General features: G+C 37.0%; 4 protein-coding genes and 1 long non-coding RNA gene across 8 annotated transcripts in view; 3 read left to right on the forward strand and 2 right to left on the reverse strand.

Moving 5' to 3' along the window:
• Nucleotides 1–1,766: 1,766 nt before the first annotated feature.
• On the reverse strand, nt 1,767–9,444 carry RAD51AP1 (RAD51 associated protein 1). Of its 4 annotated transcripts, none has more exons than XM_026048336.1 (8): nt 9,405–9,444; nt 8,950–8,999; nt 7,406–7,547; nt 6,504–6,613; nt 5,572–5,658; nt 4,379–4,534; nt 3,355–3,468; nt 1,767–2,200 (listed from the first exon to the last, which is right to left on the reverse strand). In XM_026048336.1, exons 1-8 carry the CDS (start codon nt 9,422–9,424, stop codon nt 2,073–2,075), a joined length of 807 nt encoding a protein of 268 aa, XP_025904121.1. In that variant the 5' UTR covers nt 9,425–9,444; the 3' UTR covers nt 1,767–2,072. The 4 variants fall into 4 exon arrangements, with proteins under 4 accessions (XP_025904121.1, XP_025904123.1, XP_025904120.1 ...); XM_026048338.1 differs by having other exon boundaries at nt 5,647–5,658; nt 7,406–7,550; XM_026048335.1 differs by having other exon boundaries at nt 7,406–7,550.
• Nucleotides 9,445–9,812: 368 nt separating this feature from the next.
• CUNH12orf4 (chromosome unknown C12orf4 homolog) lies at nt 9,813–33,049 on the forward strand. The gene is made up of 15 exons (XM_026048333.1): nt 9,813–9,837; nt 10,533–10,664; nt 11,279–11,473; nt 11,729–11,874; nt 13,243–13,424; nt 15,339–15,438; nt 15,530–15,651; nt 18,991–19,097; nt 20,393–20,590; nt 23,055–23,162; nt 24,184–24,252; nt 25,823–26,025; nt 29,729–29,786; nt 31,014–31,081; nt 32,814–33,049. Exons 3-15 carry the CDS (start codon nt 11,296–11,298, stop codon nt 32,904–32,906), a joined length of 1,632 nt encoding a protein of 543 aa, XP_025904118.1. The 5' UTR covers nt 9,813–9,837; nt 10,533–10,664; nt 11,279–11,295; the 3' UTR covers nt 32,907–33,049.
• A 427-nt stretch (nt 33,050–33,476) lies between these two features.
• On the forward strand, nt 33,477–37,111 carry LOC112955047. The gene is made up of 3 exons (XR_003250830.1): nt 33,477–33,596; nt 34,966–35,040; nt 37,090–37,111. It is a non-coding gene; the product is annotated as an uncharacterized LOC112955047 (long non-coding RNA).
• A 19,527-nt stretch (nt 37,112–56,638) lies between these two features.
• On the forward strand, nt 56,639–59,104 carry FGF23 (fibroblast growth factor 23). The gene is made up of 3 exons (XM_026048340.1): nt 56,639–56,883; nt 57,892–57,995; nt 58,534–59,104. Exons 1-3 carry the CDS (start codon nt 56,661–56,663, stop codon nt 58,963–58,965), a joined length of 759 nt encoding a protein of 252 aa, XP_025904125.1. The 5' UTR covers nt 56,639–56,660; the 3' UTR covers nt 58,966–59,104.
• A 10,244-nt stretch (nt 59,105–69,348) lies between these two features.
• Nucleotides 69,349–71,720, reverse strand: part of TIGAR (TP53 induced glycolysis regulatory phosphatase) — a 9,792-nt gene continuing 7,420 nt past the window's right edge. Inside the window, exon 6 of the mRNA XM_026048339.1 lies at nt 69,349–71,307. Coding sequence (XP_025904124.1) covers nt 70,849–71,307 — 459 coding nt within the window. The 3' untranslated portion in view covers nt 69,349–70,848. The remainder of the gene's footprint in view (nt 71,308–71,720) is intronic.

A 71,720-nucleotide genomic window follows, 5' to 3' on the forward strand; every position in this document is an offset into this window, starting at 1 on the left:
TCATTATCTCGATTAAGAAGAACTCTTAGCCTGAGACCTTGCAAGATCTTCCTTTCAAGAAAGAGCTGCAGCACAGGTCCAAAATCATGGAGATTTGAATGTCAAACTTGGAAACAGCTTTGTTATCTCTGTGATGAAGTGTGAGCTAGACAGGCTAGCCCAGGAGAAAGAGATCCCCTCAGTTCTTGTACAATTCATAGCCGCCCTTAGTAAATACCTTGCCAAATACTAATGGCCTTAGACACAGATCTATGCATCTAGGTTGCTAAATTGTGCAATCTGCAGAAGGAAATCAGAATTCATTTCACAACTTTATTACGTCAGGGGAGTTATAGTGGTATAAAATTGGTAACTTTTATTTTTTAACTTTTCATTAAGTTTTCAATTTAAATTGTCATCTTAACTCCCCTTCACCCATTTTTAAATAAGGATTGATCTAGTTAAAATACTAGATCGATGGGACACAGTACAATTAATCAATTTGCCTTCTTTTTAATAATCAGAGTTTTCTAATACTAATACTCCTTCTCCATTCCACACAATAAGAATGTCATAAACTAATTCTAACATATGTACACTAAAGAATAAAGACAAAACAAATGCCAAATCACTATTATGTTAGGCTGTTTTTTTTTATTTGTAAATAAAAGTTATTAAAGAAGAAGAAATCAAAACAGTTTTCACTGCTTCTTTCTCTTCCCATAATGACAAAACTCCACATTTAAAATCTATCTCCATAAAATTGTTCATTTTTGTAATTTAATCCAGACATTACAGTTCACCTAATCGAATCTTGTCTTACAGTTCATCTAATCGAATCGAAATAATAGTATGGAATATTTGATGATTTTTTTATCAGTGAGCCCTCTGGAATCAAATTACATGTTGTTTTCCACAGTATTGACACCAATCAAATAAAATCAAACTGCAAACTACAAGTATTAGCATATTTTCTGACATGCTAGGAAATCTTTGAGGACTTGGTTCAAGCACAATATATTTATCAGTTTAGCTCAGCGTAATTGCATAACTAATTCTTTGAGGCAAAACAACCTGTATCATTTGCTTTCCTTTTCTTTCTCTTTTTCTTCCAAAGAAATATCCATAGTGTTAGCTCTTCTGCTATAAACATTAACTCTAATGAAGCAAATTCAAACTCTCTAATGAAGGCTGCAGAGAGCCTTTCAGGTATTCCACCAGCAAAAGAAATGTTTGCAGAAGCAGCAGCTTTAATTTGGAATACTGAGGGAATGGACTTCAGGGGTCTTTTTACTCAGTACACTGTAACTTGGTATTTATAATCCTGACAGGCCCAGTGGGAGAATAGCTAACACTTATTTTATATAATAGCACATAATTTTCCTACTTTTCTCTGGAAGGCTAAAGCAATTCACATTTTGTAAGGGCCAGAAAATGCAGGGAAAAAAAAAAAAAACTATGTCAAAGTGAAAAAAAGATTTTAAAAAGCAGAACAACCAGAGACTGGATTGATCTTGACTTCCTATAAGTATTCACATGTAAAAATATCTGCAGGACTGTAGCTACAATTTAGAAATGACTCTCAAAATTATAAAACAAATAACATAATTAATACATTTATTTTACTTTTTTTTCAAAAATACATTCTGAATATAATTCATGTATATAAACACATAAAAATTAATAAAACCTGACTACAAGATGTGCAAATATTAACTACATTTGAGAAAAAGTAGAGATGGTATTTCCTGGAGAGTGGAAAGTGATGCCTTGACATCTAGGTACCAGAGAGTTAAAATGATCACAAACACATATCTTGAAGAATAATCCATCAAAACCTTGTGACTCAGAGGTCACCAGGATTAAATAACTATCCAGGAGCACTTAAGAATGCCTAACACTTTTTAGAATACAAATTCATTATGCTTTCAGACATGGACAAAAATGATTGTCCCACAAACAGATAATGCCATAAAGTTTTGCTTAGAAATGCATAGCAGAAAATGAAGAGGCAATAAAAACATTCCTAAAGTCATTTCCACTTCTTCAAAGTCTTTTTCTACTTCTTCAAGTAGCATCTTGGCACTGACCATTCAACTGCTGGCTGTACTCGGATGCAGTGGTTTGACTCTTGCTAGTCTAGAGAGTCCAAGTCTAAGACATTGTGTAGGTGATTTAATGGAAACATATTTCACTGAGTTATTACTGCTTCCTGATGCAGCTGAAATTAATTTAAAAACAAAAATAAGGTGAAAAAGAATCAGAGGGAAAGAAAATAACCATACAACTGCTGTCTTTTTGTAGCTTTTGTAAAATATTCTAAAGACATTGCAGAATGGTCTGAAAAACATAACACAGAAGCCTATGAAAATCAGCATACAAACAGGGAAACTAGTGAGCAAATGCAGCAAGTATTGAAATACTGAATATTGTTTTATGCAACCAACAACACACTGGAGTGATACCAAAATAGAGCGTTGGACAGCTACAGAACCACTGTTCCCAAAATGCAATCTGGCATGCATTTTTTTGTTATTCCCTATAGAATCAGAGAAGGGAACACAGCATCAACTGAAAAGGAAGGCAAACAGAAGGCGGCAAACAGATTTTTTTTTCAGAAAAGGAAGGTAAATAGCAAGGAAAATTTAAAAGCTAACTAAAAGCTAAACATGAGAGTTAGCACTATCATATTTAAACATCATAAAACTATATTTTATATATTTTTTTAGTAATGCACCAGCATCATGCACTAGAAATAAAGATACGTAGAGAAATCACAGAATCACAGACTGGTTAAGGTTGGAAAGGACCTCTAGAGATCATCTACTCCAACCTTCCTCCTCAAGCAGGGACACCCAGAGTACAGGGTGGCATCCAGGCAGGTACTGAAGACCTCCAGAGAAGGAGACTCCACAACCTCCCTGGGCAGCCTGTTCCAGAGCTCTGTCACTGTTATAGGAAGTTCCTCCTCGTATGGAGATGGAACTTCCTGTGTTTTAATTTATAGCCATTATCCCTCGTCCTGTCACTAGCCACCATCGAGAAGAGTTAGGCCCCATTCTCTTTACACCCTCCCCTCAGGTATTTGTACATATTGATAAGATCCCTTCTCAGTCTTCTCCGGGCTAAACAGGCCTAGCTAGCTTAGTCTTTCCTTTTATGATAGATGTTATTAACCTTCCAACATACGGAAATTAAGGATACTGAAAAAAAAAGGCAGCACAGCAAAGAATTCTAAGGTAAGAAGAATAACTTGAATTATAAAAGGGCAGAAGTTGTTCTGAAACACTTTTTGTTTCTGTTTTATTCAGAGGGAACTTTCTGAAAACTGAAGTCAACCAATATATCTGCGCATAGTTGAAGTTTTGCATATACCTGGTGGTATCCATTTAGGTTTCTTGTATCTTACAGGACTTGATGTGCACAAAGGTCTTCCAACTGGTTCTGTAGAAGTGGACATCATTTTCTGTGTTGTTTCAGATTTTAGTTCTGTTATCATGAAGCAGAAACTACAGGTAAGACATAGCTGGAAAATAACCTAGACCTTAGACCTTAGAAAAATTAACCTTTAGGAGAAAAATCATCGCACTGCACAACAGTACAGCACAACCTCTCTGAACTGATTGAAATGAAAGTGCATGCAACTAGAGTGTCACCAAACAGCCTGTTTGGTTACAGTTGTTACACCTGATATTTCAATCCTGGTTTGAAAATAAGCACTACAATATTTTTTTGGTAATGACACAATAGGTATTAAATTTCTAAGAGGGAAGAATCTTCCTTCAGATCCACAAAGGCACTTCTTACAACTAAACCTAAATTTAAACTAAGCTACAGACTGCAAACCCAGACCTAAATCAAAATACATTATCTAGTCACAGACACGATTAAGACTAGGTTAAGAATTTTTTTAAACTACCTGGCTGAAAGTAATTTGTCTTTGCAGTAGAGTGACAATTAGCTCTGAATACATCCTTAATCTTTTTCCTGATTGTTTAGTAGCTTAAGCATTGTTTAGCACTCCTGGATTTCAAAATCCACAGATGGAACAGCAAGAAGAGACCCTAAGATTATAACTTAAAAAAAAAAATCCTCTAATCACTGTTTTTTCTTAAAAAATATTAAAATGTTCATTCAGGTTCCTCTGTTTGCACCTCAGACTAAAAGGCCTTTTCTTTCAGAACTTTCTCCTTCCTTGCATTTATCTTTACTTTGCATATGAATTTTTTAAAAAAATATTATGAACAATTTATTAGCCATTTTTATTTATTGAGTCTTTTTGCCAAGATAATTTTCCAATAATTAAAGTATGATATATATCCAAAAAGTGACTACTGCACGGAATGAAAGACACTTCTACTATAAAGAAGCCAATTTCAAATTCATAGTACAAACTTACTTCTAGTTTTAATATTGGATTTGGAATTTTCCTTTTCTCTTTCAGCCTGCTTCTTTTGCTTAGTTTCCTTTTTATTGTCTTTAGCTTTCTTCTTTTTCATAGCAAAGTCTTCATCATCATCTTCACTATAAACTGAATCTTCTTCCGATTCCTCACCTACAGCAAAGAAAAGGGGTCTCAACCTTCCCACCTCCTTACTGTAAAATACAGTAAAATACTGTAAAAATATAGTATTACTTAATATTACTATAGTGTTTTCTAATCATATTCTGAACATAAAGAATGAGCACATCTTAAAGATACAATAAATTTATGAATATTTATTCATTGGCGTGCAAAAAAAAATGATTGCCATAAAAATATATATACTTCGGAATTTCTGTCTATTTTAGTAACTCAGCACCCAGATACAAATTGCATACAATACTGCATTTAAGAGTTTACTTATATTCTACATATAATTCTACAATTCTAATGTTCTACAAATGCAATATGAAAAAATCTAAATCATTTGGCACTTTTGATTTTTACGTAGTCTTAGTCATGAATATATACAGTGGAAAAAATGTAAAAATTATAAATTTGATTATTAAAGAGAAACAGACATTTGCCACTCCTACTAAGTGTTTTTCTATCATTGGGATTATTAGGATTATCCGCAGATATTTTCTTTCACTGATTACTTAGAAATAATTTCTAATAACCCTTGCAGTAAGGTAAAAAATTACTGGACACGCATGGTAAAAAGAAGACCTTTATCATACTTTCTAGACATTCAATAATAGGCCACTGACAGAAACAGAATATGAGACTAAACTGACCTCTGATCTGATGCAGCAGCTTTTTCTGAGTGTTGAGAACTAAAGAAGGCGGGAAAGGAGACTACTTTCTTCTCTAAAAAGTTTTGACAATGCTGTCAGTAAAAATTTTAACACCGAACACTTTTCTTAAGTCATTGTTTTGACTCATTTTGTCAACATCACAGTCTGACTGCTTTTTGAGAAGTAGTGGTTTCCCAACTGGGGAACAATTTTTTAACTAAAAAAACCCATCCTTCCAAACAAAGCAGAGTTTAAAATAAGGATTCTATTCCCATGTAAATGAAAACAGAAATAAATGAAAACAAGAAATATGTATTTAAATGCAAATTTACACATACTTCCTTGAAAAGATGCGATATGAAAACAAATTACCTAAAAGTTCACTCTCTGTAACACAGTTGGAAAAAACGGGTCTCCCATGCACATTTTCTGATTTGATATTCTTACCTGTTATAGGCCCTGAATAAGAATAAAAAGGAAAAAAAAAGTTAGGATTATAATACTATCTATATTATAAAAAATCAAGATAATAAAAAATGAAAATAGTTTAAAAAACTACACATTTGGCTCATCTTATAGAAATGTTATTTTTCTCATTTGAAAACCACGAGCAGAAGAAACACCTAAAAATTCTTATTTCCTTATCATGACACACTGAAAAAATACATTACTTTCAATATTTTTTGAAATATTGTAAAATAAATTTTGTTATGGCCAAACTCACTACAAATAAATAAAGGTTGTATGGCTCTTTATGAAGACTAAGACAGTTAACTAAAAATGAATACAATTGAAATAAGAAATATTTTGTAATTTTAACTTATTTTTTCACCTTTCTTCATAATTTGGAAACAAAAGTTAAATTACAACAACAACAGCAAAAAAAAAAGTTTTTTTCCCCGAAAAGGTTAAATCATCCTTTAGTATTCAAAACATACAGTGTAACAATCCGAGTCTCATGTAAGTTATGTTGAATTCTCAACAGTTTAAATTTATATTTATTATATGAAATTGAATCCTACTCACCTCCACTTTATCTAGGAATTTCTGAATAATTCAATACTTTATTTGTTTTGAAAACACTCAAATACATCTTTTAGAGAATTAAAAGATTTATAATTTGTTGAAATAAAGAGCTCTAAATTTAAAGAAATAAATTAACTGAAATTGAACCCATATAAAGTCCTTATTTAAATTCACAAAACCCAGGAAGTGACTGCTAGTCAACATGAGTTAGTTGAATTATGTGAGCAAAGTGAAGCTTAGTAAGGGAAATGCTGACATATATTGAACTGTAAAACAACCTTTTTCTTCTGAGTTTTGCACCTCACAGACATTTGCAGATGTTTCTTTGACAGACAAGGCTAAAGCAACTTCCAAGTCTCTTTGATAAAGTTTGTCATCCAAGGATATCCTGAAAAAGTAAACATGCTACATAACAAAACTATGAAATGATGAACAGAGCTATTTTTGACTTGCTTAACTATGAATTCAAATGCCTGCACAAAAATTAGCATGCAATATGTACTTTGTAACATATCATACTATAAATTACTTCCTGGAAAGTCTCAGGCACCCTGATAGGCTAATAATTAAAACACATCATATTGAAAAGTACTATGATTATGAAGCACTCTCCATACATTAAATAATACGTGGTATTGAGAAATGTTTTTACATTTGCTTGAAAAACTGTCCTGAAATGGAATATTTATTCAAAAAAATACCATCCTAATATTATATTTTTTCCATTGGAGACATATTTTCTATCAAATTTTTTTTTTTAATTAGACAGCTTTTATCTTTCTCAGTTTGGGATCCTAAGGAGACTTGAAATAATCCAAATTATACAGTATTGCTTTGCATTGTAGAAATGTCAAGATATGATCAGATACCACCTTTCATAATTTAATTACAAACCTGCTTCTGTACATATGTAGGCAGTTTTATGGAGCTGTAAAAGCTCTTAAGTGTAAATGATAGCTCATACTATATTTGGGCACGTTTTATTGACTTTAGTGTAAACACAGTATCTTCGATTCAGAATTCTACCAATGAATCTGAAATTGTTATCACATCAACATGTTAGTTCTCTTGATGGTTTAAAATTCTAGGAAATAAGGGGAAAAAAAAAAAAAAAAAAGATTGCTGTTGGAAATCCAGTTTCTGCTTCATATATGGTTAGGCATAGCTCAGCATCTCGCACCTTTTACCGGGCATCTCCTTATGTGATGGAGTCAATTTTCTGTGTAGTTTTTTCTGCTTCTCTTTTTTCTCCCTCTTCAGTTCCTTGAGCTGTGTTCTGGACTTTTTGCTTAAAGGTACAGCTACATATGCAAAATCTTCATCTGCTGAAGAAAGAGTAACAAGCTTTAACAAATTTACTCCACTAAGACTCTACTGTGGCAAAAAGCCATCAGACTAATTTCACTATACACTGAAAATATACCAAACAATTGCACGCACCTAGGTCCATTTCAAATTACTTGTCTTTTTAAAGTATCCAATGTTTTAAAAATGTATTTTAAATGAAAAATGAACACCATTTCTTTTCCATATTCTTTTAAGAGCTGACAATTTTGTTTTTTGTTACCCATATGGAAACTAAGCTTCAATCTCCAATTTTACCAGATTTCCAATAACTGAAAGTTCAGCTTTTGAGACAATGAACAATGATCATTTCAACAGTAATCACTGTCAATGATTATAGTTTTGAGCATTTTGGTAAATGGTCCTTTAAATGACTCTTACTCTGAAAAAAAAAGTATTTTTTTCTCCTTTTATTACCATTTTCATACTATTTCTTACCAAATCTAACATATTTCCCTAATTTTTGTGGAAAATAGAAGAACTGAGAGCTGCCTTTCTTCTGACTGAAAACACTGCTGATCACAATGCAAAATAAAGAAAAATAAAATACATTTCACAGCTTTTTAGATGATGTAGAAATTTGTGCAAATGTTGTGAAATTTGTGCAAATTTGTGCAAATGCAGATGTGCAAATCGTTAAGATTTCTTAAATAAAAAGAAAAAAGTATCTGAGCAATATGAAGAAAAGGGACTACACTCTTCTGTAATATTAAAAATGCTCACTCACAAACTGAATTATACACATGACTCACAAGGGATCTTCAACAGTATTGATTTCCCCTCTTCTCAAACTCTTCTCTTTTTCTTGCAAACAATACATGAACAAAAAAATAATTACAGAAACTGTGTGACATGGAGAGGCAAAGGAGAGCATTATTGAAAACTGTTTGTCTACAGTCCATATTTTATTTCACTGAAACTTGAAATTTGACCTCTGTGTCTTCATAAGCTCCAGAACCATCATAATACAGATCTATGGGAAAAAGTGTAACCACATACAGGTGATTCAAAAATGCATTATATTCTGAGTTACAACTCTGTAAACTGATCATCAGGAAGACACTGGACAAACAATTATCCCTGAAAACTGAAAAAGGTGAAGAAATCTGTTTTTCTGTAATAACAAGACACAGTATATTGACCAGTGCTATAGCATATTTTTCTTATATTCTGGCTTACAATCATGTCCTTTTGGCCTACAATCATATCAATATCCTTCTTGAACTAGGGTTTATAACAATGTGCCAAAATTACTTTCAGCAACAACCATGGCAGTCCTGTCATTAAAAAACAAAATCATTAAAGAGTATCCATCAATACATTTGATGGTTGTGCTTTTGTGTTTCGCTTTTTTAGCATGGCTAATAACAAACCACTTACCATCATTATACAAATCCCCCAATTCTGAGTAGTCAACAGTCTTCTTGTTCCTGTAGTAAAAAAAGACACACTATTAATTCTCTCGTGTTCAGTCTTGATTTACTCAATTTGGGTAAATTACGAGAAAAGAGAGAGAACGGTATGTTACAATCTTTACATAATTATTGCTATTAAGATGTTCCCTCCACGAAGGTTTTAAGTTTACTGTTTACTGCTTCGCACTGCCGTTAGTCCCAGTGTTTAGATGAAAGGGGAACATCACAGACCATTCCCCAACTCCGCTGGCTCTGACTGCGCCAATGGACCCCCGTGAGGCAACGTTCGCTGCGCGCGCACTGAAGCCTTTCGAGGAAACATCTCTCGGCTCTGCTGGTCCCCCGCGCTTCTCGGGGCGAGCGATCCCCAGGAAAGAGGTGCGGGGGGCATTCCGCACTGCACGGGGCGGCCACACGCACCTCCGCACCGGCTGCGCCATGGTCCCCGCTCCGCGCCGCGCCGCGCTCCGCTCCGCCCCGCCGCGCTCCGCTCCGCCCCGCCCCGCTCCGCTCCGCTCCGCGCGGCGGGCCCGCGTCTCGGGCAGCGCGCGCGCTTCTTTCTCCAGCGCCGCGCCCGATGACGACACTGCTCCCCCTCCCTGTGCGGATTCGAAACGGCAGCAAGGAGCTAGTCGCGTCGCTAACTCGACACATTCGCCACAAAGTGAGCAGCAGTGAGGAAAGGATGAGGCGGTCCCTCCCTCGTGCCCGAATCTGCGTTTGCGGACGCGTAGCTTCGGCAGGAGGTGTGGGACAAGGTCGGCGTCGCCTGCGTGCTCTGGCGGCTGGGGGGCAGCGCCACGCGGCGCCGGCCGCTCCCGCTGCCCGGCCACCCTTCCTACACGGTGTCCCGGTGAGCTGGGAGCAGAGGGAACTCTGCCCCCACCCTTCGCCGCGGGGAGAGCGACTCCTGCCCTACGGCGGGCCGCCGAATACCGCTGCCAGTCCCTCGCGGCACGCGTGCAGGCGGCTTACCCGAGCCCCGGCGTCGCTGCGTGGAGGTCTGGCGGTACCTTGGTTTTCGGGCCTCCGCCTCGGCCTAAAGTCCCCTAACATAGGGTGGGGCTGTAGGGTTTTGGGGCTTTCTGTGAAGGGGCGAGGGAGATCGAGGAGATTCTTCCAGTGCTTCTTATCAGCGTTCTCTTTTTGATAACGGGAGCAGACGCAGGTTCTGTTTTGCAGGGCTGCCGAGCCTGGCACCCCAGAGCCTGAGGTGTACTTCAGGGTGCCAGTGATGCTGTCATAGAAGGGATTTGTCCCATTCTCAAGGACAGGCGAGGTACTCGTTGCACTGGAGTCAGAGAATGAAGTTATTGTCATGTACTCTTCTTCCCCATTAAACCTGTTTTGCGTGAAGATGTTCATGAGCTATTTGAATTGAATTCCTCTTTGTGTCAGGCCATGCAGTGGATTTGCTTTAACTTTACTTTCCATTAATATTTGTTGTTGTTAATCAGTCTTTTTCCAAAAATATAGGTGTGTTTAAAAGAACAACAACAAAAGATTCCAATGAGTTTGTCTGCAGAAAGTATATTTTCTTCTTTCCAGTTTTAATCTCTCTGGACAGTAGATTATAGTATGAGAGAGATTTCAGTTGGAGTAACCTGTCCAGTTCTGCACATAATGTTCAAAAAAAGATTAATGTGAATGAGCAGGAGGACAGAAGAATTACTGCTACAGGTAAGGGTTTCCATAGCATAAACTTAGGCTGTAGACAGATATCTTGCTTTTCTTTTTGGTTACTTTTATTCAGATATTTTAAAAGCTAATAAAAAATCACCCCCAAGCAAGTCACAAAGTTACAAAATCTTATACCAAAAAAAAATGTATAAATATACATAATAATAAAAAATACTATCTTCCACTCCCCCCAGATCTCTTTTTAAAAAAGTGTGTGCCTTTGCAAAGCAGGAAACAAAGTCGTAATGCACTCTACAAGAATATAAGATTTTGTGACATGCATAGCAGCAGGTGTAGGGTCTCATTTAAGAATGATTATTTATCCTAGTTCCTTCTGTTCTGGTCCTGCATTTAGGTCAGGAGGCTTATAACTGCAGTTTGTAAGACTAGCTACCTAAATACATGTATTGATACACTTGGTTACAGCTTGGAGGCACTCAGTGTTTTGGAAACTGGTTAATTCCTACCAATGGACCTAAATATCAACATTTAGATGAATATTTATGGAAAACTTGGTTCTTAAGGGTTTTTTTTCCTAGAACAAGGTAATAGAGCCTTTTTGAAAGAACAAAAACAAAACAAAAAAATTTCGTGTGTTCTCATTGCTAATCCAGGAAATAATCTCAAGAAGATGAAATCTAACAAAGAAAAGACCTGCACTAGGGAGAGAGACTTTGTATACAAATTTAATGCTGGAAATCAACAGTTATTACTTACAGTGCCTCTAAAATTCCCTGTGCAGGAGAATGTTAGTCACCTGCATGGACATCTAATGCTTCTGCACCATCTACCATGCGTTATAGAAAACGGTAAGAATTGATTTTGTAAAATAGTGTCTCATACATATATATATGAATAAATTATAACATGTTTTAAGAAGCAGAAAGTTATTTCAAGAACCATCCTTAGTTTTTTAACAACAGAATATTAGTGAAAAAGACTGTTACTACTAGCAAGAGAGTTGCCCCAGTACAAGGTTTTCAGAAAAACTTTGTATGTTTGCTAGATTGATATTTCTAATGAAATTGTTTTGTTGATGAAACGTTTTCTTTTTGTTAAGATAGATCTGAAGCAGTCACTTAATAAGTTCATAGAAGAGGAAACTATAAAGGATTATGATAAAGAAGCTGACATGTCTCTGGAAGTTATCAAATCAGGAGAAATAGATATAAACCAGCTGGTAGATATTTGGGCTAAAGCTTATAAAGAGGTAAGATTAAGACTGAAAAGTTAATATTCAGGCTGTGATTTATATGAGTGTGTGTGTATACGTGTGTGTGCATGCACAGATATAATTACATCTGTGGAGATGTAAACAGACTTTGAAAGACACTTTACTGATCAGTTCTTATATATTTTTTTTTATCCCAAAGTGGTCACTGAATCTTCATCTTACATGTTTTCAGTTGAGTTTTTACTGAAGGTACCTCCTTACCAATTTAAAAAAGTAATATATTCAAAAGATACAAAACAGAGAGGTAACTGGCTAATGACAGTGAAACAAAAATATACCACAAAGTTTAGATTTATTAGAATAAAAGAAAAGATTGTAAAGTGGTACTCTCACTTGAATTTCTTTAACATACATCATAGAGGTATTTCAACTGAACACAATATGCTAACTTTGATGCAGACTTGCGTATGCCTGAAGTGGCTTTGCTTTGGCTATCCACAAAATGCAAAAAAAATAACTGTCGAAGGAGAAAGTGAGTGTTTGGAACAAATCTTTTAGCTCACGTCCTGCCTTTATACAGCTATTTTATGCTGTGGAGTGTTGATGAAGCTTTAGTTGGGGTAATGTGTACAGTTTTCCATGTAGTGCTCTAAGAGCATGAATGAACTGAAGGAGTCCTAGTCAAGAGGAGTAAGTTTGACATAAATTTTTGCCTTGGAGGGAAAGATTAAAGGAATTTGCTTTGTTTTTCATGGAATAGAGAAGAATATCACCAAAAGTGTAAGTATTACAAAACATAAATGTGTGTTATAAAGAGAATGGGTAAAGATTTTTTTTTCTTTTTTTCACCTTATTAAACAATGTCATGCTAGCTCCTTTAAGGAGATAATAAGATAATTCAGAGGAGCAAGAACTACTGGATTTTGGTTACTTGGTTTTGTTCACCAGTGCAAGATCTTTTTGATAACAAAATCCACCATTAATTGGCACAATTGTTACAGGATTGGGCTTGCCAATTAGTAATTAGCAACTGGTAATTAGTGCCACTGAATGGAATACACTGCTTATCCTAGGGGAAAAAAAAGAAAAGAAAAAACGAAGTAAAAAATAAAATAAAATACTAGAGCATAACTTCACCCTGTGTGTACAGAGGCCTCTCAACCTTTCAAGGAACTGAAAATGCTAACATTTCTATACACTGAATGTATAGGGGACTCTCAAAATTGTAAGGAGTTACCTTAGCCTGGTATCCCGCTTTAAAGGGAGTGGAAGGATGCTCACCGTCCAGGCACAGGAGTTGTTCAGGTGTCATTCCTCATGTGAATACCCAGTTGATTTTGCCTTACCTTTATTAGAGATTCCTTTAGTCATACCGTATGCTTTAAAATCTCTTATAATTTTTAGACAACATTGGAATATGCAAAACCTGAAGAAATCAGTTGGGATGAAGATTTTGCAAATGTTTATCATGATCTGATACATTCTCCAGCTTCTGAGACACTATTAAACCTGGAACACAATTATTTTGTTAGTATCTCAGAATTAATAAGTGAAAGAGATGTGGAACTGAAAAAGCTGCGAGAAAGGTATTCTTTTTTAATTCATTTTAATGTCTTTTGAATGTCTTAAATGTCGGTGCACAACACTGGCTGTATATACGATGATTTGTATAGATATGACCTGTATAGATATGAGCTACAAACACTAGAATGCTTGTGAGATGGCAGAATATCTTAAGAAGGTATGTTTTAGTGCTCCAGGTGGCAGTATTCTTCTATGAGCTTAAAATCGGAAGTTACAGCAAATATCTTCTTCTGTAGTTTCTTTCCAGTGTTCCAATGTATGAATTTTACATATGGAGATGAAAAATAAGAATATGATATGAATTTTACGTTTGGAGATGAAAAATGCCAGTTATGTGTGATAGCATAAAGTGCTTGCTGCTTATGGTAATCTTGGCTTAGCTATGCATGTGGAAGAAAGACTGCATAGTACTAAGGGCAGTAAGACAGTTAGTAGAGTTCTAATGGAGCATAGTTGTGTATTTGTTCCAGTGAAACTGACTGTGAGTACTTGACAAAATCATGAATCTCTATCAAATCAGGAGCAGCTGAGGCTATGCTGGATGTAGGTGTCGTTCTCTTTACACAGAGCTGAATTGAAAGCCCTGACCCTCAACGTTTTTTTTTTTTTTTTTTTTTTTTTTTTTTTTTTTTTTTTTTTTTTTTTTTTTTTTTTTTTTTTTTTTTTTTTTTGTCATTCTTTGCTAAATCAGTGCTATGCTATTCTAAAAGTGATTACTTGCTGGAGAATGTGGTGAATGTCAAAGATTGAAGCCAGAAATTTAAGAAGTTTGAGGAAGGACAAATTATTGGAAGGACAAATCCTTTAGTTCTGTTATTGAATATAGTTTCAGTTGGAAGCTTATCTATTAAAAACAGTAGCATATTTTGTCCACTTACATGTCCCTATCATCTTTATTGAAGGAAAAAGGACTATAAGAGGAGTATATAGATCCAAAGTATCCAAAAGGAGTATATAGATCCAAGGACTATATAGATCCAAACAAAAGACCATTTCAAAACAGCTGTTTTATGTAGGTTATCGTATCTACTGAGGAACAGGGGATAAAACCTGGTATTGGTCTTTGTGTTCTTTAACAGGCTTTAGTGTCTAAGAATTTGATATTGTGATTTTCATGGGCTCTGCAACGTGCTTTTTGGAAATGTAATAGCTATTTTAAATTGAAAATATGTAAAACTGGATAGTTGAGAGACTAGTATAAAACTGGCTTTCAGTAAATGAAAAATATTCTTGATGTACTCAGACTGAAAATTTGATACGCGTGTGTCCAGTGGCTTTTAAAATATTTTTCTGGATCAAATCATTAACTCCTCAAAGGAGTAAAATAATGAAAAATCCATAACATTAGTAGCATTAAATGTCTGACTAGATAGCTTTTATAAAATACTGTTCACTTATTGCACTCTTTTACAGTCCCCACTGCTCCACTTGCAGGCCATGTTTCTCTTCTGGACCCCTTCCCCAGTCTACTCAATGTAAAGGGCTGCTTCTGCTAAGAGGAGCTGTTGATTATTTCTTTTCCATGTCCTGACAGGACAATAGACAGGACAAGAAAGAGTGTAATCGAACTTCAGCAAGGAAAATTTGGACCAGATGTTAGCAAAAACCCTTCTAATAGTAAGAATAGTAAGCACTAGAATAGAGTGCCTGGAAGACTGTATTAAATTCTTCTGAATATCTCTTGGAACAAACTAATGAGCATGTGGACTCTGATTTTGAAAGAGCAGATGGACAGAATACCACAAAGATATCTTCCAGCTGTATGTTCAGTTTTGTACCTCTGCTTCTGATGAATATAGAGAAATTAAACGATACAACTGGTCGTCATATGCGTGACTATATCAACAACAATTTGCATTCGTCTCCCAGTTTGTGAAAGGGAATTGTGTTGCAATCTGCATTAATTTCTCTTTCAGACAAGGAGCAGAAATGGATACAGTGATGCAGGAGCTAGGGAAATCACTCACAGACCAAGATGTAAATTCATTAGCAGCTCAGCATTTTGAATCTCAGCAGGTAAACTAAGTTCAGTAAACTAAAATAGATCATGCAAATAAATGTCTTAACGAGCTCCGAAGCACTCAATTTATCACTGCCTGTTTTTTAGGATTTGGAAAACAAATGGACCAATGAATTAAAACAGTCTACTGCAATCCAGAAGCAGGAATATCAGGAGTGGGTGATGAAACTACATCAGGACCTAAAGAATCCCAACAATAGCTCAATCAGGTATTTAGTTCTACTGTGGACTTCAATATGTGCTAATTTACAGGGCTTGCTTTTATATACTTCTTCTTTAAGAATAGCTATTCAATCGATATAAAATTTATAGAAAATTAAAAGTAATAAATGAAATATATACTTTTGGAAATTTCTTCATTATGCATTTTTTGTACAACATCATATTCACTCTGTAAAAGATATACTAAAACACTTTTTTTGCTGAGCTGTGTGGATTTCTATTTTTTCTTTGTTTTGCTTTTGTCTTATTATTTTCTCCTATATTTCACAGTGCTTTCTGTCATCAGTTAAGGAGGCTCTGCAGAGTAAATGCAGTTTAGTAAACTGTAATAATCATCTCAGATTTTGAATTAATAAGCTTAAAATTAATAATCACTGAATCTTTTTGTGTGACTTGTGCTGAGAGTTTAAAGAAAAGTGTCTTAACTGAGGAAATACCAGGGAAATAAGAATTTAATAATCACCTCTTTTGCTGTTCTTTGAAAACTAGACTAAAGCAGAACCAGATGCTTTATAATGCCTTGTATTAGAAGAAAAGTGTATTTGAATAGAATGTTAAAAGTGGGTATTGGAAGGAATCAATGGGAAAGATGGTGTCCTTGAACAAGGTGGATGTCAATGGTGAAAGGATGCAGGCAGAGAATATGAAAGATTTGGATACTCACAAGTCTATGGAACAAGATGGCATTCACCCAAGGGTTCTGTGGGAGCTGATGGAAGTGCTCGCCAAGCCACTGTCTATCATGTCAGCAGTCTTGGTCAACGGGGGAGGTCCTGACGACTGCAGACTTGTTACTGTGACACCCATCTACAAGAAGAATCGGATGGAGGATGCAAAGAAATAGAGGCCTGTCAGCCTGACCTCAGTTTCAAGAAAAGTTACGGAGCAGATCATCTTAGTGATCATACAGCATGTGCATGACAAACAGAGCAAGCCAACATGGGTTCATGAAAGGCAGGTCTGTTTGACCAACTCGATCTCCTTCTATGACCACGTGACCTGCCTCGTGGATGATGGAAAGGCTGTGGACATGTTCTGCTTAGACTTCAGTAAGGCCTTTGACACAGTCTCCCACTGCATTCTTCTGGAGAAGTTGACAGCTCTTAGCTTACACAGGTGTACTCTTTGCTGGGTGAGAAGCTGGCTGGATGGCCAGGCCCAGAGAGTGATGATGAATCTCCACTAAATCCAGCCAGTGGCCTGTCATGAGCCATGTTCCCCAGGGATAAGTGTTGGGGCCAGTCCTCTTTAATACCTTTATCAACGATCTGGACGAGCGGATTGAGTGCATCCTCAGCAAATTTGCAAATGACACCAAGCTGGGAGGAAGAGTTGATCTGCTTGGGGGTAGGAAGGCTTTACAGAGAGACTTGGACAGCTTGGATCGATGGGCTGAGGCCAACTGCATGCGGTTCGACAAGGTCAGGTGTCAGCTCCTGCACTTTGGACACAACAACCCCACGCAGCGCTACAGGCTTGGGGCAGCGTGACAGGAGAGCTGCGTGGCAGAAAAGGATGTGGGGCTGCTGGCCGACAGCCCACGGAACTTGAGCCTGCAGTGCACCCGGGGCCAAGAAGGAGGCCAATGGCATCCTGGCTTGCATCAAGAATAGCGCAGCCAGCAGGACTAGGGAAGTGAGCATCCTCCTGTACTGGGTGCTGGTGAGGCTGCACCCCAAATACCGTGTTCAGTTTTGGGCCCCTCACTGCGTGAAAGACATTGAAGCGTGTTTGAAGAAGGGCAGCAAAGCTGGTGAAGGGGCTGGAGCACAGACCTAATGAGGAGCAGTTAAGGGAGCTGTGATTATTTAGTCTAGAGAAGAGGAGACTCAGGGGTGACTTTATCTCTCTCTACAACTACCTGAAAGGAGGTTGTGATGAGGTGGGGATTGGTCTCTTCTCAAAAATATCTACCAATAGGACTGGAGAAAATGTCCTCAAGTTGCACCAGGGGAAGTTTAGGTTAAATATTAGGAAAAAATTTTACAAGAGTGGTGAAGCATTGGAACAGGCTGCCAAGGGAAGTGGTGAAGTCGCCATCCTTGGTAGTGTTCAAGAAATGTGTAGATGAGACTCTTAAGGACGTGGTTTGAACAGGCCTGATGGTGATGAGTTTATGGTTGGACTTGATGAGTTTTTTTCTGACTATAATGATTCTGTGAATTCATGCTTTCACATTTTCCTTTGGAGAGAAGGAAGCTGAATATATGGAATATGAGGGAAGAGAGAAAAGAAGATAAACTTGCTAAAATCTAAAAAAAGCGAAAAGAAAAAAAGGAAAAAGAAGCTAAAAAGAATGCTGTTCTTTTTTAGCTTTCTCCCTATAGTGTGTAAAATGAAAATAATGTGGATTTAATAGAACTGAAATGTGGAAGAAGCAGACAGCTAGTGGTCCAGAGGCACGTATTTTTGAAAAAGTAATTGGATGTTTTGACTTAACACAATTTTGAATGTCAGTTTTGGTCAATGGCCATCTGTATTCATTTTAAATGATCTGTGCTGAGTCCTGATAACTGTAGGCCCCCTCATCTGAAAACAATATGCATAAAGGCAATGATAGGATAACTAGATGCTTGAAGTTTTTTGTTTTGTTTTTTATTGTTTGTTTGATCAACTGGAGCTTTTTGGTGGTTGATTTGTCTTTTCTTGTTTGTTTTTAAAGAGTGCATATCAGTTGTGTCTGATCATAAAGAATTTGCTGTTAGTGAAATTGCTTTAAAAAGTTTATGACACAATCTTTTTCAAGATGACAGACAATTTCAAAACAAAGAAAAAATGGAGGGAATTTTATGTTCTTTCATATAACAGAAGTGTCACAGTGTCGTTTATTAGCAGACAAAACAAAGTAAAACAGATATCTAAAATCTTTCCTGTTAGTTTTTTAACACTGTAGAGAGCTTAATTTGCTGTTTCTTGCTTTCCATTGCAGGTGGGAAAACTTATATCTAGCAACTTTGTAACTAAGATTTGGGGTGTTTTAAATAGGCCAAGAGGAGGGTTTTGTTGTTATTTTGGTTTTTTATTCGTATTTTCTTCGTATTATTTTATAATAGGGTATTATGATGTTTATTGCTCAATCTCACAATACTTTACAGAGAAGACTCATAATGTAAGTGGAGTCTACTATTCCTGCTCATGTTCAGATGAAGTGTTGCATATCAGAAGTGCAAGAGAGCAGATTAACGGAGTTCATTCAGATAGGCTTAGCCATTTGGTTTCCATAGACTAATGAAGCAGACTTTGCATCACTTTTATAAATTGTTGATGATCTAATGGGAAACCTACTGAAATGTGCATGCTGGTTTTTTTTTTTTTTTTAATTTTAGTGATGAAATTAAGGTTCAGCCCAGTCAGTTGAGAGAATCCATGGAAGTAAATGGAAGAATTTATGAAGAGCAAAGACTGTTGGAAGAAAGTTTTACTATTCACTTAGGTAAGTAAATAAATCTATCCTAAAACCAGATGTAATAACAAATGCTAATCAAATTTAAGCTAATGCCAAATATTAAGTCATAAACAATGGATTTAAGCTATATGTTATTTATAATATTAAGGGTCTTTGCATATATATCATATGCACTTGTGATTGCTTTATTTGTTCTTCCCATATGAGAGGTGCAGTACTATGTATGCAGTATTAAACAGTGTTTAGCCAGCTGAAAAATACTTCATGGAGAATATTCTACAGACACATTTTTATCCATTCTAACAAAGTGATCAGTGTAGAAAAGAATGCTACCATCAAAACATGCAGTGATTAAAATATATATTTTACCTTTTGATAAGGTTAATAAGAAAAAGTGGGAGTTAAACTGAATTCCCAAGGTAGATTACCAGAGAACAAATGTTTGTAGTACTTACTCTACGTTTATGCAGTAGAGACTTCTTAAGTTGTCTGGTGTTGCTTGCACAAGTCTTTCTTTCATTGCCTTATGGGGAGAAAGTGGGTCATTTCATGTACAGATCTGACTCTGGGGAGGAATAACCCTGGATACCAGTACAGATTAGGGGTTGACCTGCTGGAGAGGGATGTGGAGCTGCTGGAGAGAGGCCAGTGCAGGGCTACTAGGATGATCAGGGGCCTGAAACATCTGTCCTATGAGGAAAGGCTGAGGGAGCTGGGCCTGTTCAGCCTGGAGAAGAGAAGGCTGAGGAGGGACCTGATCAGTGTGTATAAATCCCTCAAGGGAGGCGGTGAGGAGGAGGGAGCCGGCCTCTTTTCCGTGGTGACTAGCAATAGGACTAGAGGAAACGGCCACAAGCTGAGGCACCAAAAGTTCCATAGGAACTTAAGAAAAAATTTCTTGACAGTGAGGGTGACAGAACAAGCTGCCTAGAGAGGTTGTGGAGTCTCCTTCTTTGGAGATCTTTAAAACTCGCTTGGACGCAGCCTTGTGCTATGTGCTCTAGGTGACCCTGCGTGAGCAGGCGTTTGGACTAGATGACCTCTGAGGTCCCTTCCAACCTTAAGCATTCTATGATTTTATGACGTACTTTGTGAAAATATTGTATTCTTACTAAATCTTCTTAATTGCTCATATTAAAAAATTAACAATTAAAAACTGGTTAAGAACTTTTATTTCCCGTATTGGTCTTTTTCACAGGACTTAGAGAAACATTGTGATCTCTGACAAAATTACTTTAATAACAATTCCAAGTTTCTTGCCTTATTGTATGTATTAAAATCATTTTATATTTCACTGATTTTAGAATTTGCTTTTCATACAGGAGCTCAGTTGAAGACCATGCATAATTTAAGATTACTGAGAGCTGATATGTTAGACTTCTGTAAACATAAGCGTAATCATCGAAGTGGAGTAAAACTTCACAGACTTCAAACTGCAATGTCTCTCTATTCAACTTCTCTCTGTGGCCTAGTTTTATTAGTTGATAACCGTATAAGTTCATACAGTGGCATCAAAAGAGGTGAGTCATGTGATGGGGTATATCATGTCAGTGAACACAAATGTCACTCCGTAACATTTGCTGTCTTCTCTCCCAAAAAGTATTCCCTGTAAAATTAAAATTTACTGAAGAACCTCATGTTTTGCATGAAAGGATAGAACAGGGATAGATTTGTGCTAAATAATCTGAACTGATACGCTGAACTGAACTGATATTCCTGGTCTCTATGCTGACTTTTGCAGTTCAGAAGTGCTAATGTGTTTTGAGTGGACTATGTGATGTTGATTTGCCTCTCTTAAATTAATTTACTTTCCATGGGCCTTGAAACTCTAATGTATGTCCAGCGTACTGAAATCTATTTGCAAAGATCAGAGTTAAATTCTCAAAGCTAAGACTTCAAATTGATTGTACATATGTTAAAATAGGTGTTTTTAAAATCTCCAGCGTTGTGCCTTCCATAAAACTGAACAACAGGCATTTTATTTGCCTTGGAAGAACTCTTGGAAGAACTGGAGAGGAGGTGGGGAGGTTAGCATGAATTAGTCCAATACAGTGTGAAAACAGGATTGTAAAGGGAAGACTATTGGTAAAAATTATATGTGCATGTGTGCTGTTTACAATTTCCAGGTTGCTTTTATTCTAAAATTTTCTCCTAAGTCTAGGTTCATAAATATAAGACATATTAGTAATACTGTTAATAAATAATGTTGTTAAACGGTAAATGTATCATGATCTCCAAAATTTAACACTCAAGCTTTGAGTTCTAAGGGAATTTTGGCGAACTTAACCTCTACATCTTCTACACTGTCTACCCCATTCTTTGTAAAAATGTCCGAGAACTGAATCAGTGTCATGTCTTGGCTCCTTTGACCTAGTTGAATGTGTTACTTTAAATCATCAAAATGAATGTGGTTGCATTAAGACCTTGAATGACTGCAGGCAGCAACTGAGGTCTGGGGAATTCTTCCTCTTCCTGCTGCTTCTGTCTGCTCTGTGGTGAGAATATGAGCATTTGACAGAGGGCAGTAGTAAACTCTATGAGAGAAAAAGAGAGCCCGCATATGAGAGAAAAGGAGAGCCAGCATGTTGATATGTTTCTGGGCAATCTGTGTGTCTTTCAAGTTTATACTTTTGAAATTGGATCTTGATAGTACTTGGTGCCAGTAGACATCTCTAGGAAACAGTATTGAGCAGAAAATTTAAGTTTAATTTTACTTCCATACTTCAGTTCTACTAATAGAAGTCATATTCTACTTCCATTCAGACTGTTTTTCCAAGCTAGATGAGTAGTTCCTCTTAATTTTTATACACATTACCTGGCACAACAACCTCTTTCAGAAGCCCTTCATATTCCTTATATATTCCTTATATATTCATATTCCTTATATATATTTAGAGTAGGTATGCTCTAAACAAATGATAAGCTACAGTAGGGTTAATTATATACTATGTGCCAGAATTTTATTTTTGCATACAAATTTTTATATTCAATAACATATTTTATATTAAATATAAAAATTATTTATTATAGAAAATAAATATAAAGTTATATTTATTTTTGCATTCGAACTGTTACAATATAGACTTTTTATCTAGCATTTATCTATATTATTTTTATGTAGAAAGATAAAACATTTTGACTTTTGCTATAATTCACCTGTTCCAGTAACAACCTGTTCACAGGACTGTGTGATGTTCTTCAGATAGGCAATTGGAATACTTTGAATACTTTATGGAAGATTAGAGTAGATACCCTCAAATGAGAAGTAAGTAGCAATTATGTAATCCAGCTTCTTCCTAATGATTTGTTTTGGCTTCCATTGACTTGCATGGAAACAAAGTTGGGCACCAAAACACTAATCGCAGAGACAGTATGATAAGATCCTAATTATCAGTATATTTTTTCAAAACCTAACCTTGGACTTCCTTATAAGGAGAAGGAACTTTAAGCTCTTTCCAGATGATAGTATTTTTCTTTAGCTTTCAGGTCTGTATTTTGAGAACTGAAAAGAAATGTTTGTGTTTCTAGCTTTCCAGATTTGCTTTTTATTCATTTAATGAATAGCTCTCCTACTTGTTCTGTGAAATGAGTGCAATAGTTGCTTTTGAAAACATCTATTATATATGTTTTAATAAAGTGTCTCAGATGGAAAGACTGTTATTAGCGAACATCTTCTTAAAGCCGAATATAATAAGTTAATGCACTTAAATGTTATTGCTGTTACTCGTTTGTTTGGTCTGTATACATGATTATTTCTGAAGAGTAACAGTACTATTTGAAAATTTATTTCCACTAGTCCAGTTACTTCAAAAAGTGTTCTTGTTCTGCTATAAATCATTTTTTTTAAGTGGAATACAAAGAGTGTTGACTGCTTTGTTTTCTTTGCCCTTACAACTGGCCTTACTTGAAAAGCAGGACAGAATTATGTCATATTATCAAGCACACCTTATGATGTGATTTCTTTTTTCTTTCCCCCCTCCACAGATTTTGCAACTGTTTGCCAAGAATGCACGGATTTCCATTTTCCTGGAATTCAAGAACAACTTGAAATTATCCAGAAGGTTGTACTTAAGGCCAGAGCACAGCGTAGCAGTAAGTCAAAAAGGCATCATGGTCAGTGACAACCAAAATTACTTTTCTTGAAATAGAATAGTGGTCAGCTGAACATTTATGGTTATAGGTAAGGTGATTTCGTTTCATCTGTAAGTCAGAGTATTCCATTTTATAGATAAGGAAACTGAAAAATAATGACATAAATTTGCATGAAATTTTCTGTTTGTATTTTCACATGATGTGTTTGCTGACATTACAGACCTAATTATTAAAAATAAAATAAAAAGGAACTAGCTTCTGATCCCACTATTACAGCATGGAAAACATTTAGGGCTGTTTTGCTTATCCTATTCTGCAGTTTAAACTCTGTAGCAACATACAGATACAATTTAACTTGATTTTTTTTCTATTTCAATGTAAAGCTTTAACATTTGCAGAAGAAGAATTAGGACTTTTCTTTCTTATATATGAGTACTAAAATACGAATGTTTTTTAGTAGTGGTCAAATCCTTATGAATGGTTTACTTCCTTTTTATATTTGCCAATACCCAAGAAATTTTCTGACCACATGCTGTTATGGCAGTACTTGTACATCATGAAACTTTTTCTTGCAGAGACCTACTTCTGTGGTTTAAATACGTCAGTAATTTGAATAGATTCATAGCAGTACATAGAGAAGCAAGTTTTCCTAGGAACTTGCATGTAGTCTCAAAAAAATCTGGAAGTTGTTTTTGTAATGCTAGTTTTACATAAATTTATTTAAAGTCTTAGGTAGTTGTGGAGGTAATTAGAAAAGTTTACTTTTATGTTTGAGTAGATGGCATTTTAGTTTGTCTGCATGAAGAAGCATCATAGTATGATTTTATTAGAAAGCTAATGATTTGAAATAAGACTCAATTCACTGTCAATCAGAGAAAGCAAAAATACTTCCTGTTCCTTCCTTATTTTCCTCAGCTTTATGCTAAAAATTAAATCCACATATCATTGTAGTACAAAGTTGTATGCCATAGCATAATTAATACATATGTGTTTAATATTTGTACTACGTGTTTATATACAGGAAACAAAAATAATGGGAATGAAGATAAATCCAAGAATATTGAACGAAACCAGTCAAACATTTTGCCAGGTGAATTCCTGCAAAAACTGCTTTTTTCCCTCCTTCTCTTATAGCAAATTGTGTTTTATAAATGCATATTTTTAGTTCTAAATTCAGAACATAAATTATAAACTAAATCTGAGTTGACCTCAATCAGAGAAGAAGGATGCTCTTGTGAGTAAGGCAGGGAGCTCAGTGTCAGGACATCTATTTTCTGTTCCCAGCTTTACTAGCATCTCAGTCATGTGACCTGGAGCAAATCAGTTAATGTCTCTGTGCCTAAAATTTCTTTTTGGGGAAATGATCTTCCAGTACCTTGGAAGTAAGATGGAAATTAAATGTGGTTTTTTTTTTTCAACCTAACCATTTGTATGGCACTATTCTGGTTCTGTAAAGCATTTAAAATATATTTAACTTAGAGTGTACAAATCTGTTCTTCTACAAGAAGAAATATCTCTGGTATATATTGTCATTTTAGTAAGAAAAGCTTCTTTGGGATTTGAAGAGGAATGCTCAGTAGTGAGGGAGAGGAGAGAAGGACATGCAATTTGTGGTTGAATATGGGGGTTTCTTAAAAGCACTTCCATAGTTACTTTAGATCTTAACATAAGCAAATTACATTTTTAAATTTAAAATTTTACATTTTAAATTGCATATACTACTTTTAGATGGTCATTGCTGGGATTTATTGCCCCTTTAGCAGACAGGAGAAAGGAGTTGATATTTTTGCTTCAGCTATTCCTGTGCAAAGATAGTGTTGCCAGCAAAAGTAGATTTGAAGTAGGGCACTGATCTGTTGACTAAATAGAGTAGAGATATAGCATACCTGCTTCTCTGTTGGCTCTAGCGTAGAGATGCTGTCTCCAATAGAAAAGTAAGCTGGAGAGACCCATATTTCACTGCATCTTGCTATTTCTTTCCTTTTTGTAGCAAAACATGAAGGTGTAAGACTTCTGTCAAAGATTTCATATGAGCATCTTGCGAGCATTTCAGTAATTCTCCCTGTTTCCATGAATTACTTGTCATTCTCATGATCATTAGTACCTATTTTTCTACAGTGTATCTCAGTTGTTATATAACCTTCTATCTTTTCCCCACAGTTTTTGCATCCTTTGCTCTGGCCCATCCATTTTTGGTATTTCCGCCTCCCACATCTGTCTGCAGTTTGTTGCTTTCATTATATATTTTGAGTATTACACCTCCTCTGTTTTTGTTTTTCTCTGTTTCCTACCACATATAGATTGTATCCGCCTGTATTGGCACTATTATGTGTTGGTACCTCACAAGTGATCCTAGGCATCATGGCAGGGAACTGCATGGAAGACAAACGTAAAACAGAAATGTTCCAAGATTTTCAGATTAGTAGTTTTCTGAATTTTATCTCTGTATGTATCTGCTCTAATCTTCATTGTGTAGCTGTGTCTGCCTTCTGTATAACCTGTTCTATATAAGATAAGGGAACAGTATGTACCAGAAAACTGTACTGTACTTACAGTGACTAGGAGTTTTAATATTTACTGTCTGTATTATTTGCATAACAATTGTATTTTGATATTGTTCACTACCATGATATCTTGTCTTGGTTTATATTATTCTGTAGGAGAATTTTACATCACACGGCATTCAAATCTTTCTGAAATTCATGTTGCTTTTCATCTCTGTGTGGATGATAATGTAAGATCTGGTAACGTAACTGCTCGGGATCCTGCAATCATGGGACTGAGGAATATTCTCAAAGTTTGTTGCACACATGACATTACTACAATTAGTATTCCTCTCCTACTGGTACATGATATGTCAGAAGTAAGTAAATAAATGAATACTCAGTTTCTTTTCATTTTCTAAATTGAAAAAAAAAAGTTTATAAAGGGTATGCTTCTTGCTGGTATAAGCCATATGGAGGAGTCATATGCTTCTGCTGCATCATTGTATTGTCACAGGAATGTGTATGGTGAAACTAAAAACATTTTAGGCAACTGAACCTCTTTTTTTATTATTATTATTTCCATTTTTTATTCCCAATATTTATTCTGGGCACTTTACTGTCCTGATCCAGCTTGCTACAGATTTACAGAAAGTGATGAGAACGTAGGGCAGAAAGTTAAAAGATGAGCCTATTGGCAGGCAACCCTTGGTTAGAAACTGTGGCTTTAGAGTTGCTGATACAATAGTGATGTCAGATCCACAATTTTCACTCTTGCTAGCTAGAAAAAAAAATAGGTTAGAACTAAGTTTTCTGAGCAACAGGACTAAAAAGCCCTGCTTTCTTAGAGATTGAGGCCTGTATCCACAAACACCACTTCCACTCCTGCGACAAAATTCCACCTTCATTCATTTTAAATTCTGTCTCTGTCTTTATGCCCCTCAAATATTGGCTGGGCAAGAAGCAGCATATGCAGGGGCACTATGGAAGTACAGGTGTACTTACTTATTGTGCTGATCCTTTGTGTTCTGTTCTCTTCAGTAGGACACTAATGGGCAGGACTCATGTCTAGCTTTTCAGTCTGTAGAAATTTTATACTGTTGAAAATCTCCTTATTTGTCAGATTTGGCTCAGAACAAACTGGAAGAAAATGAGCTGGGATGGGGTGGACAACCAGTCATATGCCTCAGTTACTTAGCTGACAAGTCTAAAAACTTAACAAAATGAAATGAGAAGAATAAGATAGTGTTACCCTTAATGATAACCTTACATATGTTCAGTTATAGTCTGTTTTTTCAAATACGCCTTTTTTTTTTTTTTTCAATTGTGAATTTCATCATTACATTGTCTGGAAAGAAAGAAAAACTCACCAGTGGACCACTTTTAACAGGTGGAATGACTGTTTATTTTTATCTTTTTTTTTAATAGAATTGGATCTGAACAAAGTTGCAAAAGAAGTTGCATTTTGCAAGATTAGGGTCCTTTATTAGGCAAGAAATGTAAAAATGCAGAAAGAAATGCAAAAGGTGAAAATAGATAATAATGAGGATTTCAAAGTCTGTACTTAAATTGAGACTCTTACCAACAGATAATAATAGTAATTTTTCATCTCTGGTACCAAGACCTTTCTTGTCCAAAAATGCAGTAATCAACTTGCACAACTGCAGCCTGATTTATTCTTGGAATCCAATTACAGTGCTTCAGAAAGTTACAGCCCTTAAGTATTTTAAAATACAAATAAAGCCCAAGAAAAAGTCTTCATTATGCTATTAAAGGATGCACTTATTGCTCAGACATGTGAAACTAAGCAGTTGTATAATTATCTGGTGGTAGATTATTAAAAGATTCCAGTAAAACAGTTTTCTTTATGTAAATTATTTTGCTTAGATATTTGCAGAACAAGCAGAAAATGACCTTTCTGATAATTGCATTAGCAGCATTGCTTATTAGGGTGCTTTGCCGCTGGCTGATCTCACTTGAAATACAAAAATTTATTGTTGAATGAGAAGTGAATAATGTTAAATTTCTGAAAGTTAATCTGAGCTAGGTGCATTCAGCTGACCAAATTTTCAGTCTGCACTTACCACCTACGTAAAAACATTTTTGTAAAGTGGTTAACCATGAGCACAGCTGTGGAGATGTTTGCATACTTCATTGCGACAGGCATTCATCATGAGCTTTCTTATTTTTCCAAAAGGGTGGGTTATTTATTCCCCAAATTATCTTTTTTAGACGGAAAGTGTTGTTTATAAGCTCATAGTAGTAGCGAGTTCATGAAATTCAGCTAAGCCATTATGTTTCAGTAGTATTGAGATTTCATATAAAGTTAGTGTATTGTTTTTTTATGAGAAGAAAATGGGGCTTGTTTCCCTTAGTTTTTATTAGTAGAGAACAGTTAAACCCAGATTACTATATTCGAGCTGATCATTAATTTTAAAAAAGGATGGAAACTGAGTCTGAGATTTAACAAACCAGCAACTGTGCACGTTCAAATTCAGTCCAAATGAGTAACAACTTTTTAAAGATTTTTAAGAATTTACTTATCTGATTGTTGTTCTGAATCTCTTGTAAACTGAGCTGGGAAATAAAAGGGTGAAAATAGTACGATATCACTAAAAGTACCAGAGCTGACAGGGCACATTTAAGGATGCATTTAACTTTATAAAAGTGACCACCCAGTGGAGTGAGTCTGCCAAAATTTTAGATAAATAAAAAAGATACGCACCATATCTTACTAACTAGAAAACCTGGATTTCATTTTGATAAGCAGAAGAAATATTGAGAGCAAATCTTTGCATCCTGAAAGAGAGTTAAGTGAGATCTCTACTAATGAACAAGACCCAAAGATCTCAAGCATCTACTGTATGTGATAAGATGCCATTAACTAAAAATTCGTCATAGAAAGTACTTTTTTTTTTTCCCTATCCCCAGTATTGTATTTAGAATTCATGCTTATCTGATCCTTGAGCTTTTTCACAACTGTTCTTTAGCGTAGGAGAAAAACTCTTGACATGTCAAAATCATGAGAACTTAGGTTTTAAAGAAGAATTAGATAGGAATCATTAGTGTGTCATTTTCAGTTTTTGCACTCGGTGGCATTTTGCCTTGAAACTGTTATTCCCAATTCCACAATACTTAACATCTATGTTCCTCTGAAGTGATCCAAGGCATAGTGTCAGATCCTGCTGTTTCTATCAGTCCTTTTAAGGCTTGCTTCCCCTTATTGATCACTCAGTATCCTCCTAAGTTGACTTCAGCGTAAGGAGACCTTTCTTTTTAGACAATGGTTTTTTTAAGCTAAACCAGATTTCAAAGTAACTCCTATCTCGAGTGTGATGGAAAGCACATGTAGGCAGACAAGTTATAACAAAGATTAGTATTTTCCTGAAAACCTAAGAATTAAAGTGTCCAACATTGTTCTGTCTGATTCATGTATTGTATAACCTAAAAGCAGAATTGATTCATGCTGTGATTTGTATCATAAAAGAAGGTTTTTAAGAAAAGATATTTTTAGTTTAGAAAAGATATTTTGGAGATAATTCTTGATGGTAGCCCCAATGAGAGTACTTGTTTTATCAATCAGCATTCTTAGTTAAGTTTTTCAGATACATATATGTATATATATATTTTTTTTTTATCCTGAAATTCTTTGAAATGACTGCATGCACACTGTTTAATATATTCCACAACAAATGCTAGCTTTATGGAATGGAATGTGATTTAAAGTGTAAATTTGAAAACATATGTAAAACAACAATTTTGTTTTCTCGTGCATATTTCTGTATTAAAATTGGAAATTGTTGATTTTGATCCTCCACAGAGGAGTTGAATAGACTCATTTCCAAATATCTTAATAGGACTGTCTATCAGTAATATTTCTGTTCCAAAATCTCGGCTTAAAAAATACACAGATTGTTCTGGGACTGGAAAATAGAATCCCTCTTCCTTACCTGTCATGCTGCTTGAATAACTTGATAGGAACACATTGTCTTACAGCAGCATTTTTTCTAATTATCCTGCTACTCCATTTGGGATAGATTAGAGATGTATGTCTGGGGTCTTTATATATTTATTTATTTATAGGAAATGACTATTCCATGGTGCTTGAAGAGGGCAGAGCTTGTCTTCAAGTGTGTCAAAGGTATGTTAGTTTGTCAATGCTTAATGTGTCTTTCCGTGTTGCACTTGAAGACATCTCAAACTGCACACTTTACCCCAGAAAGTATTTTACGTGAGATTACTGTTTGTTAAATTTTAGTGTAAATATATATATATATTGCACAATTTAATATATCTTTGTTAGTATTAATTATTAATATTAATATATTAGTATTTTAACTATTATGGGCCTGATTTAAGCATTGGGAAATAATCTCAGACAATCATAATGAGGTCTAAAAGTATTTCGAAAGTATCTTTACAACTCATAAAATACAGTTATTGGACGGAGGAAAAAACATCCTCACCATTGTTTTAAGCAATCTCCCAAGAAGGGCAGGGTCTGGTAGATCTCTACAGTGTCCTCAATCTTTTATATTTGTATTTTCTCAAACAATGAGTGATCCCCATATTTGTTTTCCAAGACTGGTGAACATGCTAATTCATCTCTTTGCTCAGGAATACTCATGATTCAGTTTTATCTTTTGAACTCTAGAAATTGTTTTATTATTTATTGCATTTTTATGTTCTACATATTCTAAATATTCTAAACAATGTTTATAGCATCTCAAATGTTAATAGTGTTTTGTTCTTTCTACCAGCTATTCAGTAATTTCTTCCTTCTCTGATTCATAGTAAAGTAATATCCATGTATTTGTTTTGTTAAGCATTTCTACAAATATTTTTATTCATCATTATTGTATGCCTGTAAACATTGTGGTTGACTATAATTAGCTATCTTGTAGTTCATTGACTATAGTTAGGGAATGCCTACAGAGAAATGCCAAATGAGGAATGAATAGATTTTCAGTATGTGTGTAGCAAAAGCGTTTTCAGACTTCCTCTACCTCATGTGGATTTGATCAGATCAGAGCTAAAAGAGAAAGATATTACTCAATGAAAGTAAGCTATTAAAAGAACTCGTAAGAGTTGCTTCCAGAGAAACATTTGACTTGCGATAGACAGCAAATTGTTGTGCAGTAGGACTGCATATTCTGCTTCCTCAACAATATACTGATTTTTCTCCATCGCATTAGATTCTCCAGTAAGATCAGATTTCAGTCAATTTGGCAGCTGTGATTTCTGTGATTAATTGCATTGCTAGAAAAGGTGGTTAAAATTCCATCGTATATGAAAACTCTATCACTGCTTGAAAACAGTGTACTTGAAATTAAATATGTAATGCATAATAAAAATACTTGGATTTTAGGTTTCATGATGGAAATGGCCTCATGGGATGGAGGAATTTCTCGGACTGTACAATTCCTGGTGCCACAGGTAAATTATACCAAGATCATATCTAATGTAGGGAACTTAGCAAAACAAGAACTCAAATTTCAGCATACATCTAGGTTTGATTTATTTTTTATACCCTGCATTTTCCATATGAACTTAAATTATAACTGAGGTCTTGGTTCCATACCTATAAAACAAGAACAAAAGAATTTTAGATATTTTGAATATTCTGTGGAAACTTCTGAGGGTGCCAAAAATTCAAATTGCAAATCCACCTAACAAAGAATACCTAACCTTTGAAAGAGATACTTTTTGGTATTTTTTCGGAAGAGATATGACTAACCTTGCATTACTTGATTTTAGGCTTTAAGTGGTACATTATTTGGCATTATGGAAAGCTACAACATACTGAGATCCAGCTATAACACTCATGCTTCCACAAAATCATTAATGACTTTAGTAGTTTCAAGTTATAAGGAATAACCCCATATATAAGGAATAACCCCAGAAACCAGATTAGGGATTGACCTGCTGGAAAGCAACTCTACGGAGGGAGATTTGGGAGTCCTGGTTGACAACAAGCTAACTATGAGGCAGCAGTGTACCCAAGTGGCCAAGAAGGCCAATGGGATGCTGGCTGCATCAGGAGGAGTGTTGCCAGCAGGTCAAGGGAGGGGATCCTGCCCCTCTGCTCAGCTCTGGGGAGGCTGCACCTGGAGTACTGTGTGCAATTCTGGGCTCCCCAGTATAAGAGGGATGTGGAGCTTCTAAAGAGAGTCCAGAGGAGAGCAACCAAGATGATTAAGGGACTGGAACATCTCTCATATGAGAAAAGACTAAGCGAGCTGGGCCTGTTTAGTCTGGAGACGAGAAAGTTGAGAGGGGATCTGATTAATACAAATATGTACCTGAAGGGTGAATGTAGGGAGGAGGGGGCCAAGCTCTTCTCAGTGGTGACCAGTGACAGGGCAAGGGGCAATGGGTGTAAGTTGAAACACAGGAAATTCCGTCTCCATATGAGGAAGAACTTCTTTACTGTGAGGCTGACAGAGCCCTGGAACTGGCTGCATAGGGAGGTTGTGGACTCTCCTTCTCTAGAGGTCTTCAAAACCCACCTGGCTGCCGCCCTATGCCCCATGCTCTAGGAGTCCCTGTTGGAGCAGGGTGGTCAGACTAGATACTCTCTAAATGTCCTTTCTAACCTCAAACATTCTGTGATTCTGATAATTAAAGTACTGAAATGATTGAATTCATGATTATAGCTGATCTTTGGAAACAGAAAATTTTCTAGTGGTGACTAGTGCTTAGTTTTGTTTATTTGTTCTGAAAGCAGTCCTAGAAGTCATATAAAAATCAGAGTTGTTTTAGGAAATAAAAAAGGTATATTTTTTGACAAAGTAGAACCCACTAAGCAAAGGAGAAGCTAAGAGTAAACTAAGTATTGAACTTGAATCTAATTTGAAAATTCAGAATACAGAAGTCATGTAGGTAACAGCAAACAGTGCTATTATACTATTGCTAGGCAGAAATAATCAATTAATAGAACAGGAAATCTACTGGAGATAGTTACACATATATACATAAAAATATGCCAGCAGGACTTCTAGTCAGCCTTTCGCTTTTGAATGTATTAAATAGTATTATATATTCTTAAACAGCATTGCTGGCATTTGAAAAACAGAAATACTAATAAATATTTCTAAGCAAAGCTTAGAAAGTTCCCTCCAACTGCAGTCAGAGGTGATACTGATCTGGTTTTACTTTTGTTTTCCAGACGATTTCTGAGGAAATGTTTTACCAGCTGAGTAATATGCTTCCACAGATCTTCCGAGTATCCTCAACATTGACTCTCACCTCTAAACACTGAATTTTGTGCAACAGCAAGGTGAACCATATTGAAAAAGGATGAGATTGCTGAGATTCTGTAGATTTTCTGCAGATTGATGGCTGTGATCGATGACCATGTGTTGCAGTGTTAAGAATAATATAATAAAAGATGTGTACTCTCTCTGTTTGGATGTTGGCATTTGCTTTTTGCCTCTTGCAGTCTGATTTAGTACAGTGTTAATGTGGAATTCCTTTTTTTTTCTGAAAGATTTTGAATGTAACTAATTCCTAGTTACAGAAACATAAGTATTGCCATAGTTAAGTACTTGTAGTAGGAATAGGATCTTCCGTTAGTGGGAATGTACTTTTGAGTGGTTGGTTTTTTTTTTGTTTGTTTGTTTTTTAAAGGCTGTTTAGTGTCTCATTAGAATAAGTTAGACTAAGTGAGACGTAATTTGTTGCAGTTGTCTTTCGAAAGTCACAGTGGCTAGCAAATAAAATGTATAAAAAACTACATCTTACCCTTAATGTTACAAAATGGAAAAAATACATTAACCTCCTGCATTTTGTAAATCTCCGAAAGTAATATGGTTGTGACAATGATTATATTTTTTTTCTACTTTTAGTGTGCTATCTTTAAGCTTTATTTTAATAATTGTTATTAACAAGTCTGTCAAATGAACAACTCAGTAAGGATTCTGTAGTGTTCTGAACTCTGAACTCTGAACAGGTATGTTTTGTTGCCTAATGTCTGTATCTTTTATGACTGAATGGTTCTGTGGGGAAAAAAATAGTATGTTTAGTTAGATGTTTCTGTAAAACATCTTTGAGGCAAACTCTAATCCTTTCAGAAAAGAAAGTAAGCTAAAAGTTCACAACCCTGGAGGAAAGAGGAAGAAAGAAACTTGCTGGCTTGTACTTTCAGGCTTTTTAAACAGGTAACAATCCTTCAACCTGGAAACTGACCACAAGAAAAATCCTAGCTGAAGTTCTCAGAGTCCCCAAAACAGTCAGGTCTGCAGCCAAGTGGCTGAGATAGCAAAGGTCCCAAGTGGATTTCTGTACTCCACAGTTCTGTTCTGTAGGAAGCTTTGGGATCCTGGCAGAGCAGTGTTAGAATCCATAATCTCTTTCTGTGTATTGTCAAAATTTTCTACTTCCAAGAGCAGATCTTGGAAGTGTACTAAAAATCGAATTATTTGCTGTCTTCTTTCAATGTGATTTTTATTTACTTTGATAAATGTTAAGATTATAAATTTCTATTCTGGGGAAACTGTAAAGTTAAATCTTTATAATTTTTATAAAGAATCAGAATACTTATTCACTTCATGATGTTCCTAAAGTCCCTCTGAAGTTAACAAAACTATTTTTTGCTGCGCAGCTAACAGACAGCAAACAGACGCAGCAGCATGTGCAGCAGTATATGCAGAAGGGTGCCAGAGAGGATTGTTTTTTAAAATGGTCATGATGTTGCAGAGCATGGTCACCAGTGGATGCGGGAGTAACTGCATCAGCTGCATCAGAGGCTTCAGTGCAGACCAACACTGACAGCTCCACAGGTCTTGGGCTTCAGGCAGTGCTTGGGGCCTCTGTAAATCCTGGGCTGACAGTCACATCTCCTGCCATTCTTTGGTTAAGGAGTTGTGTCAACAGGTAAAGGAGTTAGAGAAGGCTTCTTTCTTAATGCTGGTTAGCCCGATGCTGGGGCATTCATGTCTAGCTCTCTAGCACTCTTACCTACCTCATACTGGCTCTAGGACCCTTTGTCAGTGGCTAGCACTTAAATTTCCATGCAGAAGCATGCATACAGAACAGAGAGTCCAGGAAAACAGTTAGAAATGGAGTTCAATAGAAGACAGGGCAGGTATGTACCTTGGACATGTTCAGATATACACGGAGTGTAGTCAGATAAGAATATCATCAGCAACTTGTTTTTAGCAGCTGGCTTCTTTTCCGTTTCCATGTATTTTCCCATGCTTGTTTCTCAAGCTCAATCCACTTTGATTCTTCCCTTTTCCTGCATTTGCCTTTCCCTTAAACATCCTGTAATAAGCTACATAAAATCTCAAAATGTTGGTATTTCTTCTTTTAAATTCTAGAAACATTTGCTGTTACTTTGACAAAACCACAGGCAATTTTGAGAAAAACCACAGCCAATTTTGACAAAACCACAGGTAATTTTGAGAAAAGAATTTAGCTTCTGTTTGCATCCTACTACCTTTGACGTTTGAAGTTATGTGTTTTCAGTTCTTAGACTGTAGATTATACAGAAAAATTTCAGCACAATTACCTATTGGTCTTTGATTGTATGTTCAGTTGTGAAAAGGGAAATACTAGCAACATAAGGGAAAATTATTAGTTCTGGCTAAAATGGTACTGAATTCTGGACATTATAAATACTCTACTAGTCTGCCAGACTTTATCCTTCTCAAAAAGTCTGCTATATTTTTAATTATTATTGCAGCTTTTCCTAGCTATTCCCAAGAATAGTTGTATCTATTCTAACAGTTTTCTAACAGTGTTCTAACTTCTTGTTGTTGTTGCTGAAAAGTAAATAATGAGCTAGGATGACATAGTATCTGCCAGGTACTTGATCTGTGTCTGGCAACTGCATAGATCAGAAGCATAAAAGCTACCGTTTATGGAGTAAAGCTACATGCGAAACGCTGTTTGGATCATAAGCTATTTCTGATGAAGAGGAAAATGATGTGATATGCATAAGGCTTTTTGTTTCTATATGTAGTGCAGTATTGCTTGGAAGGATGACATAACTCATAACTTGAAAATATGCTGTAGAATTGTTTGCATAGTTGATCTTGCCACTAAAAGAAAGTGAGAAAGGCTTGCCCTTGTTTAGATTGTTTGACCTGCTACTGGTGGCTTATGTAACTTGCAGGTGTCCTTTGCAGAATCTGAACTGAGGTTATTAAAAGAAAATTATCAAAAATAATCTTGGTTTGGCAACGACGTACCTAACTGACCTTCAGACTTTTGCCTTCAGTTACATGATCTGTATTAGTTTGCTTAGATGATGGCTGACAACAAACAGGAGGAGAAGAATGCAAATAGTTGAGAAACAGAGCTGTGGACCTTGATCTGATCAGAGTACTTTTACCGTATCAAAATTCCAGAAGCTTCACTGTGCATGTCACTGCTTGGGCAGAGAAGAACCAATTCTGAGATTTTTTCCTTCTGAGAAATCTTTCAATATATGTCAAAATAGAATATAATTTTATGAAGCACAGTTAGAAGATTGTGCTTCATAAATTATTTTATAACTTTCCCTTTTGTATGTGAGGCAAGTGAAACCAGCATAGAAGAGAATTAGAAGAATTAATCTAAGGAAGAAATTATGAATAAGATTAAGTACTGAATTTTATAACTGCTCTGTTATTTATGTGAGCTTAAATTTGCTCAGTTCATTTGATCTGTACATTGTTTTTCTCCCTTTGTAGATTTAAGATTAATCATGCTTGTATAGAGTTTTTTTATCAATGGTGTCTTATGTGCCATTATTAGTATTATTTCTTTTCTGTGTTATAACCAAAATACAGTGCTGTTCCCTAGTATTCAGACCAGGTCAGAAATGTAAGGAGAGGCCTATCCTCTTTCTTGTATCTTTGCATCATTTAGGTATGGGATGTAAAAGTTGCATAAAAAATAGATTTCTTATTTCATCCCTTGTACTAGATGTGGTAGAATTCAGCATGAGATGATAGAAATAGAAGAACATGTTATGCACAAGTAGAAGCACATATTCCTGCCTACATAAATATTCTAAAATAATGTTTAAACTTCAAGTTTTTCCAAGTGTTCAGAAGCAAGTGGAACAAAGGAAACATATACCATCAGGATCAGCACTCAGTGACAAGACAAGTCAATCATCAGGAACAACATAATCAACTAAACCTGGCAGAAGTTGGTTCACTTGAGAGAGAAAAAAAGGATGTACCTGTGGGAACAGAATGATATTATATATGTGAATACGTCAGCATAAAAGTATATGCTGTCTTGCTCTTTGCTTAAGCTACTTGTTAGCAGAATTAGTTTAAAAAGCTAGGCTACACAAAAACCAAAGAGATTTAGCCATTATGATTAGCATAGTCAAACAGATGGGATATGATGTGAGCAGTGCTCCCCTTTATGTTCTTCTGCTAGCAAATGAAATTTTTAACAGAATGGAATAAATTTTAACAGAAACGAACAAATGTTCCTTTCTACAGAACAAATGTAACTTCAACAAGAAGAATGACTCCTCAGTCAGCACAAGTCTGACTTGACAGAAAACATGTGTTTGGATCCTCTAAGACAGAAAGGCAAATTGAACCTGAGTCTTCTATCTTCAATGTTCAAAGTGGTAAGCTTTTATGTTGGAGTTGTTCCCTGCATACAGTAGCAGCATTTTAGACTCAGAATATCTGCTAGGCTGAGCCTAGAGGATATGTCCAGTGAAGAACACTTAATTTATGAGTGTTGTGCTAGCTCATTAAATAATCCATAGGGGCAACAGACACTCTGCATTCATGTTGTAAGTGAAAATCCAGATTTGGATAAAATCTCCCCTAACCAATTGGAACTAGTATAAGTTCTGTTTTCCATATGTTGAGAGCAACTTGTCACATCACGTCCAACTGGTGGTGTAGTGGTTGAGAGATGTTTGGCATGTGGATACAGCACTATGTATTGCTGTCAAATTGAGCAGTCTGCAGACACCAGGTTCTTTTAAGGAAAGATAGTCCAGTGTTGCCCTATTTTGAAAGGTTCTGCAACTAGTTGCTTAGAGTTGAATATCTACAGAATTTAAGCTTTCGCAGGTGGTGTTACCCAATGTTTCTACTTTCTACTCTTTTGTCTTCTTCAACCTTTCGAACAGAAGTTGTCTAGTGGATAACAGTAAAAAAATCCAGGCTGGGTATCGTAAGAATAAGACTCAGTTCCTGAATGTTACCAAAGCCCAATTGCATCTTTGGCTGACATATTCCCTTTCAGTATTTCTTTTTAAAACTGTGAGTTGTGAAACTCATCCTTTCAAGACTGAAATGCACAGTTAAACAGTGCTGGATAAGTGTCATAAAATACTTAAACCACCAGTGGTCAGATGGGTTTTCCAGTGATGATTTGTACTGCTCTTAAAACATTCAAACATTCACTTTCCAAAGTATCCTTGTTAGCAGTGTATCAATATTAACTAGTGAAAGTCTCATGACTTTCACGCAAACATAGATGAATAGCTCCTTATACCCTTCAGTCACAATAGTAAAGTTCAGGTGCTTATGTTTTTACAAGATCCAGGCCCATGCAGAGAAAGGGGAAACTTTGACATTTAACATGCAGATAAATGAAAAGATTTTCTGAACAGTTTTGCAATAAATTGAGTCAGATGCTGTCCAGTGCATTCAAAAGAGCATCCTAGTCAGATAATTATTCTTAGCTGTATAGTAATCATCACATGTTAAGTGCATGATACATGTCTCCTTGACTGAAAATACAGCATGAAGGTGCTAAATTTAGAATAGATGCTGAACATACCCTGTGTATATCTGAATATTCCCAGAGCACACACATGCCGTGTCTTCTATTGAACTCCATTTCTAACTGTTTTCCTGGGCTCTCTGTTCTGTATGCATGCTTCTGCATGGAAGTTTAAGTGCCAGCCACTGGCAAAGAGTCCAAGAGTCAGCATGAGGTAGGTTAGAGTGTTAGAGCACTGGACACGTACATGGCATGAATATCCCAGCAGTGGACTATTAAGAAAGGAGCTAATTAATTAGGAATTAATGAAGGAGGCTGTGACCTCCTGAAGGACTGATTCCTCTTTGTTCTTTACCTACTGGAAGGATAATGCTCTTTACTAAACGCTATCACTCACCACCATCACTGTGTGAAATCCTCCTAAAAATGACTCCGAAGACTTTTTAGGAAAAATAAAGACCAGAGGAGCCACCTACCTAATTTTAAATGCAAGCAATGAGCAGCAGTAGGTGATAATCTTTCAGCTGACATCACTGTGGTAGAAAGTGATTAAAAAGGCCAATATTTTGGCCTTTATTAAAAAGGCCAATAAACATGGCATTGCAGTCTATATGCAGCGCATGCTTGATCCATATTCCTGGCATATGATTAAAGATGCATTCAGTTGTGACTTTCAGGAAGCTTAGGGCACGCGCAAAAAGAAAAGCTTTCTCCTGTCTGTCCAAATGGCACATGATGTCTTCATTTCTGAGTGTCAAAGTCTAAAGCATCTCAGAAAATGGGCACTTAGAATCACAAGCAATCTTGGAAAGTCTTGGCCAACATTCAGTGCAGTGAAACAATGTAAGGGCACAAAATGACTCGTGTTACTCTTTTTTTCCATGCCAGTGGCAGTGGTTGTTACAACAAGCAGCTCTATGAATGCAGCTGATCCCGATAATCAACATTGTTTCCAGTCATCAGTGCCTGTCAAATTATGAAAGAACACCTACTTGCTGCACAAATAATATTATTTTTTACAGAGGAATCATGCACAAAGCAAACTTGCCAACCATTTAGAAAAATAAAGTAGATCAAGAACAAAGATGACAAACACAAAGCAACACAAAGATGAGGTAAAAATGGGGCAAGCTGGAGATGGCAATGGAATACAATGGCAATGGAATGAAACACAGCAATACAGGATCCATTTTCATGCACTTCCATGGCCAGTTTTGGTTTATCAGGGTGGAAGCACAGTTATTTTTCACAATATTATTTTCATGATAGATTATTGTACATTAAATTACAACATTCCCAAACTTCATGCTTTCTGTAACAGTAGGAGAAAATGTTAGGCTAAAATGGACAGATGGAATTGCATGTGGTCCATGTCAGTTTACTTGGGCAGAATCATTTTAGTGGAATAGGAGGAAAGCAGCAAAAAGTCATTGCTGAAAGTCTACTAAAGAGCTGAGCACACATTCCAGCTGCTGTTCGTCCAATCAAAAAGAAAGTTTCAGCTTTGCTCCATACTTAACTTGACCCTGCTTTGTATACCACTCATGCATAAGACAAACTTTTTTAATCTGACATGGAATATGCATTCTGGTGAAAGGATGCTTGGAATAGCTGCAAAGCAATCTTAAACTAGACCTATGCTATGCCTGTGCTATGATGTTAAGAAGAGAATAATTATATGAAAGAATTTGAAGTTTTTATTTCTTACTCCTGTTTGCCCATCACAGCCTGACCCTGTCCACATGAGACTCATCTTTGCAGGGGAAATAACAATGTGACTATTCAACTCCTCCATTTTTATTGTGTGTGGCTTCTTCAAATGATTAATCTTCTGGAATCTGCATGATCTAATCAGTATCAGAGAAAGAATTCTGTGTGAGGAAAATGCACAAAGAGGCTACATCAACTTAATTAGGCCATTCAGAATTGCAGAATTGAAACTCTTACGGCTACAAGAGCTTTCAACTAATTTAGCATATGTCTTCCACATTACTTGATAAAAAGAAGGCCCTGATTTTTAGTAGAGCAAGTTACTTAGGTATTATATTTAACCACAGTCACTGGTGAAGCTATAACAGATTTCCAGAATATTTTAAGAATTTGATCTTGATCTTCCATATGTTAAAAACCATCACAACAAATCCATTACATTGCAGCTCCTGGGGAAGATTTAACGATCTTAAACTGCAGTTAAAAATGCAGCCTTAAATATGAAATGCTTATTTTGTGTTCTGATTTGCTACTCTTAAATATGAGTGTCAGAAATGACCGTTTCAAAGCAAGCAAGCAGTAAGAGAAATTTGGTAACCTACATGAATTTGGAGAGAGGACATTTATATCCAGAGGCACTTTTTGAAAGTTCACAGATTGCGTTTTGTAAAATGGCAGTGGCACTAATGAGCCCTAGATGCCTGGGGAGCAAGGGTGTATTTTGATGCAAGGAGGTGGACTCTCCTCTGCAAATGCACCTTGCAGGCTTTAAAAATATTACTCAATGATCATTATACTCAACCAGGTGTTAATCTCTTGATTTTATCATCTTACCTTGCCTTTGGATTGTGCCTCAGCTTCAGTCAGTTTAACTGCATTGCACAAGGATGGATAAGTAGTAATACGTCTAGCAGGATGGCAACACAGAACAGAATTGCAACAGTAATTTGGAGAGTGGAAACAGCGTGCTGCATACATATAGTAGGCATTTGAGGAAGAATCCATTACTAGCACCAATTCAGCTTGTACACACTAACTCAGCAAGTTTACAGATGACAAGAAATTGGGGGAAAAGTTGACATCTAGAGGATAGGATTGCCTTTAAGACAGACCCTGCGAAGCTGGAGGGATGAGTTAAAAGACCTTGTGCAATCCAACACCGACAAATGCAAAGTTCTGTGCCTGGGGAGGACCAATTCCTGTCATTAATACAGGCTAGGCACTTACTGGGGTGAGCAGGCAGGGACGGGCTGGGCGGAAAAAATGGGTCTGGTGTTCCTGATAGAGACTGAGCTGAGTATTGGCCTGTCGTGACAAGGAAGACAGACCACACACTGGTCTGTACTTACAAAAGCATAGCCAGAAGACAGAAGGTGGTGTTTCCCTGTGCTTGGCACTGATGAGGCCACATGTGGAGTGCTATATCCAGTTTAGGTCATCCCAATTCCAGGGACATGTTAACAAATTGGAGTGAGCCCAGCAGAGAGGCGTTAGGATACTTCAGGGAATGAATGGAGCACATAATGTACAAGGAGAGAAGGAAGATGCTCCCAGAAACACACAAGGACCAAGACACAGCTAAGGCATCTATAACTTTTTTTAGCTTTCGCCTTTCAGCAAGGCCAAAACATTTGCTTTTGTTGTAGAAAGATGTGGTTTGAGTAAGTGGTTTCTGGATAACATCAAGGATGTCTCTCTGAGGAAAATTCACAAAACTTTTACTTATTTTAATAACAAAACTTTATTTTGCATATAAAATAATGCCAAAGTTCTCGTATTAGTTTCTTGACACAAAAATATTCCTCACATTCTGACTTGGTATTGACTCACATTTAAAACTCTAAACTTGCCAGAAACACGAAACTGTCCAATCAATTGTTTGTGAAATTGCTTTTCTTCACAAGAAATAAAAGCAATATTCATAAGCAATATTCAAAAGCAATATTCAAAAACAATATTCATAAGAATATGAATAAAAGCATATTTTAGTGCAATATATAGTGCATATACTATATGCACAATCTTAGCATATAGTGCACGGCACATATATATATGTGATATATATAGATAGTTTAATGTATATATTAAATAAAATTTTATAAATCTTTTGGTAGTGTTTTAACTCCAAATCCCTATTAACAGTTATTTTTTCACTTGCTTCAGAAAGGCTGTATTCAGAAAAAAAAATAGTTTTTATTCACCTCTTGAACCAGACGACCTATTGGTAACTTAAACTGGTAGTTCTTCAGGCCTCTTCCCTAGGAAGTCAAGAGAGAGTCATGCTTGTTGTGAAGAAATAGAAAGTTTCATAGAAAAGAAGGAAAATAAAACTTTAATCTGATTAAAGATAAGCTGTCATAGTTACCATGCAAATGCTTTTTAGTTGGGTGGGTTCCAGTGCTGTACAACTGGATTAACAACTGCTCTCCAGTTGTTAATCACAGAATCACAGGATGGTTGAGGTTGGATGGAACTTCTAGAGATCATCTAGTACATATGTTCAAGCAGGGACACCTAGAGCACATGGCACACAGTCAGTCACATCCAGGCAGGTTTTGAAGATCTCCAAAAAAGAAGAATCCACAACTCCCTGTGCAGCGTGTTCTAGGGCTCTATCATCACAGTAAAGAAGTTCTTCCTCACGTGGAGATGGAACTTCCTGTGTTTTAATTTATAGCCGTTACTCCTTGTTCTGTCATTGGCCACCAGCCAGAGAAGAGTTTGGCCCCATCCTCTTTACATTCCCTCCTCAGGTATTTATACATATTGATCAGATCCCCTCTCAGTCTTCTCAACAGGCCTAGCTCACTTATTCTTTCCTCATAAAATAGATGCTCCGCTCCCTTAGTCATCTTTGTCATTGATTAAGCTGATTAATGCTATCCAATATATCATTTCCTATGCACATCCATCACTTAATCAAATAATGAAAACTTTTTTTTTTTTGAGTGGCTTTTTCTTCTTGTTTGGAATCAGCTTGGGTAGGAAACTTTCTATAATCATCTCTGAAGATTTTCATCTCAAAGTAGGGTACTTTGGAAACACTGCTACATTTCAATGAGTTGGTAAGTGTTGCTTTCCCTTACTACACTCAGAAACTGTCTTGTATTCTGTCCTTCTGATAGCTTTGACTGCAGACTTCTCTCAGTTGGGGAATGTGAACTCAGATATTAAAATCCAATAGCTGGAAATCTGCTCCCTGCTTCCATCTGCAAGCATGCTGCTTAACTATGCTTATGGCCAGCATAATAGGACAACAGAAAGGACATGTCTTTAAAGCTCTGATTGCAGGCAGGCATTTTCAGAAGGATAAACGCATCAGCAGTGTAGCCAAATACCACTATCTATATTTGCATTTTGGCTGCCAATGCTCCCCTTATAATAACTCCCTTTGTTTACAAAAAGTCATAAAAGTTTACATATGAAATACATAATATCACTCATGAAATCTTTATTTGTTTGGCCCCATCCTCTTTACATTCTCTCCTCAAATGAACCCTTTCTACTGGTTTAAGTTACTAATAGGTCTTCTTCAGGAGGTTCCAGAATTCAGATTTCAAGAGGAGAATAAAAGTTGTATATTTCCGTCATTCTCTCTTCACATATAAGTCACATGGCCCACATAAAATGGCCAGAAATAATAGGACAAACTTGTAGATGATATAAACTGCTGTAAATCAATCCATCTCTAGCAAAAGAGCAAGGTCATGTGTGGCCACTTCATTGTCTCAGAAATCAGTTAGTTGCTGTTCCTTGTGACACACTTTGGCCTTTGAAAGATGAAGGAGACCAGACACATCGATACGCCCCTGGAAAAAACAAGGGCTCCTGCCCTGCCTCCCCACTCTGTACTTCTGGTGCAAGGGCTGGACCTGGGAAATGGTAGGAAGGAAAGCTGGTGCCTAAGCCCCATGTCAGCATTCAGAACTGGGAAAATCTTGGTTTAGGCTGGCTTTTGCTTGGTTTACAAAGCTTTGTTCCTCCTCTCAAGCCATTTGAAACTTCATGGCATGTTGTTCCTGAAGGTATGTCCTGCAACTCAACAATATTATCCCTTCCCTCATCACTTTGACTTGTGTCTTACCTTGGCAGCTCACTCCAGGTGATTCAATCTCTTGATTCTCTAACCCTGAGCTACAAGATGAGCAGGAGAGGTAAAAGCAGAGAGCATTAAACATTCCTGAAGCCAGCAAAAACTCTTCTGCAATGGCAGCAAGACTGTAAATGAATAACCATATAAGGAAATATATAAAAAGGAGCAAGAAATGTTTCCTGCTTAAATAAAGTTAAATAGGTGCTTCTCTGGAAACATAATGTTCATAGTACCAGAGAAATTCAGGATGGAACAATAACTGGAGGTCTTCAGTCCAGCCTCTGCTTAAATAGGCCCGAATTCAAATCTATGTCAGGTTGCATCAGGAAGTAGCCCTTTTAATCGTCCCATCTAACAGCATATATTAAAGCCTCATGATTCATTAAGATCTGCATGAAACTCAGCATAGCAACTCACCAAGTGTCAATCATAGAGAAAGGGGTCATGAGGCCAAACGGTGATTTATTGAAAGTTCCCTGAAGAACTGATGAGAACATCAAGCAGTACTACAACCTGCATCCGGCCTGCCACAGAGAAGCAACAGCTTTTTTTGCTGGACCTCATCACTGCAAACACAAGTGACAACAGAGATGTCTGAAGTATTCAATTCCCCAATGATTAAAAACACAAAAATAAAGAAAAAAAAGCAATAGTTTTCTGACACCTGTGGAATGCAACACTGCTTCAGCTGTAGATAAAAAAGATTTCGGGTAGGAATTAAAACATATTAATTGCCTGGCTTCAGGATAGCTCCAGACAATTGGTAAAGGAAAGGGTCACAGTGTTATTTTGAAATCTAGATCCCATCTAGTATCTACACTCCTAGTGGCAGAATAAGTTTGATCTCCTGGATACCTGATTATGGTACTCTTTTAGTTAATATTATTGCCCTCTGATGGCTCTTTTGTTACTTATCAGCTAGATCTCAGATACTAAAAATGGGCCTCATAGTCTTGTGGGCCTGAACGCAAGGAGAAAAGAAACTATCACCTCTTGATTATGATTGGATTCATGCTTCACGTTTTTCCGTATGTATTTGTCACATCCTTGTAGAGGAGATTCAAAATTTTAACTGTGAAGCCACAGAACTTAATATTTGGAAATCAAATAACTGTCTGAGGAGTGACTTTTCATATCACTAGCAGATTAATTGATCAAGAAATGACTTTGCATTTACTAAACTTTTTCCAACCCAGAGATTTACCAAGATTTTTGCAAACATAAACCCTGATCCTACTCATCAAAGTCAGTACTTTGAAACCCTTTGAAACCACAAGCAATCCTTTGAAAGATATAAAACTTCACTGTTCATTGCAATGCCCTGCTAAAACTATTCCACAAAATGCTGCTTCCTTCTGAGGGCCGGAAATGCTGTTTAGCAGACTGGAACATTTTGAGAGGGAAAGACAAAAGGAGCAGCATTTTCCAAAAAAAAAAGCAAATTTTACAGCAATTTTAAAACATGTTAAGAATTAATTTTCTTCCACGAGCTCAGTGAGCAGCATGCTATTACAAATAATGCTCTGGGATCATAAGTGATCACAAAGTGATACAGTCTTGGTCTTGTCTTCCACAAAAGAAGAACATTTTGTGGCACTGAGAACCCAGAGAAGGTTGCTGCCAGGGGGCAGTATGCCACCTCCTGAAACTACATTTTGGAAAGGGAAAAAATAGGAGGAGACCTTCACATACACAGAAAAGGGGGGATTGTTAAGAAATACATTTGAGATCTACCTCATCAGCAAAATTTATAGAGTACCTTTCAGAAGGTACTCTAACTTTTTTAAATACAGAATGTTTATGTTAGAAAACAATTTAATGGTAGTTAATAGAAGCTGACAGCTGGGCCAAGCTGGGTGAGAGATTTTTGCAGCTCAGGAAAGTGCTAGAGAAGCAAAGGTCCTTGATTCTGTTGCATGTTAGCCTTGCAGAAGTTGGACTATCTTCCCCCACACTCAAGCATGCCTTCTGAGCTTGATTATAATAGTATCTGAATTGGCCTGGATAAGAACAAAACCTCATGAGCAACTCAGAGGTTCCTCATAGGAAAGTGGAATCCACGGTAACAAAGCAGGATACACTCAACAGTATTTCTTTTGGCGGGGAGAGAAAAAATGTCCCAGAAAAAAAAACATAAAAGGGAAAGGAGAATGTCAAGGGAAAAATAGGGAGAACAGTGGAAAAAAAAAAAAAAAAGGACAAAAAGATAAAATTTAGAAGCAAAATACAAATCAGACAAAAATACAAATGAACATACTGGACAGATTTTTTTTCCAAGACCTGTGTCTATGAAAAACTGAGTGCAAAATGAATGTACCGAATGAATAAAATTCATGAATGTGCAAAATGAATAGCCAGCTACAGCCTAGCAAGGGAGTTTTCTATAAATATACTGTCCTTTCACGACACAGTGATGTGTTCTCACTGATTTCCTGGCTGTCCACTGGGTTTGCTTATTACCTAGTAAGATGGTAAGATTACCAGGCCCTTCAGGAATCTTATTCTGCCTTATCCTTATCCTTACCCTGGCTATAACAGGACAATTAAAAAAAAAGAAAAAAAAAAAAGAAAAAAAAAAAAGCTAAGTTTCATGCCCAATGTTGCTGAGGAAAGTAGAGGATATTCAGCATCTTGGACAGACATTTGAGACCATGATCAAAATGTATACCAGTAACTTGAGAATGCTGCTCAGTACTGGCAACATAAATTGCACCGTGAAAAGAAATAAACAGCCCCAAATCTCTTTCTGCATTGTCCTTTTTTTTTTTTTTTCATCATTTTTTGTCACAATGGAAGAAAAATTCAGATTCCTGACATTTAATTAGAGGGATATCTTTGGGAAAGTGACCCAATAACAAATTCTTGTGTCTTGGAGGGCAGCTAAAAGATGAAGCAATTTGAGCAGCAGTATCGGCTCTGCTTAGCTTTTAACTTTTGATGACCTTAGTGGAAGCCTCTGAGGAACTAGAAGCAGATTGCTGCTAACAGGAAAGGGGAGCTAATCAATGATGACTTCAGGAACCCTTTTCTTCTTCTGGGAGCTCTAACTAGGTGGAGCTGCTGTTAATGAACTTTTTTGGTTCCTCTTGACCTAGAGGAGTTGGGGGTGTTTCATCCAGATGGCCGGTGTCAAGGGTGGATCAATTACCCTGTAAATTAGGGCTAGAGTGGCCTATATAGAGGTCAGGTATAGAGTACAGCAAAATCAGTAGCTTGTGTAGAAGGGACAAGAAGTTCGTGGGTTTTTTTGTTTTTTGTTTTTGTTTTGTTTTTTTTAAATGGTCACAACATGCAGTACACCACAGTCCCCAGTAGGTCCTGGAGCTGCTACATAAGCTGTGTTAAGAGTCTGCGACGGAGACTGACTCTCTGACAGCAGATGCAGTTCTTCAGGTCTCAGGCAGAAAGCAGTGCTTGATCTTCAAAGATCTTCAAAGGTACCTTACAGCTTTAATCATTCTGTGAATTCTGCAATTGGGTCTAGAATCAGGTCTAGAATTCAACAGAAGAGGCAGGGCTTCAGGCTTCCTTGTTAATGCGTAAGAGTGAAGGGAGAAATAAGAATATTTTTCCAGTTTTTGGAGAACTGAGACTGCCAACTCTAAACTGTACCTGAACTCTAAACCCAAATAGCATAACTAATCCTAACCCTAACTTAACCCAAATATAACCCTAACTCTAATCCTAAACTTAACCCCTAAATGTACCCAATCCTGACCCTACACTCTAAATCCTAACCCTTACACCCTAAACCACCTTATCCTCAACCCCAACATTAACCCTTACTGAATACTAACCATAACCATAACTGTAAATTAAACAAAACAGTAACCAAAACCAAACCTTAACCGTATTCTTAAAACTTATCCCTAACCCTACCCCTAACACTAAACCCTAATCCTAGACCTAACGATAAACCTTAACCTGAATCCAAACCCTAAAGCAAACTCGTAACTCCTAATCCTTAACTCAATCCTAACTATAACCCTAACCACCAAACCCAAAACCTAACCCTAGCCCTAAATCCTAATACTAACTTTAAACTCTCTTACCGAACCCAAATCCTAACCCCTAATCTCTAACCCCACCCTAAACAATACAAAACTAAGCCTATCCCTAACCCTAACCATAACAATAACATAACTCTAATTCTAACCTTAAACCTAAACCTAAACCCTAACCCTAAACCAAAACTAGGTCAAGCACTTATAGGTCAGGATCAGAGGGAAGGCCAATAAGGCTGATATCCTGGTGGGAGTCTGCCATAGACCACCCAATCAAGATGAAAAGGCAGATGACGCATTCTATAAGCAGTTATCAGAAGTCTCATGATCAGCAACTCTTGTTTTCATGGGGGTCTTGAACCTACTGGATATCAGTTTTTTGGAAATAAAGTAAAGCAGATAGGAGCAGTCTAGGATGTCTGTGAAGTGCATGGAAGATAACTTCTTGTCACAGCTGATAAGTGAGCCTGCCAGGGGAGGAGCCCTGCTGGATCTACTCTTTGCCAAGAGAGAATGGCTGGTGGGAGATGTAGTGGTCAGAGGATGTCTTTGGCATAGTGACCAAAAATTGACAGAATTTTCAATTCTTGGTGAAGTCAGGAGATGTGTCAGCAAAACTGTTGCATTGCATTTCCCAAGGGCAGACTTTGGATGTTTTAGGATACTGATTGGGAGAGTTCCTTGGGAGACGGTCCTGAACTGGGCTGGAACTCGATCTGGCCACCGTTGTAAAAGACAACAACAAAAAAGTGCATCTACAATACATTAACAAGAACAAGAAGGCCAAGGACAATTGAGGAACATTGCCACTAAGAATAAGGATAAGACTGAGGTTATTAGTGCCTTCTTTGCTTCTGTCTTTAATACACAGATCACTTTTTCTTAGGGTACTTGGCCCTCTGAGCTGGAAGACATCTATGGTGAACAGAAGAAACTCCCCATAATTCATGAGTAAACAGAGACCTGCTACAGAGACACTCACAAGTCTATGGGGCCAGATGAGAGAGTTGGTGGAAGTGCTTGCCAAGTCACTCTCTCTCACCTATCAGCAGTCTTGGTCAACAAGAGAGGTCCCAAATGACTGGAGACTTGCCAGTGTGATGCCCATCTACAAGATGAGGTGGGGAATTGAGTTAAATCCAACTGGTGACCTATCATGAGTGGTGTTTCCTGGGGGTCAGTGTTAGAGCCAGTCCTCTTTAGTATCTTTATTGATGTGATGATATGGATGAGAGGATTCAGTGCATCCTCAGAAAATTTGCAGACAATAAAAAGCTGTGAGTAAGACTAGATCTGCTTGAGGGTAGGAAGCCTCTACATAAGGATCTGGACAGGTAAAATTGATGGGCTGAGACAATCTGTATGAAGTTCAAGAAGTTCAAGTGCCAGGTCCTGCCCTTTGGTCAGAACAACCCCATGCAGCACTGCAGGCCTGAGGCAGAGAGGCTGCATAGCTGCATGGCAGAAGAGGATCTAGATGTTCTGGTTGACAATAGCAGGCAAAACATAAGCCAGCAACATGCCTGGGGCCCAAGAAGGCCAATGGCATCCTGGCTTGTATCAGGAATAGTGTAGCGGGCAGGATTAAAAAAGTGATTGTGTGTGTGTGTGTGTGTGTGTGTGTGTGTGTGTGTGTGTGTGTGTGTGTTGCCCCCTTGCCCCTTACTCCCCACCTCCCCAGCCACAGCATCCTGTACTTGGTGCTGGTGAGGCTGCACCTCAAATATTGTGTTCAGTTTTGGGCCCCTCAATACAAGAAAAACATTGAGGTGCTGCAGTGTGTCCCAAGAAGGGCAACAAAACTGCTAAAGGGGCTAAAGCACAGACCTTATGAGCCGTGGCTAAGGGCACCACGATATTATTTAGTCTGGAGAACAGCAGGCTCAGGGGCGACTTTTTCGTTCTCTACTACTACCTGAAAGGAGGTTGCAGTGCGGCAGGAGTTGGTCTCTTCTCCAGAATAACTATGATGTTACAGATGTTACAGTTTAATGTGGGACTTGATCTTAGAGGTCTTTTCCAATCATAATGATCCTATGATTCTATAATTCTAACTGTAACTCTAAACCTAAAACCTAATGCTAAATCCTAAACCCTAAACTATACTCTAACCTGAACACTAATCTTAACTGACTCTAACAAAACCTCCCCATGCTAATCCCTTACCTTAACCCAAACCCAAACCCCAACCTTAACCTAACCTTAAACCCTAACCCTAATCCCAATAGCATCAAGAAACACAACTCTTCTTTAACCTTTAATCCCAAATAACCAAATACTTCTCTTTCACGTCTTAATTATAAAAAGTGTGTGTGGGGGGGGGGTTGTTTGTTTTTGTTTGTTTGTTTGGTTGGTTTTTGTTTTCCAGGTCAAACAAGAACAGAAAAAGGCTGAAAGCAAAACACTGGAGCAAAACACTCTGAAATGCCTCACAAGAACACCAGCCTTTGGAGTATAATGTAGCCAAAATGGGCCCTTCCAAAGCTGCTGGTTTTGCTCCCTTGCCCTGCATATGAATGAGAGACTATTATAATTATCTTACTAGTTAAAAACACAGACACACATATACACATGCACAAATCACAGCATCTTATTGACGCTTTCAGCATTAGCAGCCACTCAAAGCCATACTCTCTCTCCCCCCGCATTCCCCCAGCATTATTGCTTCTTCAAAAGTTTCTCACATTTCAGCATGCCCTACAATTTTCTTGCCAGCCATGGTTAAGTCCTAGAGTGACCTCTGCTGGTTTCCTTTAGCAACAGTAGGTAGTCCACAATTCACTTTTCACCTATGAGGGTAAAAGAGCCAATTCAATTTCTCAGATGAGTTAGTTTTCCACTGTTTGGTGGTTCAGCTCAAAAATCTGATTGAGGCTTTCACATGTTCAGGCTTCTTCGGCTGAACATTACTGTCTTGAGTGAAACGTTATACAGGAACATTAAGTGGCACTAAAGTACATAGGGAACAATGGAGGGAACAATGGAGGGAAGAAAAGGTCATACAGAGAAATATGGGATGGACAAAGGTTCTTACTACTGGACATGTGGATTTTATGTTATATAGAGTGATTTGAATGAAATCAAAGTGTTTAGACCAGGATCCTAGCAGCATCAGAAAGAGCAAAACAAACCAACCAAGCAGCAGCAGATACAGCCAAAGACATTCAACAAAAGCATACAAAGATCGCTATGTGAGAGATTCAGCTTAACTTGTGGTGTCTACTTTTGCGGTTAAAAAGCCCGAGAGATGATACAAATATACCTGTGTAGGAACAGAATTAACTTGAAATTCTCCTTCATTGTTATAGTACTTTATATGAAATTACGATTTGCACACTGAAAAAATAAAATTTATATGTTTCAAATGCATGTATTTATAAAGCCTCAGATTTTCTGGAGAATTTACTACCATAATATACTGAGAAAAGGAGTTTAGTTCAGCCACTTGTGGCCTTCAAGCAGATTACCTCAAAGTTTGTTTGTGTACAAGCTGCTGTAGCAGCTCCTACAGACACCAAAGGAGAGGTCCATTTTCTGCACATTTCCTTTACTTTCTTGGTGTAAACTCTCACACCTCCATCTCCTGCCTTGACTACTTGCCTCCCACATGCTCTTACACCAGGATCCAGCCTCAGATCCCTACTAGTTTTTTTCATTTCTGTCATCCCAGGCCCACATCCATCATCTGATTTACCCATCTCCTTCCAAGGAGTTTCCTGTCCCCCAAGGGACACAATGGGCACAAAGGTGGGGAATCTTCAAGAAGTATTTCCTTGACAACATGAAGTGTCAGCAACTCCCATTACAACTCATTACCATTCTTTATTCCACAAGGCCTATGCTCCACCTGGGAGCTCTGCCAGTGATTTCAGCTGGAGGAAGAATGAACCCCTTTATTTTAGCTGGTTAGAGCAAAACAGCAGGAGGAGTACTGCGAAGGCCCTTCTTAGAAGCTTACAAATAAGGAAGCCATATCCATTAGTTTCTAAAGTTAAAGGTAAAAAGCTGCCCCTTCTCGGAATGGCAAACCAGAGTGGAAAGCTGCTTTCAGTTTCCCATCTGTGTGGAAAGTAAAATCCCAAGAAGAAAAGATAAGCATGTCTCAGGGAGACTGTTTGTCCTGCATTATACAGGGAAAAGTGTCCAAGAACTACTCCAGAAATATTCACTGTCTGTTTGCCCAGGTAACTTATTACTTTAAAACTGGAAATGGTTTTCCCAAACATCTACTACATGTAGAAAAGGTGAAGGGAAAAAATAGAAGACCCAAGACTATTCATTTGGCAAGCTGGAGAAACCACTAGTACACCCTGTGGTCCCAGATGCAGTGGGCTGTGTTTACTCCGTTTGTTTCACGTAGGTGCACTTAGCCAGGATGTTTGCTTTAGTCGTGGGCAGTGTGACAAGGATGGGATGTCCAAATAAGGTCACTCAGGATGTGTTTAACAACACTGGGTAAAGTCTATGGCAAAGGTTCATGCACACACTTGTACACAGGGCATCCACGGTACATATCGCTATCCTGGTATGTCATTATTCCAAGAATAACCACTAGAGAGTCACTCCACCCTTGTGTTTCCAACATTGAAGCTGTGATTGTCTCAGAGACAGCTATTACAGTGATTTTAAGGAAGAGGGAAGATGGGAAAAGTGCCCCTGGATCTCTGGCCTCTTAGAAGAAATACAATGCAGAGGAAAGTGTGAAGAATGAAGCCGTTTAAGATTTGTTAACTCAAATTCTCTTGTGAGCTTTGAAACAGCAGAAAGCAAGAGGCTTTTGAGGGTCATCCCAGCTACCGTCAAGTGGAAGGGGCATTTTTTTTCCATGCTTACATAACTCTGTGCCATGGGGACAGGCTCATGATACATGAACCTTTCCCTGCCCGTAGCTAGAACAGTTCTGTAAAATGACTAGCCATGCACCTGTTTAAATATAGGTCAGAATGCTTTATTAGGCAACAGCTGTACATGTGTGTCTACATGTTGAAAGGTAGTCAAACACTGTGAGGAGACGTGCATTTTCACTTGTCAGAGGAACCTGGAGAGCAATCTCATTATAGGGAGTAGGAAAGTCATTATTTAACCTGCAAATTTTGGACAGTGCATAAAGCACTTTTAAAGAGTCTGCAAAAGGTAACTAAGAGTGAACTTCTTGTAGTAATTTATGTGTGTTCAAAAAGCTTGCACTTGCCCTGTAAGTCCGCTGCAGACTGGAGTGTTAGGAATGAATGGAGTTATCTTGTTAACTGCTGCACTGGGGAGGGCAGGCAGCTGCCAGTCTCACAGTTTGACAGATTTGAAACTCTAAATTATGGTCAAAAATTAGGCATTTCAGCCTCAGACAGAAAGGCAAAATACTCAAAATGTGGGAAATGTCAGAGCTCAGGTGCCTCCAGTTATCGTAATTCAGTTACCTTGGTGTACAATTTTGGGTATAATTTTTAGTTGAATGACGTTTCAATTCAAACTACAAAATTTCCACCACACATTTGCCTCACTGGACAAAGAAATTGATCATGTTCACTTACAGATTCCTGATATTTTGTGTCCACTGGTCACTGCATGCCCTGGACTAGCAGTTGCAGCCCACACGGTAGGCCTCAGTAAGAAGGCATGAGCTTCTCACCACTGATGCCCTGATCCACCAGCTCTGCCAGACCTCTCCTGTTCCTGAAGCAAGGTGGATGAAGTCAGAAGGAGCAGGTAGAAAAGAGAGCCTGACAGGAGGAGAAGGGAAACAGTCTGGGAAGGTGCAGTACACCAACCATTTTCTACATTTCATCCTGCAAAGTAGCCTGTTTGATTCACACCTTTCTCTTTAGCAATGTGGTTGAGGGGCTTTCATTAGTGGTATCAGCAAACCACCCTCTATGCTGACTCTAGGCTTTCAGTGATTCCCACTGCCTTTGCAGGATGCTAAGAAAAGCCCCGTGTCTTGTATTGCCTGACCCTGATTGTGCCATGACTCCACAGTGGAAACTGGGAAATGTGGACAGGTGGCAACCTTTATGGCAGAAAGGACTGTATATAGCAAGGTCCCCTTTGCTAAGGGACAGGGCAAACCATCAGCACGCTTCAAACTCCACACGTGTCTCAGTTGCTCACAGCACCCACCTTCTGTACTGTCTGCTTAAGAGGTTATTCAGAACAGCTACCAACCTGCTTTCTTGAACTACTTATTAGAATTAAGGTGGCATTTAAAGAAGAGCATAAATTCTAAGATTGCTGATGCATTTTTGATCTTTAAATTCAATTCATTTTCTTCCCTCTAAAACAAGCATAGTCTATAAGATGCTGCACCTAATTCTTTTGGTAGTGAAAAAAAGTCTTGATTGGTCAAACATCTAAGAATGGCATAAACAAAAAATAAACATCAACATACATGGTAAAAGTTACAAAAATATTGCTGCCATTCAGCAACAGCATAAGGATATAAGGGAAATAAGGTTTGAATCATTTTTATAAAAAAACTGACAGAACTGAACAAATATGCAAGCTTGGTTACTTCAGCAGCAGCTGAATGGGTAGGAGAAGTTAAGCGGCATATTGACAAAAGGAAGAGATGGATCAACCTGGAATAAAACCCAAGTGAACTGTTAAAGAAGTGCCACCAATGTGCATACAGATTTAAAGCAAAAAAAGTGTATTAAAAGGCACAATTTGTATTAAGATCCTGACAAGCAGAAACTTAAATAAATTTGCTTTAATCTGTTAGCTTAAACAAACACAACTCAGCAAAGCCTGGAATGTTACTGACCCCACGAGAAACTTTTGAAAATGCCGAACAATTTAATCACTTGAAAGTAGTCTTTGCTTGTCTGCCACGTAAAAATAGAAAGAGATATCTGGTCACAATGTCATGTGTTGAGAGGATTGAATAAATTTTTCAAAAACATTAGAAATCTCTGAAGCTAACACACTAGAGAAAAATCAAATGCAGAAAAGTAATCACAGACAAAAATCCTCATGAATACAAAATATCACACCAGTAAAAATCTAAAAGATAACAACTTCCAAGAGGGCACACTATCCTATATATGCTTGTGAGGTATCTGTATCCATGTTGTCTACATGAAAGGGAGCAAAACACATAAAAAAAATAAATCCTTGGATGCTAATAACAGAATGAAAAAAATGCTAATTTCACCACTGAACTATTTTAAAAAGAAATCAACATTTAAAATAGAATATATATTCCTCCTTTCCTTCCAAACCAGCGTTTAGATTAAGTCAGTAAAGTATTTCAGATGTTTCACCCAGTAAAACATTTGTAGCCTTGACTATCTCAGTGAAGTTGCTTGTGTTAATCTACTCAGCTTTAGATATGACCCTAATACACTTTGCATAAATTTACTGTCATTTACACAGGTGTATATACACTGACGTAAGTCTCTACATTTACACAGGTGCATCAGAAGAAATTGGCAGGGTCTTGCTAATTTTAAACATTAAAAAAGTCAGATCAATTTTTGTGGTTTGTTACACTTGAATAAAAATATAATATGTACAGTGCTGGTGGCATTGTTCCACAGTTTGCTAAGGAAAAGCTGACATAACTGTATCTGGCTAGAGATTGTAACTTACTCTCATCTCTGCTTAAAAATTCTGAACCTCAGACGGCTACAAATAAAAACATGAAGTTTCCTTTTTATTAAAAAAGTGATTCACTTAATTTTCAGTATTTCCTTCCTTCAGTTAATACATTGTTTGAAAGAAATCTTAGGATAGCCTAATTTCATAACCTATCATCATCATTTTACCAACATAATCACTTTCCCATTAATGACTGTTTGGACGACTTCAAATTACAGAGGGGAAACAAAAGAGCTTATTTCAAGAAGGTTGTGCTCATACCAAGCTTCTTTTGCTTAAATGAGGTAACACAAGTTTCAACCCAACAGGCTCACTGCATGCTTTACATCACTATGGGAAATCCAGATCTGGGGGTTCAGATCAATGTAATACTAGCTTCTGACACATTTTCAAAATTTGAGCAATATTTGGTGTTTCTGTCAAATCAGAATGTGGTTTGGAAAACTAAGGGAAAGGTGGGAATCTGAACAAGCATATATGAGAATAAAAAAGAGTTCAAAGTCTAAAGGGTCATTTCTTTCCCTGCCCAAAAAGTTCCCAGTGCAACTCAGTGGACTGCTCTTCCTGGATTTAATAGTAGGGGCGTGGGAAGCTCTCAGATGTCACAGACTTGTAGATAACATTTTAACATATGATTAGCTTTCTGAGCTGTATTTAGAAACCTTACTTTTGTTCCACCCCACACCTTAGCAAGAGAACCTACGTGCTTTCCTTCCCTTGAGGTTTTGGGTCACTTAAAATGTTTCTTTGACAACACTCAAGGATGTGGAGAAGTCTTTCCTGTGTGATGTCACTTGGCTTCCCTTTATAAGCCTCTACGAAGAAGAAGGGAGCCCAGCTAAGGCTAAACACAGGGGAAAAAAAAGAAAAGCAAAGAAGAGTATCAAGTTTCAGATACTGACCAGCTACTAAGGACAGAGCCATGCCACAAACTGGTCCCTACAGCTGCCTGGTGTACAAGCTGCTGGTGCTCTGCAGCCTGAAGGCTACCTCTGCCTTTCTCAACGCCTCTCCACTGTTGAACCCCAGCTGGGGCAGCACAGATCATCTGATGCACCTGTACACAGCGACGGAGAGAAACAGCTTCCACCTCCAAATCAATGCTGATGGCTACATTGATGGTGTCCCGCACCAAACCATTTACAGTAAGTAGCTCATTATGGATCCCTGGTCTTCATGTGAACAGGGGAAATAGCACAGTGATTTTTTTGTTTTGTTTTCACTAGATATAGCATTCCATCCTCCAGGTAGGTAGACACACAGCTGTGAGATGGAAAACATAATTATTGTCTTCCTTTTGTTTAACAAATAAACATAATTTCTTCAAAGAAATCTAGTAGATGGGGATTCTCATTCTTCGCTTTTATAGTAAGTTCTGTGATTTCTGTGATACTTTGCAGGCAAAAACTACCAAAACTATCCTTCAGTTCATGGTTTTAATCACAGCTTCTTGTGGAAGTCCTGATGAGAGGCTGGTGATGAAAAGACCCAGCAGCCTCTTCCTTTTCTAGTATAGCATCTGTAACAGAGTACACTGATGAGGGACCTCATCATAGCAGAGGTCGAAAATTGACTGTGTCCATAAAATATTTTTGGGTAGAGAGCTAATAACTAAGCAACTACATGAGTTTTCAAAATACACAAAGTTTGATTTAACAAGGAGAAATTGCAAAATGTCAGGCTCTCATAAATGAAGTGCTAAGCCTTTGGAGTGCAATGCGGTTCTCATATTGTCTCATCATCTTATCTGTTTTCATGCAAAATTATGATCCTTTGTTGTATACCTAGTTGAAACAGGATAGATAACATTCCACAAGTTCTCTTTTTTTTTTTCATTGTTCACAGCACAAGTAACTATAAATCAGAAAGCTGTTTAAACTGTTCTTACTACATACCATCTTCATCTACTTAACTAAAGATGTAAGCATATTCAGTGACTTCTGCTTATAAGTTCATGAGGAATGAAATACTTTAAAAGATAATTTAATAAAGGAGAATAAAATGATTGACTACTGCTACATTTTTAAGAGTTACTGATAAAACACTTGTAGAAAATTTCATCCTCCTGTTATTCTTCAGCCAGCAATTTGGTGGATTTTTGAGGTGATAGTGCAGCAGAGAACTGGATTTGACATCTTTGTTTTTTTAAACAGGTGCCCTAATGATCAAGTCTGAGGGTGTTGGCTATGTAATAATCACTGGAGTGAAGAGTGGGTGCTACCTATGTATGGATATGAGAGGAAATATTTTTGGATCGGTGAGTGACCTTCTCTAAGATTCAAGACTGAGGCAGACATAGCCTGATGCTTTTTCCATTGGACAACTTCCTCAGCTAGGGCCAATCTGTGTAGTTTAAGGGTGAAAGAAATGTAGAGAAGGAGAATGCAGATTTTAGGCATCTGATGATCTATCACTTAGATTAAATTTTCCTCTTCTGGTGAATTGTACTGAATCACATTGCTGACAGAAGTCACATGAATCCTGCTGGCTTAAATGAGACCAGAATGAAATCTAAGGATGGACCAATCTGAACTCTTGCTATAGCTGTGTCTTGGAAACAATTAAGACATTGCAGTTCTCTCAGATAAAACAATGTTATCCTAAAAATACCTTTGCTGTAATTATGGGGCACACATATTAAATCTACATTTGACTAAGCCTTGTCTCAGTTTTACTGTAGAGCTAGAGGATCAGAAAGACACCTAGTGCAAGATCTCTTTTTTGTTTTGTTTTTAATTGGCACTTTTTAATTACCAAAACTCTCTGCTCACAGCTGTCATATTTTTTTTCTTAAGCACTACTTCAGCCAAGAAGACTGCGTGTTCAAACACAGGACCCTGGAAAATGGATACGATGTATACCAATCTCCTAAACACAATTTCCTGGTTAGTTTAGGCAGAGTTAAACAAGCTTTCTTCCCTGGTATGAATCCACCACCATACTCACAGTTTTTGTCCAGAAGAAATGAAATTCCTTTATTCCGATTCAATACACCTCAGCCGCACAGGAACACTAGAAGTGCAGACATTGATCCAACGGATCCGCACCAGATCTTGGTCCCCCAGAGAAAAGTTTCTGCACTAGAATCCCAGTTACAATTGCAAGCAGACCATGTTCCCCAAGAACCTATGAGAATCAATCAGAATGATGTGGTCAACCCAGAAGATCCACACGCTATGATGGATGTCAGAAGGCATGTAAGCCCTCGCTTCTATATTACAAGATAATGGGGTCATATCACTTGCATATTGAAGTATTTGAAAAGTATTTGAAAATAGATTAAAAGAACTGGCTAGCACACTTGGTTGAATTTCCAGCTTTCAGAAAGACTGTTAGAACCTAAAGGATAATTGAAAAAATGAATTTCCAATTGCACCCTTAGATATGACAGTTCACTGAACAAGAACTAGTAGTATGTTTCCCAGGTGAGGTTCTATTCTACTGGACAGAAGAAACAGCTGCAAAAGGAGTAATACAAAGCCAACTTTTGGGGAGTTGAATCACCTTTAGTTTGTATCAGTGAACAGAAGTCATTTGAAAAAACGTAAGAAAAGGATGTTACATCACTGGTGTAATTGGAAAGAGACTTAGGCTCTGCAGACATCACTCCAGGAGAAATGGGGTAGCCTCTACTTAGCACAATAACAGATGGTTCAAACCCAACATAAAACATGTCTGCTGTTTTATTATTAAAAAAAAAAAAAATTGTATATGGTGTTAGCTGGTAGAATTGGAGCTGTAATCTCTTTTCACATCTATAGAAGTCTAAAAGCGACTGCTCTGCTGTTAAAGGAGTTGCACACATTGAAAACAGAGAGTAACCGGCATGAGAACAGGGATCAAATGGGCTTGAATAGAGTCAGTTCTTGCTCTTATTGAATCCAAGCTGAGGTTTGGAAAAAAACAAGTAGACTTCTGATGTTCTCTCAGCTCCTTCTCTACCCCTATTTCTATACTCAAAATATAGAAATATAATTTAAAAAATTATTTTAATGTATTTTCAACACAGAAGTAGCAGGAGTACTAATAATTAATAATATTTTAAATGGGTCAATTTGTTACTTTGCATGCTGCTGAATTCTTTCAGGAAAGAGTTAGGAAAATTAATTCCCAGTCAGTCGTGTCTCACAGGCTTCACACCATCTAGTCATTCTACTATGATGACTGAAAATGAAGGATTAGACCAAGATTTCTGACTAATATTTTAACTTTTTATCATTTGAACTCATAGTAAACCTACTTAGTTAAAAAAAGAAAGGAAGAGAGAAACAGATTTAGAACAGTTGGGGGGAGTTGGGGGAGTGGGGAGTAGTAGTATGCTTTCTTGCTTTTCAAAACCTTGCCAGACTTTTTCTTAGCAATTTTACTTGATTCCTCTATCACTCAATTTACTTTTTTTTTTTTTTTTTTTTTTATTTTATGTTGGTGTAGTTTTTAATCTTGAGACCGCTGTAGCAACATTTGATCTTAATATAAGTTGTATTAAACTTCACAGAGGTCTCTGGGTTTTGGACTCAACAAAGCTACAACAACTTAAATCAGGAAAATGGCTGTGGTATTATATTTCTATATTTTATCTGTTCTGTAAGAAGGCTTGTTCATTTTTCACTCTGGTTTGTTATTCTCTACCAGTAACCAGAGATTTAGTCCTTATGCTGAGAATGAACGCACACTGTGATCTGCATCAAAAATGTATTTGAAACTATAGACAGCAGGAGTGAAATATCAAAAGAATTAATCCTTTAGAGGAGGTGCTGGTCATCATCAGCTATTAAGAAATTATTACTTTTTTACATGGCAATATTTATTTATTTATTTGAGTGGGTTGCAATTCCCACAGAATATTTATAAATATTTATAAGATTGTATTATAGTAACTGTTCAAGCACCAATAAAGTTATCTTTTCAAAATGACGAGCTTTGTATTGTTTGTTCAATCTCTCAGAAGAACAGAATTGAACTATTGGTTCCAGCTCTCTCTGAAACAATCCTTGTGCCCCACTTTTCCTTGCCCTATTCAGTCTGATAGACTGCAGGTTCCTAGCTCTTTCATGCACCATGCCTATGAAGGGACTGTAAAAGATGATGAAAAGTCTTAGTATGTGTAAATTCATTATGAATGAACTGTCACTTTTACTGGGAAAATCCTTCTGCAACTCAAAAGGAATTGAATATGACTGATCTAGCAGCTCCAATCCTGTTATCAATACCTGTGATCCTGGCTCCAGGATCACATAGTACTTATCTGCAATGGTCCCCAGCCCAACCAAGCCCTAATAGAGAGCTCCAAATAGGCAGTATGCCCATAGCAGATGGCTAGCACATCTGCTATGTGCTAGCCTTGCAGTGCTCTCCCTTAACACAGCCACTATGCAGGGCTTTTTACTGTACACTTGATGTTTGTGACACTCATCAGTAGCATCATTTGTGTCTTCCATATGACCAAAACGAAGGGAAGCATCAAGTTATTATCAAGTGTCACAATACTGTTGCTCGTGGACAAGAAGACAGTGTTTCAGTGAGGGGAGGATCAGCTAGATAGATGATCATCATCTCTTTCTCTCTGCACCAGGATCCCTTTCTTCTTCCATTCCCGTATGTTTAGCTGCATGGATTTCAAAAGAGGAAGAAACACAGCAGAAATAGGAATATGAAAAACTTGACAGATGGCAAAGTATCATAAAAAAATCAGCTGGTATTGTTGAGGTTTCAGTCCTGCCTTTGGATTGATAATGACTGAGATGCCAAGAGATGATCAATGACATCTGGACTGCATTTTTCAGGTACTCTTTAACAGCAAATATCTTAAAACAGCCCTTGATTCTCATCTTTAGACTAGCTAAATTCTGGGAAAGATAGCTGAAAAGTGAAGTGATGGTTTTTCAAGTAGTCTTAAGGAACAGTCAAAGGTGTGATTGACCCTTTCAAATGTATTTATTAAAAAAAAAAAAAGAAAAAGAAAAGAAAGTATCATTATCTAACTCTTTAAACCTTTAAGCCTAAACCTAAACTTTAAATCTACACCTAAGTCTTTAAACCTAAACCTCTTTAAACCTACTGCAAAGGAGTAGCAGATTGCAGACAGCACATAATTATTCCATATACTTGCTGGGTAGGTCTGTTTAGCCTTGAGAAGATAAGATCGAGAGGGGATCTTATCAACATGTACAAATACTTGTGGGGAGAATGTAAAGAGGATGAGGTCAAACTCTTCTTGGTGATGGCCAGTGGCAGGACAAGTGGTAATGGGTACAAATTGGACACAGGAAGTTTCGTCTCTATATGAGGAAGAACTTCTTTACTGTAAGGGCAACGGAGCCCTGGAACAGGCTGCCCAGAGAGGCTGTGGAGTCTCCTTCTTTGGACATCTTCAAAATCCCCCTGGACGCGACCCTGTGTCACATGCTCTAGGTGTCCCTGCTTGAGCAGGACTAAATGGAGTTGGACTAAATGACTTCTAGCGGTCCCTTCCAACCACTATCATTCTGTGATTCTCTAATTCTGTGATTTAACATGCCAGGAACATTTTTCTGGCAAAGATGTTTTTCCAGTTTTCATTTTTCAGTTAAATTAAAATAAAAGACAAACAAACAATCAAGAAAAGGTCCACTGGCCTTTATAGCTAACATCCAACTACACACTGAGTGGAATAAAATAACCACAAAGAGTACACTTCTCACTTCGGAGAACAGGTGAAAAGGTCATAAATACCACACAAGAATGCTTCTTCCTCCTCCTTTGGTCCTCCTGTGCTATTTCCAAATCACTGCAGAGTTCATTCTTGAAGTGAGAGAGAAGAACAATATGGCACAGCTACCATCTAATTGCCTCCGCTACAGAATTTCTCACACTGTTCACTTCTGCCTACTCACAATCCCACAAAGGACAACTGCTCACATGTAGGTTCAGCTATGGATTTATCTTCTCCTATATGACTTTGAATTTAATGATGTAGCTATTTACTTACTCATAGGGATGAACTGAAATTTAACCCAGAGTAGTTTAAACCTCATTAATGTTTCTTTTGAATCTACCATCTGTCACACAGATGTGGACAAGGTATGTCTCATGCTTGATCATAAGAACAAAGATGTCACATGCAATCCAAATGCACATATTATGTTGATCTAGGTACAAAACAGCCTCAAACTCAACATAACTTCCAGCTTTCAAATAATAAAAATACTGATAAAATATATGAAAAATAAGGCTAATTTATCACCTCATAATCTATTTCTAAGGATCAAAGCCTAGCTCTTTTCAAGGTCCCGAAAGCTTTCTTTAGCTCCAAAGACAGCAGTTCAAGAAGTCCTATCTTTCCACACTCTGCCCTTGAACTGGTATAAGTCACAGGACAACACAAGGAGAGGGTATATGTAAACCAGGTTCTCCCCTGCTTCCTCTCAGTGCTGATGTGACAGTAAAAGACAAGAAAAAGAAGAGGAAATGGAAAGGAGAGCAGCTGAAAATGGCAAATGATCTTCTGCTTACAAGAAGGAGTTACTTATTGCAAGTTTACTGTAGCATGAGGATTTCAAGTTGTATTTTTCTTCAGAGCACAGAGAAGTTCGCAAAGAAACAAGGAAGGAAATAAAGGGCCATGACAGGAAAGCAGAATGAGAAATAGCAGAGAACACCGAGGAAGCGATTACATAACATCAAATAGGGCTTGGAGGCTGTAGACTCATGCAGGATGTGATTGTTTGGAGATTATAGTATTTATATCCACCAGCTCCTTTTATCTATCCCAATTCAGTACAGTTGAGAATAATGCAGGGGTAATGACTCATACTGAGGTCCATGCTGCTTTGTGTTTTAACTCCGTTTAGGAGCAACATGGAAAAAAAATATATATATATATATATATGTATGTATAGCTACTTTGGTATTTTAAGTTACTTCACATGGAGTTTAGGATGAATTTGGACCCCTTTAAAGCAGGATGGATTCATCAGGATGATTTTGGATCCTTGTAAAGCAAAATCTAAATGTGCCAAAATCTTTTGAGCTCAACATAATGAATTATGAAACAGATGTCTGTGGTACAGCTTCAGCTTACCTTTGACAGCTTTACCAGAATAAAGCAGGTGTTATCTTGCTTTTGATTTTGCATTAAAGAAATGGATCCTCTTCTGAGGGTAAAAAATAAATTGCTTTCTTCCCTGGATGAGTTTCTGAATTTACAGTAGCTTGATACAGTCTTCTTACTGTTCTGAGAAGGTCCTCACCAATGATTTCATCTTCTACAACTTGTAAGAGCAAGAAGCAGAGTGAACTGATCCAAACACTTAAAAAAAAAAATGCTGTTTATTAGATTACCTCTAATTGCAAACTATGTATTTTTACAAACTGCTCTTTGGGAATAATCCTGTAATACTTTCTTTTATACTAACTTTCAAAATAAGTACAGCTATAAGCTTGGAAGACCTTCAGCCAGTATCATTGTGCCTTTCATTCCTTGACAGAAGTACCAAGCTATGTCATTTACACCCTGCTCCTGTTGTTCAGAGGGAAGAGTTTTACTTTTATTAATGAAGTGTATTTATGGGGGGGAAATAAAAAGTAAATAAATAAATAATAATAAAAAAAAAGGTATAAGGTATTGGTGTGCTAGTCTTTTCATCTGGACAGTGCCAGGAAAATATTGGGAGACACATGTGACTACTGAGAGAAATAAGAGAAACCTGAAGACTTTTATCTGGTAGTAGTGGTGGTATAAGAGAGGAAGACAGGAAATGAAGATTTATACCAGGTCTCTCCTGATTCCTAACCTTACAGTAGTTCTACAGTTGGAAAGAGAGTCCCCAGCAGTAGAACCTCCTTCTTTCTCCATCTTGTGACATGTATTCTAAAACATGATGATTCATGCCTCTGAGAACCCTCCTCTTTTCCTTTTAATCCTTAATTCTTGTAAATTCACTATGCCGCTTTCTGCTTTGCCTTGTTAAAGGCTTGATCCTCTGTCCAGGAGTGAACTTCATTCTCATCAGTGAGCTTTCAGGATAGATCATTAGTAAGAATGGTTTGGAAATCAGCAGGTTTCATAAGCATAATTGTCTACTCAATCCTCTTGGAAATAACTAGGTATTGAATACCAGCTAATCCTGGATCTATTAGGAACAGTATAAAAAAAAAAACTGCTGGTGTTCATCTAAGTAACTTCCTTGGCTTCCTTTTTCACAGCTTTCTATTTCCCTGCTCCTTCTCAAAGATAATAATTACACATAGGGTCACTGAGAACTCAGTGCTTGCACAATGGCATTAATCCGTCCTCGGGTTGATCAGAGACCCCTTTCAGGACAAGACTCACCTTTTTCTACTGTGACACTAAGTATCTATAGTCATCCTGATGTTAGTATTAACATCCCAAGTTATTCCCCTCCTTCCAAAGTATTCTCTTCCAGCTTGTAGTGGACATTCTTGTTCTTACGGTGTATGAGCTGATATTCCACAGTAGTTGCTTTTATTTCATTTCTCTGATCCCAGGCCTCAAATTCACCATTTCTTCCTCTCCATGATATTCTGATCCATTTAGGTATTGATGATGTTTTGGAAGGTACCAAGTATTCAGTTAAAAATCACCTATATTACATTCAATTACTGTTTTATTGTATAGTCTAGTGTGATTTTCTTTTAATAAAACTTAAATTATTTTCTGGCACTATTTACTCCTCTGTAATTACATTCTCCAGAAATCTGTTCCAAAACACAGGAAGGCAAAATTAGAATTATGTGGAATTATTATTCCTTTATGTGGAATCCCACATAAAGGGCAAATCAACACTTTCACAATATTAATTCATCCTCTGTCCTAAAATAATATTTCCTATTCTGCAGTCATACACTCTCACACCCAACTTGACAGATCTATTTTAAATACTTGCTTGTGGATATGTAATTTTAGATGTGCTTTCACAATTTAGATGTACTTTAATCATCAGATTAAAGATTAGTTATTTTCCTGATTCTTTTCACTGATTTATTGGGAAAATGTGGCATTTTTCCCTATCCTTATCTCCATTAGTCATTCTTTTTTCATATCTTCAGACTAAATATTGCTATAAGTACTATTTTTGGCATATACTTCAAAACATCTAATCTCTATTCCATCCGTATTCTGCAACAGTTCTAATACTTCTTTCCTTGTTCTTTATTTAGGTATATGAAGTTTTTTGCTACTTGCTTTGTTCTACAATCTCTCATTATTTTATATTTAAGTTGCAAATTCCTCTATAAGACTTCATTCCTATTCCTTGTTGACACTCTTTCCACTGTTACTAAGATAATTATCATTCATGTGGTTCTAGGGATCTTCACCATAGATTCTGCCCAAATGAGATATAAGATCCACATATTTTCCACATCTTTAATTATAAAAAACAGTTCTCATCATCCTTCCATATTTAAGTCCATTTAAGGCTTAGTACAATTGAATTAACTAGTAAGGAGTTAAAAATAAGCAGAGAATAATTAACTTTGCAACAATTGACTTTCTGGAATAAAAACCTTTTTATGCTATCTTTTTAGTTTAATTTAGTTTATAACAGCTAGCTCTTTCTAGATATATTCACTAGTTACTGCAGTTAAGTCTAGCATGTTACCTTCTGTTTAATTATGGTTTGATAAACCAGCAGGTCACTACAAGGAAATGATATAATGCTAGTCTGTCCCCAAACTGTTTATTCCAGAAACTCAAGGCTGCATTTCTTTACTGACCGGTTATCACCTACTTAAGATTTGTGCTTTTATTCTTATAGCCTCTGGTATCATCCTGCACCTCAATTCAAGGCCTCTGTTTTTGCTCTCAGTAGTCTTACTGCAAGTTTCTAATGTGCAGATAGGACAATAAGCTCACACAAGGCTTTCCACATGCCAGGAAATCCCAGAGATGCTTGCAAGTAATACTAGAACTTCCTCAGACTTTCCTGAAAAGTGTAAAATTTGCAATGCATGTACAGACCACCAACACAGGACGTTTGCCATATCCAGGGATGCTATGGAAATAGCTTACACAGATCTTTTCCAACCATTACTATTCTTTGAGTTCATCATGTCCAACCATAAACCCATCACTACCACGCCTGTTCAACACCAAGTCCCTAAATGCCTCATCTACATGTTTCTTGAACACTGCCAAGGATGGTGACTCTGCCACTTGCCTGGGCAGTCTGTTCCAATGCTTCAACACTCTTTCCATTAGAAGTTTTTTCTAATATCCACCCTGAACTTCCTCTGGCACAACTTCAGGCCATTTCATCTTGTCCTATCAGTAGGTATTTTGGAGATCAACCCTTGCCTCACTACAACATTCTTTCAGGTTCAGCCTTCACCTCTCCAAACTAAATAACCTCAGCTCCCTCTGCTGCTCCTCAGAAGGTTTGTTCTCCAGCCCCTTCAACAGCTCTGTTGTGCTTCTTCAGGCACACAGACAGATGCAGTTTGGACACACAACACGCAGTTAATTCACATGTATGGGCTATTTGCTCAAGATTGCTATATCCCAAAACCTGAGGCTTATGGCCAAAGCAATCACAAAATGGACAAATTTGGGGAAAACGTCCTATTTTAAGCCCAGGCATGTGTGCTGTGAATCTGACATAGCCTCATGAAATACTAAAACCTTGGATTCAGAATGCATTTAACTTATAAAAGAAAAGTCTGCTACTACAAAGGCAGAGCTATGTCCAGGAAACAAACACAGCAGAGAACTGTGTAATGAAAGTAAATTGCTATTTTAGAAGGAAACCGTCATTAGCAATGCATTCTGTCAAGGTGCATGTCCAATAGTTGCTAGATTCTTAGCAACTCTTCCAGAAGGTCATGCTGGTGAAGTCTAAACTGAGGGAGAAATGTACTACCATCTATGTAAGTTTAAAATTCTTTTTCTCTCCCGTTCCACAGACTGAAATCAGGTCTAGTAAAGCATTCCTTAAATATGATCAAAGACTTTGTTAAAGAAAGTCAAAAACTCCTTACCTTTTGAATCATCATATTTTTGCGAGTGCAGGTTCAAGTGTACACTTCAGCAAAAGAAAACAGTAATTTAAAGAAGTGGACTGAGCTTCCTCCTGTTTTATGTGATCTCTGTCATCACTGACTTTTCCTGTTGCCCAACTGAGAAAGTCTGTCAAACTGGTGAACATCAAAACAAAAGCTAGTCTAAGTAAGGCAATTTTGAATTAAACATCAGTTCTGTCTGGGATCTGACAAAAAGCTGTTAAATGACCAAGCAGAGGTGTTTCTAACATTTTACTTCCAGATTTTATTTTTTACAAAGGGATTCAAAAGAAATGTATCTTACCACTTTAGTATCATTATCATCTTGGTAATATGCTGGTTAACTTACATTTACTTGCTTAATTTACTTTCATATGCTCTTGGCTGCATCTTGGCAGCTACTGCTCCAGGAAATTCACTCTATGATTTGGCCTTTTCTCCTGTTGCTAATTGAGATTAGCATTTCACAAGGACAAAAATATTCATTTCTCACTACTGAGTGATCTCTCAAATATCTTTTTCTACTATTCCTAACACAACCATCTATAACTTCAGCTCTCCTTTCCCATTAGCCCAATAAACTGTAAAGAATTACTATATAATCATACAGAAATAATCAAGTTATTAAAAGTACAAGAAACGTTAAATCTCAGTATTGATTTAAAGACTTAAAAGACTAATGCTATAAATGTACTTATAATGAAAAACTTTAAATCAAATCTTAAATATTTGTGTTACTTATGAATAAGTTTTAAAAAAAAATTGAGTGATCTGTCCACCTACCACTGTCACATCCGTACTTTTGACTTTAAAGAGGCCCTTTTTATTTTCACAAGTACAAAGTTACAAAGCATATATAACATCAATAATGTCAATGAAGCCAACTATCTGACTTAAGAAATTTTTACTTCCTTATAACATTGACATGAATACTCTCCTTAAAACACACCTTTGTTTTGAAGACTGACACAAAGAAGACTTGAAACAAATCCATTTTGAATAGAGCTTGGGTTTATTTTAGAAAAATCTTGAGTTTCCCAGCATGTTCTAATACAGAGGTGATATTTTTTTCTAAAAAAGCTGCAGTTAAAAATTCATTAAGTGATACTTACACATTAATGAACTTCCTCACGTTGGAAAAGAGGAGGTATACAAAGCCACCAAAAAGATATGTGGCCTTCTCTCTATCTTTGCAGAAGTGGAAGACATGCAGTTTATCAACAAGTAGAAAGCTTAGCTATCAATACTGAAATTCAATATAGATAGGCTCAAGAAGCCTATGCAGCTTCATACTTCAGACCTTCACATTATGTAAAGCCTTAAAGGTTTAAAGCTCAGGTCCTCCTGGTTCCAGTTACTCAGCATTCATTTTCAGAAAACTAGTTGTTTTCTTCTGTGACTACTCCTCAGCATCACAGTCACTTGGATGATAAACAAGTCCCATAGTATAAAAATGTTAGGTTCACTATCAGGTTCTGGAAAAGACTACCTTATAAGACTATCTTAGGTCATCAAATGACAGAACACTCCTGCTTTATCCTCTCCAGTTTAGCAGTATCCCAATTGGTTAAAACTACAGTCTTAGCACCACAGAAGAAGAGTAGACTTCTATTCAGTGTTCAAATCAAGAGAGGCTCCCTGTTGAATCAGTCACAGGAATAGAAGCAAGGTACAGAACATTTAAAACATTTTTGTTACTTTTAAACAGAATTACAATTAAGTACAGCTACTTGTTTACAGAAATAATGTCAACTTCTCCCTTATCAAAATTCAAGACCCTGCACCATGGCAAGAAAGCCGGACAATTTCAAATACACATGAAAGTGCAGTTAACTAGTAAATTTGGTGCAGACAGAGGTAATTTAAGTTTGTGCTTAACAGTTGAGGTTCTCTTAAGTAGTTAGGAAAGCACTGATCCATAATTAGCCTTTCACAAATACAAGGTACTCTTTCACCAAATGTCCTTTCTCTTTTGTAAAAATCAGAAACTATGAACTGGGCAAGGCTCTGTAGAGTGATATTAACAGTTTTTTTTCTTTGTTTTGCCTCAAAGGAAATACAGACGAAATGGAGTTCTATACAGGACCCTTTAATAACTTTTATTTACAGGCTTAAATTATGTAAATGGAGACAGTTTATTTGGAAATTATAAATAACACAAGTCAGATAAGCACATACAGTAACACTACAAACATCCCAGTGTGGAAGGAAAATAGTGCTAACAGTTATATAAGAAATCACCAAGCATACAATCTTGCCTATACCCTCAGATTAAATGCTCCTATAATGACTGCAATTAATAGGATTCTAGGTGGGAAACAATTTATTATACTGATAAGATCACTTTTAAACCTAGAGACCATTATTTCAGCTATATCTGCATTACAAGCATCTGCATTACAAGCATATATCCATTATATGCAGATATAATGCAGATATTCCATATATCTGCATTACAAGCATCTTGCCTTACAAGCAATACTTGGTTGCTTTGTATAGTACTTTTTAGCAGGTCCCAACACTTAAAGAAATTCATCCTAAACAGTCCTATGAGGTAGGCACACTTTACAAATGTAGATGTAACCTGGTCCAGCATCTCACAGCTCTTCAGTGGCAGAGCCAGAAACACTGCTTAAAACAAGCTTTTGCACTAAACAGTGGTGTTCAAATTATATTACTGAATTCAAAAAAGTTGTTGTTTAAAAAACATGTTTATTACCACAATATAGTATTTGGTAATGAAACAAGAATACAGTATACCTCATTTTTCCAAGTACCATTCTCCCTCACTCTTACTCCCCAACTCTTATAAATGGAAAACACACAAAAAATGGGCTAATGGTAAAAACTTTAATATGCACTGCAGGACCATGTATGCAAGTGACTGAACAGAAGCATTATCTTTCATACAGGATATTTGTGCCATTTCTCCAGTGTCAACTTACAGCAGATACTAGAATCATGCAAGTTGTATATTATTTTAAGGTGGTAAGTACTAGCAGTTCTCCAGTTTTGAAGTGTAGTGGCAATAACTCCAGCCAATTCCATTAATTACTAAACCTTCCTGACCTTGTAGAGTGACTATCTAAAAATCCCTTCCCTTCTAAGAGCTCTTAAAACATTTTTGAAGTTGCACATTCAGCACTCACATCCACTAAATGAGAGTCCTGATTAAGACAAATGCAGTTGATTTCAGGCCTTAATATTTTTTCCTTATCAAGTTCTATAACAAAGTGACTAACTCCTGTATTGGGACTCACAGAAGACAACTGAGACTTTGTTAAAGTTTTTGGCAAAGTACATTTGAGATCTGAAACAAAATAGACAAACCAATTTCTCATGTATGCCCCATGACTCACCACTAATATATTGGCATCTAATTGTTTAGAAGCTCCACTGTAATCAGAGTTAAGTTCTGGTTCACCGCAGTGGTCTGTCCAGGGGAAAACTGACTGTACTTCAGATCTTCCTAAACTGTTGCTTGCTGCACTATGTGTCTCTTGTTTGTTCTGTCCTGCTTCAACAGCTAGCTGACACAGAAATTCAAAGAAATCCCTTGCACGTTCTCTCACCTAAAGGGAAAGGTCAGAAGATAGCATTGTGAGGACTGCAAGAGATTTTTAGCTTTCAGAAAACTACAACATAGATAAATATTTATATTAACTGAAGTAGTAAAACAAGTCTGAAACCAATGGTAAACTACCTGATGGTGTGAGCATAAGGTAACTTCTCTGGCACTAGAATTCATGGTAAGAGTAATTGCCATGATCCTTCAACAGATGAAAGATTCATGAGAAATCCATTTCAGAATCAATATTCTAGCTCTAAAGAGATTCCCCACTTGGCAGTTCATGCAATCAAGTCAACTGGTTCCTTTATCCTGAAAAATAACTTCCTTTGGTTGGAATAAGCTTTCAATAAAGTTGTACATAGATAAGCAAGAGCTGCATTTGCACCTATTAAGTAGCCTGGAAAGACAGGACAC

Source organism: Nothoprocta perdicaria, unplaced genomic scaffold (genome assembly GCF_003342845.1).
Source record: "Nothoprocta perdicaria isolate Ctin4 unplaced genomic scaffold, notPer1 scaffold_534, whole genome shotgun sequence".
NCBI lineage: Eukaryota > Metazoa > Chordata > Aves > Tinamiformes > Tinamidae > Nothoprocta > Nothoprocta perdicaria.

Bases quoted from the DNA above. Each gene is read 5' to 3' on its own strand.
- RAD51AP1 (XM_026048335.1), bottom strand. From the start codon at position 9,424: ATGGCGCAGCCGGTGCGGAG. The intron at 4,535-5,571 runs GTAATTTGTTTT...TCTTTGCTGTAG, and splicing joins TACAGAGAGTGAACTTTTAG to GTGAGGAATCGGAAGAAGAT. The intron at 3,469-4,378 runs GTAAGTTTGTAC...TCATGATAACAG, and splicing joins ATCCAATATTAAAACTAGAA to AACTAAAATCTGAAACAACA.
- CUNH12orf4 (XM_026048333.1), top strand. From the start codon at position 11,296: ATGAAATCTAACAAAGAAAAGACCTGCACTAGGGAGAGAGACTTTGTA. The intron at 19,098-20,392 runs GTAAGTAAATAA...CTTTTCATACAG, and splicing joins AAGTTTTACTATTCACTTAG to GAGCTCAGTTGAAGACCATG. The intron at 24,253-25,822 runs GTGAATTCCTGC...ATTATTCTGTAG, and splicing joins CCAGTCAAACATTTTGCCAG to GAGAATTTTACATCACACGG.
- FGF23 (XM_026048340.1), top strand. From the start codon at position 56,661: ATGCCACAAACTGGTCCCTACAGCTGCCTGGTGTACAAGCTGCTGGTG. The intron at 56,884-57,891 runs GTAAGTAGCTCA...TTTTTTAAACAG, and splicing joins CCCGCACCAAACCATTTACA to GTGCCCTAATGATCAAGTCT. The intron at 57,996-58,533 runs GTGAGTGACCTT...TTTTTTCTTAAG, and splicing joins GAGGAAATATTTTTGGATCG to CACTACTTCAGCCAAGAAGA.